General features: G+C 33.4%; 4 protein-coding genes and 1 pseudogene across 5 annotated transcripts; 3 read left to right on the top strand and 2 right to left on the bottom strand.

Moving 5' to 3' along the window:
* Positions 1 to 23,475: 23,475 nt before the first annotated feature.
* On the bottom strand, positions 23,476 to 31,927 carry LOC132633461 (uncharacterized). Of its 2 annotated transcripts, XM_060349893.1 has the most exons (8): positions 31,565 to 31,927; positions 30,669 to 30,790; positions 29,551 to 29,640; positions 28,876 to 28,928; positions 26,599 to 26,701; positions 26,270 to 26,375; positions 24,243 to 24,289; positions 23,476 to 23,963 (listed from the first exon to the last, which is right to left on the bottom strand). In XM_060349893.1, the coding sequence occupies exons 1-8, from the start codon at positions 31,743 to 31,745 to the stop codon at positions 23,907 to 23,909; spliced, it is 759 nt and encodes a 252-aa protein (XP_060205876.1). In that variant the 5' UTR covers positions 31,746 to 31,927; the 3' UTR covers positions 23,476 to 23,906. The 2 variants fall into 2 exon arrangements, with proteins under 2 accessions (XP_060205876.1, XP_060205877.1); XM_060349894.1 differs by lacking the exon at positions 24,243 to 24,289 and having other exon boundaries at positions 31,565 to 31,925.
* A 1,553-nt stretch (positions 31,928 to 33,480) lies between these two features.
* Positions 33,481 to 36,886, top strand: LOC132633460 (uncharacterized). Its single transcript, XM_060349892.1, has 3 exons — positions 33,481 to 33,696; positions 33,769 to 33,939; positions 36,316 to 36,886. The coding sequence occupies exons 1-3, from the start codon at positions 33,654 to 33,656 to the stop codon at positions 36,633 to 36,635; spliced, it is 534 nt and encodes a 177-aa protein (XP_060205875.1). The 5' UTR covers positions 33,481 to 33,653; the 3' UTR covers positions 36,636 to 36,886.
* A 3,392-nt stretch (positions 36,887 to 40,278) lies between these two features.
* On the top strand, positions 40,279 to 45,675 carry LOC132634380 (cytochrome P450 90D2). The gene is made up of 8 exons (XM_060350636.1): positions 40,279 to 40,627; positions 41,198 to 41,522; positions 42,358 to 42,507; positions 43,061 to 43,309; positions 44,142 to 44,231; positions 44,338 to 44,523; positions 44,624 to 44,745; positions 45,339 to 45,675. The coding sequence occupies exons 1-8, from the start codon at positions 40,380 to 40,382 to the stop codon at positions 45,427 to 45,429; spliced, it is 1,461 nt and encodes a 486-aa protein (XP_060206619.1). The 5' UTR covers positions 40,279 to 40,379; the 3' UTR covers positions 45,430 to 45,675.
* Positions 40,737 to 40,863, bottom strand: LOC132634582 (U5 spliceosomal RNA; annotated as a pseudogene).
* A 9,036-nt stretch (positions 45,676 to 54,711) lies between the features above and the next one.
* Positions 54,712 to 58,410, top strand: LOC132634379 (uncharacterized). The gene is made up of 5 exons (XM_060350635.1): positions 54,712 to 55,182; positions 56,185 to 56,729; positions 56,855 to 56,922; positions 57,105 to 57,541; positions 58,065 to 58,410. The coding sequence occupies exons 2-5, from the start codon at positions 56,209 to 56,211 to the stop codon at positions 58,215 to 58,217; spliced, it is 1,179 nt and encodes a 392-aa protein (XP_060206618.1). The 5' UTR covers positions 54,712 to 55,182; positions 56,185 to 56,208; the 3' UTR covers positions 58,218 to 58,410.
* The last annotated feature ends 7,263 nt before the right edge of the window (positions 58,411 to 65,673 follow it).

Below are 65,673 nucleotides of genomic sequence, written 5' to 3'. Positions count from 1 at the left end.
ATCTTGGGCCTAAATTAAGAGGCCATCAGATGATGCTAGTTCTACTAGTATACGTGTCAAACTAATAAATGTGTCATTCTTTTTACATGTGTTTTCATCAGTCTACCATGGTCGATCAAGTTTTAATCAAAATCATAGAAAATTAAACATTAGAATAAATATTTTAAAATTCGTTGAAAGGAGTTTCTATTAAAGAGTGAATATTAAACCATTACATGACACATTAAAAGGATATATTGTAAAGCAGTACTCATACAAGTAATTATTTTAATTGTAAAATATTATCTATAGAGGAACTAATTTCTTAATTGTTTAATACTTACTACACAATGGTGGTTCCAAACAATAATAATGGAAGCTATCCAAATTTCCTGCTACGAACCTTCTTTCTCTCTTGTGAAATTCTATTTCTCATTGCAATTGGATGAATAATGGGAATGATCATGTTGATCAAATGATGTTTGAAACTGCCCAAATAGTGGGAAATAATTAGGATTATTATAATTGGTTTATATGGATCGTGGGAAGTTCACAATTTTGTGTTATTATGATACTAATCACAAAGTCCAATAATAATGTTCTGGGGGTTTGTCCTTCTGGAGAACACATTATATCTCACTGTAATGCACGATTAGGAGGTGATTTATTTATTTGAAAATTAATTCTGGAAATTTTAATATTCTAAAATTGTGTTACTTGATTGGGTCGTGCGACTTTATAATTTGTAACTATGTAATTCAAAACGTTTGGTTGAAATTTTGGATATTTCTTTATTTCTCTTTATCCGTTGCAAGCAGTGATGATGTGAACGAAGAATTTAGAGTCAACTAATTAGTTGATCAGTGAAACGTATTCATTACTATTTAATATTAACAATAAGCTAGCTAAGAGAATGTTACACCACGTTTCCCGCACCATTCATAGAATTATAATTCCAGTCCAAAAATAATATTGAGATTTTGGACAACTCTACTTATCCTTAACTAATTTTATATCATAATGTTATCTTCCAAAAAAGCATCTATTTTATATTTTGTCTCCCTTCGTCAGTTCTTTGCATTATAGAGAATTGAAATTCCAACTTAACATGACTGGCAAAAGTAAACACAATTAGGTATTGATAAGAAAAGAAAACAAAAACGTAATAACGAAGTGATTGTAATGTGCAAGGCAATCTGCAGCCTGCTGGTGAGTGGGACTGCTTCCAGGCCCATACAGCTTATTTTGATTTGAGATTAGGATTTAATCATGACCGTCAACTAATGTACTCAATCAAATATTGGACACAAAATTAAAGAATGCAAAGAAGATTTTTTGAATTTTATAGTTATAAATTAACGATGCCTATGACATACCAAAAATTCAGGATAAAATAAAAATACTGATACTGGAAACTTATTAAATATAAAAGGTGATGCTTTTTTTGAAACACCCTAAAAATGAAATCTAAACAGTTTTTGTTCAATTTTTGTCTAGTTCTTTTGTTTAGTTTGCTGAAAAAATATAGTAATTTGCAATTGTAAATAGTTCAATATACATGCAATTCTAATTTCTGAAGATCGAGATAAGGCTTTTTTCCAGAATAATTAAGAAACAAATTTTAAAAGGGAATATATTAAATCAAGAGGTCCACGGGATAGGGATGTAATTGGACCAGCTTGCTACTAACAGCAATTTTGCACTGAAAATTAAACGATGGGCATTCTTATCTTATTTTTAATAATGCACTAATACTTAGTCCCTTTCCATAAAAAGAATGTACACGTTTACTGTAATTTAAACCGATGGCCCAATCATGGAACGCATGAATTCATAAGCTTTTGTGTTTTAATCTTTGCCTGCATAAGGAGGCATCAACAATACTTGACTTTTCACTGGCACAGGGGGTTTTCCAAAAGATGACCATGCACTAGCAGAAAAAGCCTATTGTGTGACCATTGAGCTTAAAGAAATCTAAGTTGATGGCTCAAAGTGGACATAAATAATTTATCAGCTAATTCAAACCACTGCCAAACATTATTGACATTTCAATTTCATTAGAAAGCCAGTGTCATAACGATACCAAAAGGAAGCTCTAGCATTTCATTTTAATCTATAGAGAATATGGGAAACTTAAATTGCAATTGATAATAGTGAGAGTAATTATCACGTGTTTCTTATTACTCACTCTTCCCTTCAACAAATTAAATTGGATGGACATGACGGATCAATGGGAGACAATTTTTTAGCTGAGCTTTATAACGGCCCTACCGATACCGATAAGAGGTAAGGATTGTTCAAAATCATGCATGGAGATAAATTGTCATCACACCCACCAATCTCGATTACTAACGCTTCTGCACGCCTGAGCCTGAAGGTTAATTATGGACAAGATAATATAGGGGCCCAATATTGGGTGAAACAAGAAAAAGGCCGTCCGGTCAAATACCATAATAAGAAAATAAACTTTACCTCAACTTCAAAAATAGCTCAAGAGGTGAAAATTGTCTAAGGCAAAGAATTCAAAAGATACAAAATATTGTAATTGAGAGTCATATATATGCGTAAAAAACAACGGACATATACGTGACATAATTTTATGACGCATGAGATTTAACCAGTCACCGCCTCCGACCTCAGATGGCACAGAAGACATAGGACTATGGAAGAAATTTAATGGATTGGGCTCCTCTCCATTTCCCTTCTCTCCATTTTCCCCAAGTTCTACCTTAGATTAGAGACACATGACATGGGTTAGAATTAATAACTAATAGTTAATTGACTAAAACAAGACCCTAACCATAGTTTATATAATTAATAACTTATCCATAAATATATTAAAATACTTTCTCTCTCTTCCTATTTTAATATTCCATCTTTTTTTCAATCATGATAACTCTTTAATAGTGATATTTTTCAGAACGGAAAAGGGCCAAAATTACCCCTGAACTTTGAAAAATAGTTCATCCGTACCCTTCGTTATACTTTAGGGTCAATTATACCCTTACAGTTATACTATGGGGTCAATTATACCCTTCTGTCTAATTGTTGCCACGTGGCATCATCCCAGCCCTTCAAAATTATTTTACCCTCAAATAATTTTTTGCTCACTAAAATAACTCAATCCGACCCGAATTTTTTTTTCCAGCAAAAATAATACGGATAATTTTTCCAGAAAAAAATATAAAAATTATCCGTATTATTTTTGCTGAAAAAAAAAAATTCGGGTCGGATTGAGTTATTTTAGTGAGTAAAAAATTATTTGAGAGTAAAATAATTTTGAAGGGTTAGGATGATGCCACGTGGCAACAATTAGACAGAAGGGTATAATTGACCCCATAGTATAACTGTAAGGGTATAATTGGCCCTAAAGTATAACGAAGGGTATGGAAGAAATTTAAGGGATTGGGCTCCTCTCCATTTCCCTTCTCTCCATTTTCCCCAAGTTCTACCTTAGATTAGAGACACATGGCATGAGTTAGAATTAATGACTAATATTTAATTGACTAAAACAAGACCCTAACCATAGTTTATATAATTAATAACTTATCCATAAATATATTAAAATACTTTCTCTCTCTTCCTATTTTAATATTCCATTTTTTTTTTCAATCATGATAACTCTTTAATAGTGATATTTTTCAGAATATAGACAATTCTTTCAGAAATATACAATTACCAATTGAATAATGGGGTCTATATAATGTGAATTAGTAAGCATCATAATTGAAAAGATGAAAAATATCACCAATTAAATAATGGGTCTATTAGGAAAAAAAAATTAAGTAGCAAAAACTAATGGGTAAATCAGAAAAGATTAGGAAAAGTAAATAGGAAGAGAGAGAAAGCATTTTAATATATTTATGAATAAGTTATTAATTATTTAAACTATGGTTAGAGCCTTGTTTTATTCAATTAACTCTTAGTCATTAATTTTAACTCATGTCATGTGTCTCTAATTTAAGATAGAACTTGGAGAAAATGGAGAGAAGGAAAATGAAGAGGAGTCCAGTCCAAATTTAAGATTTTAGCGAAATATCATAGGAAGACAACCTTAGTAATGAATTTGTAACCCAATTGGCTTAGCTAGTAACAACTGGATGGTAATGTACTACCATTAGTTGCTACACAATTAGGAAGCAGTTGCACATGCTTTTTGACAATTCAATTACTTATTAAAGAATTCAATCTAGTTGAGCGACCCACAACCCCCCAAAAGAAAAAAAGATCTACAGTTAATCAGAATTTTTAGGATATTTGTTCTGTAATTGATTTTCTTTTTATGTCTCTGGCAGTGTGTGAATTCCTTGGACCAGTATTAGACTGAAAAATTTATGAAAACATATTAGCTCGCGATTGTAGATGTTAGAAGGCAATTTAATATTCTATCGGTTCCAAAAATTATATCCGAGCAATTTTTATAATTAAATCATTAAAGACAAAATTTAAATGGTGACTTAACTCCATATTCCTTATCTCATAAGAAATGGAGACACTCTATCTTTACGGTGGGCCTGCAATTATGTGACAAGAGTATAAAAGTCAAAACCAAACACAATAAGTAGTAAAGTAAAGAATCTATTCCGTACTTAGCCTCTTTTCTTTTGTAGTTGCGTTGCCTTTGAACATATACCATATTCCTTCACAAATAATTACATTTTCTTTTTGATCACCCAACTTGGCGGTATTTGTCTATGGGAAATTAAAGAAACTCAAGAAAGGAAATAAGAATTTCTTTTTCCATGGAAAGACATCAATTTTATCCATCTGCTAAATAAAACATTAAGGTAAAAGAAAGAACGAAAAACAAATGAGAAACTGAAAAGAAAAAATAACATGGAAAACATTTCCTGAGGTGGATGGAGTGAGTTGCTTATAAGTATTTCCGTATTCTCAATGCAAAATATAAATATATATGTGAAAAATATTTATATTTTAATAAATTTCAAATCCGCATTTGAATATTTTCGTAGGCAAATCGAAAAATCATATTTTAGTATTTTTGGTTTAAGCGATATTATAATCGCACCGAACCTACTATGTACGCAGCATCCGACTTAGGATATTTGTTCCAAAAATAATAATACTAAGGGGTCGAATTTCTTATCACTTTGTTTTTTTCTTCTGCTTTTAGTCGATGAACTCTATAAGTGTAAACATGTGGATCCTATAAAATGCACCTTTTAACCCCAACCCTCCAAAAATCCATCATTATCATTGCATTATATCCTTCTCTTAGAATATATAACAAACTATATATGATGCATAAAGTTCCCCAAGTATCTTTCCCCTCAAGGATAATATATACCATTCCTCCATCACATTTTATCTGATATAATTTGACTGAACATAAAAAATTTAGAAAGAAAAAAATATTTTTAAAAATTATAATCTAAAACGAGTTATAAATATTTATACGGCTGTAAAAAGAAAGTGCATCACATAAATTGAGAAATAACAATATCTCTTTTCAATTTTGTTGAAACTATAAATACATATCTGTTCTGCTACGCAATAAAATAGCAAATCTCACCGTGATGCACATTATTTATCCTTCATTTCTACTTTTCTATCCCTCCCCACTAACGCACCAGACAAAGGCCAACAGATAAAACCAAAATAAATGAGGAAAGGATAAAAAATTATTGAAGATTTTTGTAGTTTACTTGAATGGAAGGTATTGATGGGTCATTCACAAAGGACGAGAGAAGCAAGTAAATACAGTGAAAGGTGATTCCACATTGGTTACATGTGCATGTCATTAAAGTATACGCAAAGAACAGGCTATATTTGAAGTGTTCCTTTCATGCTATGATTCAAATAAATTTTATTATGTAAAGTGATCATATTCTTCTACTCCAAACACAAGAAAAAATTATATAATCTCATCATTTACAAGTGTCTTAATTTATATTATATATTCATAGTTGATTCGTCTACTTATCCCATAGGGTAAAATAATGGAGGCGTTAAATGTTGATGTTGAAATCGAGTACTATACCTTTTTGAGAAGCGCATACATAAAGATGAATTCCTTTCTCATTTGATACAAAATTTAATAGTAAAAACAATAATTTTCAAATATATATATATATATATATATATATATATATAGATAGATAGAAACATAGCAGTTTATTACTTTGACAAACAGGATCGTCCAGTTCATATAGAGCTCATCACTAAATACCCCATCAAACTAATCTACTTTAGAGATTCACCTAGCAGCTTTTAATAGGAAAGCTTGTTCTACCTCTTTGACAAAGTCTTTCCGCAACAACTGGATTAACTGAACCGATGCTATTAATGTGAACGCGAGAAAACAAGGCCCACTGCTCGATCAGGATATCTAAACTACAATTCTATTTCCGGCTAAAACTAAAAGAAAACTAAAAAAAAAAGTCTTTTTTTTTGCTGTGAATTTATGGAAACTCACATGCTAATTTGACGTTCAAAAACAAGTAGTCTGACTACGGATTTATGAAACCTTACTTACTAGTTTGAAGCTCCCTTGCTGATCATCTTTTACATTTTTCACTCATCACCTAATTTCTTTTCTTTTTCTGGTTAAAGACAAGCATAATGACCAATGAACCTAGGTAACTTAATTATGAATCATAGTCTATTAATGAAGTTGCCTAACTATAGTGCACCTCATATAATCATTTTTAATGACCAAACTTATCTAATTTCTAAGTGAATTGTTCATTAATGATGATTGAGACTAGTTAAAGCTCAATAGCGTGAGCTCAAAACAAGATGAGAATGCTGAGTGCGCAATGGATAGCATAAGGGGATGCACCAATATGAGGATGACAAATCAGCCACACACGTAGGACCAAAAGTACAACAACGACAGCCACCAGTCAATTTGTTGGATATTTTAATTGTTATGATCAGACACGCTGGTATTTTTATCATAGGGCAAAGAGTCAAATTTACACTACAAGTATGGTTTATAGTTTGAATTTGCTCTCCGTCAAAATTTGAGATTAAATTTGCCCTCTCCATTAGGATACTTGATAAATTTGCTCTTATATGAATAAAAGTGTGACTTGAACTCCATAACACAAAAAAATTAGCTACATAGGCTCTACGTAAGCTCCCAATGCCTAAAAAGTATATAAACAGACCCATTCATGACAGTACCAAACATAACTTCATCCATCTTACAAATTCTCTCTGTTACCAGCTTATTAAACCACATAGCATCGTTAATCTTATTTTGTTCAAAAAATCCCCTTATAAGATGTACAGAAAGTAACAATATTAAACTCAACACCACTCTTCAAAAAAAGGCCCAGCTTTAAAAATCCATGTTTAGCACAACCCAACAAACAAAAAGAATTAATCACAATAGTCAAGATATAATCATCAAAAAGAATCCTCAGTTTCCTCAAAAAAAAAAAAAAAACAAACAGAATAATGTTTCATATTAATCATCACTCTAAATGGTCTTGCAATAAAGCAAACATGGCTACATGGTCTACAATTGATCATGGCATTGTCTAAACAAGTTTTAATGCAAATATATTTATTTATTTGGCATGGTCCTTTTCTGTACCATATCTAATGAGAATCCAACCTCCAAGAAATTAGATTCGTCGGAGTTTTCAAATCCATCTGCGTATGTTATTGTTAATGGGGGTGATTCCCACTCTTTCTAAAACAAAAAGAACTAGGGCTGTATGATTTTATGGCATGGGGAAACAGGTTAGGAGTAAAAATAATTGGGGTTGAGAACTTAAGTGAAGCTCACGTGGCTAATTTTTTTGTGTTGTGGAGTCCAAGTCACACTTCCATCATGTAAGGTCAAATTTATCAAGTATCCTAATGGAGAGGGCAAATTTGATCCCAAACTTTGACGAAGGGCAAATTTAAATTATAAACCATACTTAGAGGGTAAATTTGACCATTATACCTTTATCATAAATCTAATAAATTTGATATTATCACAACTTCAAATTCTAATAAATCGAAATAAATTTTACAAACACAAATTGCTTCTTTTTAAAAGTATTTTTATTTTAAGTTGTTTTAATAAAGCGCTTACCAGAAGAAGAAATTTTAAAATCTTCATCAAACATACTCTAAGTAGAGGCTTAACGACCCCCTAACCAATTCTGCCATCTCGATTTCTTGATTTTTTGATGCCAGACGATTTTTTTTTTTTTTTTTTTGGCATGCTCATATATTACTCTTATGATTTTTTTTTTTTTTAAAGTTCAAGATGTTTTTTCAAAAATAAAATAAAAAATGATGGATGACAAAGCGGCCACGTTAAATTCACACAATAACTTGTTAGCTTTATCTTATCACAGTAATGGGCCTTAGCTTTGTCATCTGCATCTTTTGGCATACAGATTTGATGGGCCCACTTTCACCTTAATCCATTACAACAGGGACCATCGGTCTCTCTTTTTTAGAACTTAGCTATGAAGGAGCAAAATATGTGGGTCATGTTAAACGATGAAAGTACTTGCCTAACAAGCAGTGATCATCTTTGCCATGTCCTCCTACTCTTTTTGATAAAATTATAAATAAATAGCATCTGAGTATTCAAAATGTAGGACCTTTGCCTGCTCCGATATCATGTTGAAGTGTGTGATCATATGATCCTTTTTATTTATTTAGTTATGTCTTTGACATGATGTTCCCTTACAAATGTCAAACAAACATATTAAATCAAGTTTGAACGAGTTAAAACAAGTAAGTCAATAAAGTAGATCGTGACCTAACTCTTTCAATCTCTTACTGTTAAATACATTAAAGCAAAACAAGTCATAGTTTAATACGTCAAACACGAAAAGCTAATGCTTTAAAGTAAAGTCAAATCCAATGATTAATGTGGCTCGTTCAAATACCAAAAGTTTGAGTGATTTTTCCATTTGCTTGTAAGATCTATGGCATTCATACATACAATAATGTCGTTTGTTTTTTTTTTTTTTTTTGTTTGTTTGTTTGTTTGTTTGTGTGTGTGTATTTTATCGAAAACTTTCAACTTGATTAGTACTAGTAACGTAATTCAAGTTGATCCAATAATCTTTTAGATGTTGATTTGGACTATAACTATATTTAGTTATTTACCCTCTAATAAGTATGACTTGTTTAACCTGCTTTATAAAAAGAACAAAAAACAACTGAAAAGAATAGAAAAACGAAACGAAAGACAACTTCGTAGCATAATTTAGATCTAGGTACAGTTGTACGTTGTTCATGCTATGACTCTGAATGTCATGAACAAGGCAGTGGTCAATTTATTGCACCTAATTAATGTTTGAAGTTTAAGTTTTCACTGTGTAGAAATACTTATTCAATCATGTCACTTATTAGAGGGTAATTACAGAAAAATATTCAACAATAATTATTAGGTAACTTGACAATATAATTAATTTATTATAATTTACAATATGACGTATTAAACTAACTATTATGTAAAATATCTCTACACTGTAGGATGTATAGTATGAATATTTTTATAATATATATATATATATAAAAAAAAAAAAAAAAAAAGAGGAACAAATCAGTAGTAAATGAATGACCAATATTTGGACGGTATTGAGCATGTACGAGGTGTTTCATTTTGTATGGACCAAATTGTAAAGTGTAAACAATAGGCATAAATAATGCCGTGCCAATAGAGAAAAACACAAATCTAATGGAAAAAATAGAATATGTTTTGTAAGGTGGGGGAAAAAGATTAGCGTGCTACCTTTGGCAAGCATAGATATTGTTGTTGTCTTTATATTGCAGCTTGCGATTCCTTTGAAAATATAATACATTACTATCTCAGAATCCAAGTCCATGGAATAGCTTTAGAGCCTGTTTGGGTTTGGATGGACTTATGCCTATAAGCTGTTTGCAGCTTATAAGCTAAAAAAAATAAGTTGGGGTAGTCTAATTTTTTTTTTTTTTTGGCTTATAAGTTGCTTTAGATAAGCTAAGTCAAATGGGCCCAATTATTTTTTTGAGCTTATTTTAAGCACAAAATGACTTTAAGCTAGTCAGCCAAACACTCAAAAAAGCTGAAAATAGCTTATAAGCAACTTATAAGCCAATCCAAACGGGCTCTTACTTTAATTATTATAAACCAAAAAGAGAAGCGTACAAATACAAGTATTAATCTAATATTAAAATTCACAAAAGACAAAAGTTAAAACTAAAGCAATCATAGGCTTTGTTTGGAAAAAATATATTACTAAACATAATTCACGGAAAATGGATTAAGAGCCCGTTTGGCTTAGCTTATAAGTTGTTTTCAGCAACTTATAAGCTGTTTTCAGTTTTTTTGAGTGTTTAGTTGGCCAGCTTATTGGCTATTTTGTGCTTAAAATAAACCCAAAAAAATAAGTTGGCCCGTTTGGCTTAGCTTAAAAAAAACAGCTTATAAGCTAAGCTGCTTTTTTTAAGCTCATCCAAACAGGCTCTAATATATACTTGTTCAATAAAAATATAACACATGAGAGCAGTAAATGAAATACAAGTAATTTTAGAAGGATATTTTCGTCTATTTAAATTAAAATTGGTCAAATATTTTCCCTCCTTATAAACTAGTCGAAAGGGACACTAATCTTCTGCAATTGCCAAGGACACATATGGCACATTAAATAATGAATATACCTTAGTGTCAAGGAAAAAAACTGCTTTAATTTAATGACTTATTTGTTACCCTAATGTCATGGATAGCGAGACGTAACAAACCTTGCGGACCACAATAACTTAAACCAACATTATTTCATCTACCGAACCTGTCATAGTAGTCTTTATAGAGGAAGCATAATAGTCATAAAAATTAATCCGAATCATAAGGTTACGAGTTTAAATTATTAGGGGAAAAAATCTCCATCGAAATTCAAACCTATTTAAAAGTTTTAATCCCCCGAGAATTCAAGAAACTTATATTGCAGTTGATTAAAATGATAGTAATAATCATATTGTTACTCATTATTTGATCTCTCATTACTTTAGCGAGTAGGATGGACAGGATATATAATTGCTGTTTTATCAAGGCAACAGATAGTGCCATAGGGGACAATGGGTGGTTGATTTTAGGCTTTTAGCTTTAGTCTACACAAATAGCATGAAAAAGACAACCTTAGTAATGATTCACACCAAAAATGGGCAACGCAAAATTAATTTGAAGGACATTCAGATAATTCTAGTTCCTAGGGGTAGCTAGTAACAACTGGAGGCAGATATATGAACTAGTACAAGAAGGTGATGAAGCCTTTTTGTTGAGTTCAATTCAATCTCATATTTTGATATGGAACATAAATATATGTGGAAGATTACTACATTTTCACCATATTTTTATGTTTGAACTCGTAATTTCAAAATATGATGAATTCAATTGTAAAAATTTAGAAATTAAATTCATGAAATTTAGATTTTAAATCCGTCTTTTAACTAGCACCAGCTGCAGTGCAATTTGAAGTGGCGTCATATGCAATTCAACTACAGATACAAGACTTTAATCTAGTTGAGCACCACAATCTCCAGATTAAACTAAGCTGATTCATAACTATTTTCATAATTAATTAATAAAAGGAACTACACTATCTTTATAGTGGGTCTGCACAATGCTTTAACAGGAAAAAGTCAAAAGTCAAACACCATACTAGTAGTAAGGAAGCAAAGCATCTAATGGGTGATTTCGGAAGTATTTTTTTTTGGTGCCACTATTTAAATTTTGGCCTAGAAAAAATAAACGACTGTGAGAAAAATAACATTTTTTGTCAAAATCAGGAGCAAAATGTTGGTTAATCGCCAAGAGACTACTCTTAACAACAAATTTTGGTGATTTTTGAAGTTTTAACCTAATCCTGATGATCATTATAATATGCTGTGTAAAATTCACCAAGACAATATGTCCGACTATACACCCTGACGAATCACTGGCAGAAGAGGAGGAGAAATTCTTGGCAAATATACATATACATATATATATATATATATATATAAAAGATTTCTTAATGAAATCAAAGTTAAATGTGTATACTTACTTGAGGACACCCCATGTAAATTCCAGTCTAATCACCGGCCTACTTTCTAGAAGATTTTAAAGTACCATTAAGATGGAGTGGTATATCAAAGCATAATGGATACAAATTCTTGTAACTGGGACCAGTTGCATTTTTTCTCATGTTTTTGGTTAACAACTTATAAAATTGTGGCATGTGGATCCCACTCCACGCATTTTTTAATCCCACATTCCCACCTCCCAATTCATCACTATGATCTTTTTTTCAACTCACTATGATTACATTATTATTATATATATTTCTTCATAACAAACTACTAGTATATTATGCATAGAGGTTCCAACGTACCCTCCCCGTCAAGGATAGTGACAATCAGGAGCAATTTTAAGTACTAAAATTAAGATAGGTAAATATATGATCTCTTCGTAAAATTAGATATTTTATGTATATATTTTTTAAAATTAGTATAATAATATCGGCTGGAACCTATGCTACAAAAAGACAAAATGATGCACTTGGTTAATGGTTAAGTTATTTACCTAGAGGACTAGAGATCAAGTCTCACTTAATACATTTTTATTTTTAGTGGTGATCTCATGTTCCAGAAATTCTAAATTCGCCTTTGGTGACAATGACATATTATATATCTGCTCACTTTTGTAAAAGTTAAAACTATAACTACGACTTCAAAATATTCCTGCTACTCAATAAATTTGCAAATTCCAAAAGTGATATGAGACATAGATGAATAAAGATTTTAGAATGAGTGTGATCTTATTATATATATATATATATATATATATATATATATATATATATATATATTGAATTTAGAACACAATTATGAGCACTTAAAATCATTGTACTAAAATTGAGAATCTATAAAATTCAAATTTAAATCCGTCTTTGAATTTACATAAGCTAAACAACAAGAAGTAGATGAGGAAGAATGATGCAAATGGTTCCATGCATGTGTCAGTGTCACTAAGATTATTATACTATTAAACACCGGCCCAATATTGCTAAACAACTTGAAAGTCGTTATTTCGACTCTATTCTTGAATAAAATTCAGAGTTAAAATTACATATGCATTTGTGTCTTTTGCGTGATTACACAGTGCAGAATAGTGCAAGCGCCAAATGTAGATGTTAACTCAATACCTAATCACTCGACATAATAATCCATAAACCAATGTTATCTCATTCACGGGGTTTTATTTAATTTATATTAATTAAATGCCAATATTATCTGATTCCACAGTGAATTACATATTACTGATCATTATTTGAGATTTAAATAATAGCTGAAAGGGGTGAGTTCAGAATAAGATGAGAATGCCAATTCAGCAAAGGATGGTGGACCCAAAAGTACAACAAAGACAGCAATCAATATAATTTTGTGTATTTTTCACATTATGAAATAGTTGATTCTGCCTGACGAGGTCTTGGTTTTAAATTAATTCGAGTCGTCGAATCACACGTTCAAATTCTAATAATTCTCTAACTACTGAGTCTACTTGGGTATTTGCTTCTATCCGAGGACGTAATCTTATGACCAATTAAAAGTTGTGTTTTCAATTATATGGTCTTTTTTAAAATAAAAGATCGATAAAGATAACAAAAGAAATTTTGTAAGGTCATATTTTAATCTATTTAATTTTTAAACGGTCATAGGAGATCCTTTTTTTTTTTTTTTATCACTATTAATAACTATTTTCTAAAAAAATTATCGATGAAGTTCTTAAAAATTAATAGTTTTTTCCAAAAAAACGAAATAAAGAAGGGGTGATGGATGCAAAGGGCAAGTCAAATTTACCCAATGGCGAGCTTCAACATACGGGTCTTTTGCACTTTTGTTCCTGTTTTGTGCTGGTCTTTAATTTTTGCCCTGCAAATGGGTTGGTCTTTAATCTTTACCCTTTAAAATCGAACTTATGCATGGAGGGACATAAGTTACGAACCATAATATTCATAAGTTATGACAGCTCCTTTAAAACAATTATGTCTGTCAAGGTATAAGTTCGAAATGAGTCCGGAATTCCAATGGGCCCACTTCCTCCTTAATCCATTGCAGCAGTGGCCAATGGGCCTCTCTATTTTGAGCACAGATCCGAGGAGAAACTGTGTGGGTCATGCTAAAAGGATCAAGTTGCGTAGTAAGCAATAGTTATCATCTTTCACATGTATAATTTAATGGGGTTCATTGAATAAGTCTCTATAAATTTCAGTTATAAGATATTGCGATGGATCAGTTTTAATAACTCAAAATCGGTGAGTTACTGAATTTGGTTCGTGATTAAACTCGTTTTTTCATTTGTTTGATTGTTTTGTTTAATTTGTAGCTATACAATAGAGTTGCTAGTAATGAATTATTGTGCAAAAAGAAGAGAAAAGAAAAGTATTATTCCTACGGCATATACCAATTATTTTCTTTTTATGACAACAATTATCTTAATTTGAGCTTAAGAATAGCTAAGTTAATTAGAAAATTTTAAATGTTAATTCATACATTTAAACGTATTAATTTCAACTATATCAAATATTTATCCTTTTCATAAATATACATGACTCATGTAGTTAGTTTCTTGAAAATGAGCTTATCCATAACTATAGTAGGATTATTCGATTCAATCATTATATTTTGAAGTTGTCAAATAAGAATAAAGTTCGGAGATAGTTGCTCTCTCTTATCTTGCAAGTTGGTTATAGTTACTTGTGCATTTTAATTATATTTGATTTAATGTGAAAGTTAAGGTTCATGTCACACTTTTGAAGATGATCTTATCCGCAGCCAAGATTTTGTCGGGCATTCTTCGTCTATAATTTTTTTGTTAAATTGGCCAAATATTCGTTTTCATTTTGCATGGACATATGCCGATAATGAAGTATCCAAATGAGGAAATAAACTCAGCACGAAAATGATCCTATAAAAGGTTTCAAATGTTTTATTTATCGATCTCTTATATTAAACTTCACTAATCCCCAGTATAAGAAAAACCTATGATTAAATTAATATTCGTAATGTTAGAGGGAGGTGTTATCAATTTGTATTAGTTGGTACTTTCGTACTGCTAATTAATAGCATACTGTAATTATTGACTGACGAATGAATAAATACTTTTCACTAAGGAAAGTGACCTTTAACAAATAAAAATTACAGATGAGATTTCGATTTTTATAAAAACAAATGGCTTGTGATGGATTAAGTGATACTTGTTATTTGAATCTAAATTGAAATTAGCATATCACATCATCAAGAAGAAGTACCAGTGAATTATTGACTGTTTAGGACAAAAAGCTGACCAAATTGACGCATCGTCAAGATACAAATAATAGGAGTAATTTATTGAAGCTGACGCTTCACGTTAATGAGAATAATTGTCTTACGTAAGGACATAGTAGTGTCCATGGCAATATAGCATGATTTAACTAAATTTGAGGTTCAAAGTAATACATTGCACTTGCGACTCTTTGTGCATTTTAAGTCGAAGATAAATTAAAGGAGAATTTGATTCTTGTACATTACATGAAATGGCTGATGTGAAGGTAATTATTGATATAATGTCCTGTCACGTATGCTCTAATTTTCTTATAGTGGAGTATCTAGAAGGTCTATGTTAACTAATTTCATATCTGCTGTAGAATTATGAATAGTGATCCTTTCAATTGACTGGCCTGTCACATCATCCCCAACAAGTTATGCTAATATTTAATGACCCATCTTAAGATGCAATTTAAATGATGTCTAAATTCTAATATATATATATATATATATATAAAAGCAGCCGCTTCATGCCAAAGCAAAGAAATACTTTAGTGACTTATCTGTTACCTAATGTCCATGGTAATATAGCAAGATCTAACTAACATTGAGGATCAAGTTGGATACATGCGAAATATCATTACGCTTGCGACTCTTTTGTAGCAATAAGTGTGGACTAACTACTAAGGATTTAATTCAAATATGTATCTTTAACTTTTTTAAGAAAAAAGAATATATATGTATATATAATTTAAGTCGAAGATAGGATGTATGCTACATGCACCTAACTACTTTTCTTCCTATAACCATTCAATGTTCGAAAACAAACTGGCTCGACCCGAGCGGATACAACCCCCCCCCCCCCCCCCAACATCCCTTGTCCCAAGTGATCTCACGAGACACCACTTCATCTAATACTTTTAGTAGATGTGTATATATAGATAAATAATGAAAATATTGCTCAAAAATATAGAAAAATGATATTGTGTATCATTATAGCTAGTGATTTATTCATTTGTTCATTGAGAATAACGAGTCCGAATTTGTCACTTATAAGCTAAAGCCTTTTAAAGGGGAAGCGTTTTATGTCATAAGTTTGTTTGTTTCCAGCTTTTTTACAATTTTGCACCTCCTAATTACAAAGACAAGATCCATTACGTAAAATTAATGTAAATTAAGGAGAGATACTAGAGTAAATACTATGCATGTCCAAATTCACCAATTAATGATGGGGTTCATATATGGCTCAGGACAGCAAGAACCTGGTGCCTGGTGGCGGTGGTGGGTGAAGGAGGAATAAAATGGTTGATTAAAAACTAGACCAAAGCCATGTTACTAGTAGAAATTGGGTCTATATATCGTGACTATTCACCAGCTTATAAGGGGACCATCATGAAATGAAAATAAACTGATGAAACTCCGATGTTTCCATTTTGTTCGAGACTTTCAATAACCATGTTTTGGTTTGGATAGTGAAGTATGAAATTAGCAAGGACAAAAGGATGAAATGTAGGGGTGTGGAGCAATGGGCTTCAAGAGATATTATCCGTCTGTTGGGACTCAAAAAGGCCAACCAATCTGCAATTTTGGACCACTATTACCCTACCAATATACTCTCTTCCACTTTTATTTCCCACCCATTGGATCTTTTTAAGGGGGTGTCCGAGCCACTTTAGGTATATTTTAACTATTTTATCAGATACTCGTTACATTTTACGAACATAAATATTTGATAGCTTTGTCCATCAAAACTTAGACAGATAAAAATGTTATGCCAACCAATCTGCACTTTTGGGCCAATATTACTACCCACCATATACGTGCTTTGTTCCACTTTTATTTCCCACACTTTGGATTTTTATTGTTTCATCTGACAATTTTTGGCGCGAATTGCCGTTCAAAAGCACCGGTCTTTAATTTTTGCCCCTCAAATTGCTGGTCTTGAATTTTTTCCCTTTGTTTAAAAAGGTGGCCGAAAATACCTCGAGGTTCTGGGTTCGAACCCCTGCTCAGTTAAAAAAAAAAAATCGCAAGGCAAGGCTTTGCAAAAAGTCTGCCTTAAGGCATAACAAAAGTCTGCCTTATGCAACAGACGTTGCCTTAAGGCATAACTAAAAGTCTGCCGCATAAGGCAGGTTTTTGCGAAGCCTTTCTTTGTGATTTTTTTATGACTAAGCCTGGGTTCGAACCCAGAACCTCGGGATATTTTAGGGGAATGGCAAAAATTAAAGACCAGCAATTTGAGGGGCAAAAATTAAAGACCACCCCCAAAGAAGGGCAATCGTGCAAATTGCCCTTCATCTGAGCCAGTTTATGTATATCTCGACCTGTTTTATTAGCCAGACATCACATTCCTTAATTCCATTATTATAAGTATTGGGTAACTCTGCTCATCAAAACTTAGACATATAGAAAATATTATCTAGCATTAATTTTTGTTTTTGTAGAAATTTGAACTCTGATCTTCTCATGATTTTCACCACACTTCATTGGTCAGTAGGTTGTATACTAGGGTGCTTGGATCTTTTTATTCTTGGTCCAATGGAGACATTTGAATATCCAAAGGATCAAAATTTGAACTGATCCCAAGCTCAGATAAAGAAGAAGAGTTGCATAAAGTTAACAACTAGCGTAAGTTTAGAGTCCAAAAATCATATTTCAAACTTAAACTTGGAGCTAAATATTTTTTTTGAGAAACAGAGGGAGACCTAAAAACGCAAACAAGTTTTTTGTTTTTCCAAAACATAATTGTCACCTTGTTCTTCTTCTTATTTCTCTAACTTCAATTGAGGGGACGCATTTCATTGAAAAATGTCCAATCTTACTGTTGATGGCAGCCATGTATGACTCCAATCACCATATATTAAATCGACAAAACCTTTATTAATTTCTTCCATGATCCATTGAAGAATCTTCAATATAGGAAATTATGGATAAAGCTTACCATCCTAGTCATAACTGAAAAGCCTTCGGCTTTTTCCTTGTTGGACTTCTCATCCATTTAGAGCAACACATAAATTAGATGCAGTGTTTGGAGTATAGACGAAACCAATTTCGTTCATTCATTTTATTTTATTTTATATTCTCTATAGTAAAATTAGACACACACAGTCACGCACATATACAATAACTATCTCATACCCAAGCAAGTCGGGATTGGTAAATGAATTTTCGCTACCCATATCGTCCCTCTTTTTTGAAAAAAAATCCGTCTCAATCGAATATTATCATATCAATATTTCTACACCCTCCTTTTGCTTTAAGAGAAGATTAGAGGAAAATAATTAATTCTCAATTCCAATCCAAAGGAAATGTAGTCCTCCCAAACAAAAGTATTATCCTGGTAGTGTTATGGATTGAGTTGCCACATACACTTGGGGTTCCTAATTGTTATCCATATCAAGATACCAGAATCAAATGGGTCCATTTAATCCATTGCTAAAAGTCGATTCCTTGTCATGGCATAAATTCTGTTGATGGGAAATGTTGGGACCTTTATTTATTTATTTTTTGTTGATATTTGCCAACATTATACGCCACAGACTACTTTAAGGATCTATATGGATATTAAAAATGAGATAAATACCTCTTTCGCGTACGAAGGCATGATTTTCAGCAAATATTTCAGCATCTATCCCCATCCGCCCATTGTCAAGCTTGACATCTCCCTTAAATAACTTAAATGAGTAATTTACTACGACACGCCTTCTTTAATTTTTTTTTTCTTTTTCTTTTCTATAGTGACATATTTTAGACCAAATATTCTTGGCTAAAATGACAATTTTTTATAAAAAATAAATAAATAAATTTAAAAAAAAAACTCAAATGAATATCAATTATGGGTATGTTTGGTACAAAGGAAAATATTTTCTTGAAAATAAGTGAGTTTCTTACTTATTTTCTAGCCCCACAATCTGACACCCCGGTGCAACAAATTTCCAGTGCATTTAGCTTTCACAAAAATACTGCTCACGATGCCCCCGAATCGCAATATCAAGAAAATATAGTAAACGAATGAATAAATTGAATTAAGTCCGGCCGCATGAAGTGTGTATACGGCCCTTGCTCCTAAACCTCAGGTTCTCGGGCTTTTTGAAAACAGACGGTCTATGGTACGGTCCGTATAGTGTACCATGGAGTTGACGGAGTACAACTGATCTTGTTTTTCGACGTTAAGCTCTCGTTTCGATTTCGTACACCTCTGGTTAGTACACGTAAGCTAGAATAAAGGTACGAGACGTGACAATTAGTACATATCAAACAGTACAATTATGTAAAGCTGCTGAATTCAAATAAGGGACATGAAGCAGTAGTACATGAACTGAAACTAAACATAAACATGACATGGATTGAGAAACTGTGTAGATCATGAAAAACAGTAAATAGTACATTAGTATAATATCATGGGGATTGCAACAACTAAACCAACATAAATCCATCACTCCGAAGCGTGAAGTCTGATCTCTGCCCGAATCAACTAAGCCACATCGTACCTAGCCTGGGATGATGCATGGCATGAACACGAACATGATGGATCCATAATCCCATTAAGGGAAATAATGTGAAGGAATCGTTCCCCTTGCGAAACAACCCTTATCCAACATAGGCATTATGTAGTTTCAGGCTACTCCTTCTCGGTCAAAGGCGGATCCAGGATTTGGAGGTTCCAGGTGCCATATTTTTTTTTTAATCCAAGAGACTAAATATTTAGTCGGTTGATTATGTTGGGCTGCGGGTCGGGTTATTCATCTTTTCAAATTATATTCGGGTCGGGTTATTCATTTTCTCAATTTATATTAGACAAATTGATCTAACCGAAAAACATACTCCCTCTGACCCAATTTCGTCACACCATTCGAATTTCGAGAGTCAAACTTGTTAATTTTGACAGTGAATTTGGACATAGGATCTTCAAAAATTTTAACATAAAATTTAATATTTGAAAATTACACAAAAAATGCTATAATTCACAACAATTGACATTATAAAATATTTAAAAGACATATGAAAGATTGTGGTCAAAGAAAAATCCGTTTAACTTTCAAAATCTGAAAGGTACCACATAAATTGGGATGGAAGGAGTAATAATTATAACAACTTGGCGTATGAAGGTTTTTGTTCTTATGAGAGAGAGAGAAGATCTTTGGACTAAAAACTTATGATAATTTAAAATTTTATATTTAAGCAAATAATCAATAAGAGGGGAAAAAGAGAGTCAAGAATTAATAAATAAAGATAGTCAACAGTATTAATAATTAAAAGCAAGTCAAGAGGAATTAAGGAATTGAAGAGAAAAAAAAAGGAAGGAAAGAGGCAACTGTGCTGCTATGTTGTCTATTTAGTAAGCAAGCCAAGAATTTAACTATAATGCTGCAAGTGAGGCTCGATCCCTCCCTCATCACCAAGGAGGTATCTTCGGCCCTTTGCCACTGGCATCATCCTTTATTTGTTACTTCGGGTGGCAATATAATTATTCATAGGATTTTATATCAATATATACATAGTGTTTTCACCGAAGCTTGCGGGTGGCATGGCACTCCCTTGGGCCTTAGTGGATCCACCCCTGTTCTCGGTAATGTAAGCAACTCCCAAAAACATGTAACATAATCATTGTGGCTTGTAAGCCCGTGGTTTCATGAATTTCATATCATATCTTGCAAACATATGGTTTTTAAATTAGTAAAGCATGTTCATAAACTCATAGTATATAGTATAATAGGAAATCATACTTGTTTCATAGTTACAAGACATAAAGTTCATAATTTCATTGCATGGAACCCATGGAATAAGACACAGATTCATAGATTACGCTAGGATCCCTAATTACCATTAGGACAATCAGGAATGCAATAATGGATTGTAATAGTGAGATTTATATCATATCTTATTATGTATAAGTTCACATTCACAAGAACAGCACCACATAGCCAGCAAGCTCACTAAAAGAAACAGAAAACAATTATAAACTTAAGATGGTCTAGAAAATTTATTGTCCAGAAGTTACTTACTAGACAATTAGGAGTATCTTACGCAAGCGAAACTGGAAGTATGTTTCTGAGATGGGGCTGGAACTCAACGTAGCTACTATGGGAATGACGAGGTAATATGGCATCTGATTGGAGGAAAGCAAAGTGTCACGGCCCATGTAAAATAAAGTGTCCATGTGAGTAACTGGTTTCACACTAATCTCCTGTGAGTATATCAAAGACCTCTTGTCCTGTGTAATGTTCAATAATGCAGCGCATCGGAGACCCCATACCATATAGAGACTAGAAATGCCAATATTTTCTCCAAGCCTCACATAAAATATTACTTCACAGACAAAAGGGGACAAAGTGTAATCAAATTTACATGTACCAGCTTTGTCGAGAAGTACCGAGTCAATAACAATATCAACAGATCCAAGAAAATATTGCAACAAATTTAGCCTACTCAGAGAACTAGATTGTTTACGACCCTCCAAATAATTGCCTCTCCATGTCGTAGCAATTTTAAATGGCAACACATTCTGTGGTAACTGTCCAGTGTCGTACCATGTGCACAAATGGATGTTGAAATCACGTGCAAGCCACAGTATTTTGGTATAGACTGTATGAGCCTATTTGGATGGACTTATGCCTATAAGCTGTTTGCAGCTTATAAGCTAAAAAAAATAAGTTGGGGTAGTCTAACTTATTTTTTTCAGCTTATAAGCTGCTTTAGATAAGCTAAGTCAAATGGGCCCAATTATTTTTTTGAGCTTATTTTAAGCACAAAATGACTTTAAGCTGGCCAGCCAAACACTCAAAAAAGCTGAAAACAGCTTATAAGCAACTTATAAGCCAATCCAAACGGGCTCTATGTATTTCCAACTGGCCTATGCTTACATGTAAGAGTGTCAAGTGAAAAAACATAGGAACTATCTGTTTCGTTTGAGGAAATTCATCGAAGAGGTGGTGCTCGCTGCCTACTGAACCTAGAACTTCGTCATCTTTCACTTCGATTGCAATATTGTCGTCAGCAGTTGGCTTGATAGGAACAATCAAGGGTTCAAAACTACCCATTGAAGGGCAGTTCATCGCGTCCTCAAAATTTTTTTCCTCCACATTTTCAGTTTCCGTAGGTGTATCCACATCACTTGCAACCAATGGAAATCATTAAGGAAGAAAATTCAATGGTGTTCGAAAAATTACCGATGGAAGGTTCAAACATCTCAGGAGGGACAAGGGAATTATATGTCGGTGTTGAGTTTCCATCGTCCAAGGCAGAAGCAATCTCCGATTCCAGGACCTCCTCTGTTTCACACTTATCGTTCAAAGATGCAGTCACATCCGAACCTGCTTGAGCATCAGCAAACTTTTGGGAGCAAGCGGACAGGGTATTCTGGATGTTGTCCAGGTGGCGACGCATATGAGAGCAATTCTCATCAATTTTGAACAGTAGATCAGTAACGGAAGACAATCCAATTTCTGTAGCAATTTGTCTGCGGTACTGGCAAGCCAATTTCATAGTGAAATGCTTCCAATCATAGAACTGGTTGTTGCGATACAACCAAGTAAACCAAGCGAGGGCTTCGCCTTTGAAGTATAGGTAAGGAAGAGTCAACCAGATATCTTTAGAAAATCCGTAGAAGGTAAAATACTGCTCTGCCTGAAAAACCCATACGTTTGGGTTGGAATCACCGCTGAAGCGACCCAACTAGATTGGAGCCGGCTTATGGCCAGAAAACTTGAGAAACCTGTCAGCCATGTAGTACGAGCAATGAAAGCACCAATGTAAGGAACTCAAATCCAATGTAACAGTAACCAAATTCTTAACTATATTAATAAGACTAAAGTTCTATTACAATACAATAACTAATGGTAAAAGCCCCAAAGGAACATACAGAATATTGAAAGTAAGAATAGGGATCGATAGACTGAAGAAGGGAGATGAGAAGATATAGATACTCGAGAAGGGAGATGAGAAGAAACAGACTCTTGACTCAACAATACGCATAACCGCTTCAATAGGTCACTGCCCCCCTTTTAACGTGCAACTTTTCTTAACCCGGATCCCAGAAGAAATCCACTCTATTGTTGGGCTGTAACTTCACCTCAGGCCCAAGTCCATTGTTTATTGGGTTATTACTTGTTTGGTCTACCAAGCCCATAACGGAGTTCATAACAATTTTATTTATTTATGCAGATTCACAACTTCTACATCTTTTAATGTCTATCAAGAAAGGGACAACTAACAAAAGGAGCAAGGAAGAAAATGCAGATAGTAAAAGACTACAAAATCTCAACTTATTCCTCCAGAAATCTGATAGTGTTTTAAAATGAATGATAACAACAAATGGACCCGATACAAAACAAATCTGCTTACAAACGTGTCCATGTACATGTTGATGTACCCTCATGTAGAGTGAGCAATCTAAGCACATTCCTGAATCATTCAGCTGGCTGCCTATATTTTTGAGATGTATTAAAGAGCACATCATATCTCTGTTGTATGAATGTTTCTCCATTTAAGAACAACCAACACGACACCCTATATTCTATCTAAGCGTTGACATACAATAGTCACTCACATCCAAGCTCTTGTGAAATTTGAACGAGAAAGCACATGAAGAGGTAATAACCTTCCTCAAGTCTCCAGAAACAACGTTGTTTTTGAGAAACTCATTTGTTTCACCATGCCATTGGACATATCTGTCTCTTTCAAATAGATTCCACTTCATGAACCTCATCTCTTCTAGTGACATCACCTTGGTGTACCTATTGTACACAATATTTGTCAAACGTGTAAGTATTTAAAAAAAAAAAAAAAAAAAAAAAAGATTACATCCCGCACTCACACATTAAAGTGGGGAAAATGCAACATTAAACAGTTCTTGTCATGGAGCACAGACGTTACAGAAAGAGAAATGGTGAGAACCAGTTTTCCTGCACATATAACGGATTACTAATGTGTTCCAGTATTCCTATAAGCTTAAATGTACTTTTATGTCTTTCCTTTATGGCATAGAAAATGGTAGCACAACAGCCTGCACTCACCAATGGCAAAAGAAAGTTCCACCATCTATCCGATTCCAAAAGTTCAGCTGTTGAAAGTCCTATGTTGCTCGGACCCTTCACTTTTGCCGCCGTACCCGTGTCCGACACGACACGACACGGGTTTGGGTACGGAATTCGTGTCGGATCCGGTCAATAGAGATCGGATACTTTGACCGAAATTCATGACCAAATTAAAGAAAATTTTTGAGATTATGATTTCTCAAGATAACAAAAAGTAGAGATTTGAAGACATGAGATGGCATACCTTCAATATTATGTAGAAAATTTAACTAGTTTCTCGGAGCACGCAGTCTAGCACCTAGTAGAATGGAAGATTGAATCACATGTTTGGTACAAACTACATGTAGGTGCTTCCACAAAAAGCTCTCATAATCTAGGCATATTCTTGTAGCTATATTATTAGAATTTTGAATTATTTTTGCCGAATCCCCGCACCCGGATCCGTACCCACGAATCTTAAAATTTAGATCATGCCGAGTCCGAACTCTAGATCCATACCCGTATCCGACACCCGCACCCGAGTCCGAGCAACATAGGTTGAAACCATCAGTGGATAAAAAAAGAGAAGAAACGAGCAACCAGCAAATTACATGAAAAGGCAGAATCCACGTAGTCATCCAGAGAGAAAGAGGAAGATAGTAAGGGACTATAGCGTTCCACATGACCGGATAAATATAGTTTTTTTTCGACAAGTAGGCACATATATGTCTTTCAATTTTGTGATAATCTTACTTTAAGGAAAAAGATATATCATATGCCCCTTGAAACTGGGCTACGTGTAAGTTGAGAATATCAGTCATTGCATGCCTCATAAGTTAACCCATCCTCAATGTCATATAAAGAAAGAGTGTGTGTGCGCATGGGGGGGGGGGGGGGGGGGGGTCGGGGGAACTATCTTGCATGGGAACAAAGCTTAAAAGTTAGTGTATTTAGAACTTCTGTAGATAGCTTTAAGTTCTTTGGCAAACAAATGGCAAAGGAGTATATTTGACTAATTTATGTGGGGAAAAAGACAGATGACGTGGACAAAATCGTGACTAACTTCTTCAATTTTTCAACAAATTTAAAAATCCGCCACTTTCAGCAACTTTGGAACAACTCAAAATTAAGAATCAAGAACCCTGGTGTGTAACATCATCAAAGGCAAATGTAAACCACAATTTATATTCAACCGACTGGGGTCTGCTTGGTTTTCTCTCCGGCAGGCTCGTATCAGCTCAACCCTGAGCCAGTCCGAATAGCAGAACAAGCTAAGGATACCCGGCTCATGAGCCTTTTTTTTTTTTTTTTTTTTGCCTTTTAACAGTTCCTCCCAAATGTCTAACAAACCTAAGTACATATTTCAAAAAGCCACAAGTACAGCAGGGACCAACACCATTTTCTCCAACAGGCTGCTCCTTCCCTGTCCTTCTATGCTTGGGATCTTCTTTGAATTACCCTATTTTCTTCTCCTTCTCGCTCTGATCTTCCCTTTTTGTCAGTGGAGTACAAATTTTTGGCACCTCAGTCATTGTCCTTAGTGTCCCCCACTCCCCCTCTTTCCCCAATAGTCTCATACTCTTCCTGGCAGATCTCTAATCTAAGCATTTAGGCCAAGCTAGATATGTAACCAAATTCCCCTTTCTCCGGCAGGCAACCTCTCCCCTCTCCTTCTTTAGCTTGGAATCTTCCTTCAATTACCCCATTTTCTTTTCTTTCTCACTCTCATCTTCCTATTTTCTCCGTGGAGAGACAAAAATTTTGTACCTCAGCCATTGTCCTCAGTGTCCCCCCTCCCTCTGGCTCTCATCGGTGTCTGATGGGAAGATGAGAATGAAGGATGATTAATTGTTTATCTGCTGAAGTGACAAAGAATAGAACATAATACCAAAACCTAAACTCACTGACCCACGCCATTTTTAGATATAACTCAATCAACCTGCATACATATGGGCGGTCTAGGTGGGCAATTGAAAATAGGTCTTAATTGCCAGCACTAAAATTGTAGAGCCAAAGAAACAGCGTACCATCTATTCTCTCCGCAATTGGCAGCGTAGAGTCACCTATGCAGAAGCCCAACTTCAGCATGATTTCATCAAGCCTTTGCACATTAGTAAGGTAGAGATAACCAACCTGCAACAGAGAAAACTAGACAAATTTTAATTTTTAAGTGAAGAAAATCATATGTGCACTAGAGATTGCACCCCCTAAAAACATTTCATTAGCTTCTGAACTACCAAAAAGGAAAAAAACGAATTGATTGACATGCATTAATAAACAGCATACGGTAGTCGGCAGATGAAGCACAACTAAAAAGTTAATTCACTATTCTTAACAGATGGTTGAAGAAACTGACAAGTGTTTCAAGTGAAGACGCTCTGTTGTAAACAGCCACACCAGCACGCTTTTTCGTCTTCGTTTTGCTTGAACCAATGTTTTTCCCCCAACGAAGCACACCCCTTCAACATGGAAAGACATACACATGGTCAAAATCACATGGTAAACATGAGGTTTTCTTTTCTTTACAAGAAATACTTATTTTGTAGTTTAATGTGGTTATATTAAAAGTACATTTAAAGGGTAGAGATATCTCAAATTAGAAGCCAAACAGCCATTTCCCAAAATATTCATCCAGGAAATCAACAATTAAGTTTCAGTTATGTCTTACTTGATATGCCTTTTTTATTCTGCACTGTATTTTTCTAACTTCCTTTTGTGTCATTTGAGCCGGGGGTCTTTCCAAAACAGTCTCTCTACCTCCTCGAGGTAGGGGTAAGGTCTGCGTACACTCTACCCTCCCCAGATCCCTGGGTATGTTGTTGTTGTTGAAATCAACAATTAAGTTTCAATATATATCAATTTATTTTTAGCTTTTTTATTTGATATGATGATGACATGAGTTGAGCTTAAATGGAGAAACATGGTTGGTGAGGATTCATATAACCGATCCCAACTTGTTTGGAACAGAGGCGTAGTTGTTGGAAGAGGCTATTGACATCATGCATTTTTTTTTTAATAACTGTGGTGTTCAGGCAAGCTTGCGCGCATCACGACTAATTCCACGGGGTACCCGCTACTTCCCACCAACAACAGGTACCAAGTAACTTTGTCCACCAAGACTTACACAGATGGAAAAAAATCACTTAATGTTTTTGTCTGCGCTGGATTTGAACTTGAGACCTGAGGGTTCTCCTCCCACTTCATAGCCCACTAGGCCACACCCTTGGGTTCATGAAAATGTTGGAAAGAGCATAGGAGATTTATATATTTTTTTTTTGATGAAGTTAGAGTAGAGAAGATCTATATTCAAAATTAAGGATTAGGGCACTTGTATGCTTTTGTGTTCCCTGTTAATTTGTTTCCATCTCCTTCCTTAGCACAGTTGTTGAATCGCATTAGAAAGCAATCATGTTAGGTTGAAATAGAAAAAAAAAACAAAAGGAATGCCAGAACTCAGCTGAGAATAGAAGTAAGCTATAATTTGCCAAATATATTATATATATCTTGTTAAATGTTTACCAAAATAAGTTTTTTTGGTTGCTTTGTTCAAAATTGTCAGACAACAACTTATTTATTATATCTTGTTTAATGTTTACCAATATAAGTTTTTTCGGTTGCTTTGTTCAAAATTGTCAGACAACAACTTATTTATGGCTGTGCAACATTAATATAATCATCCTCCTCCAAGAGTTGGATTTTATTAGAAGAACCAGCACTTCTCAGCCTAAGTGATCCCGGCTTCAACAAGTAAATCACTCATGTAGCCCATGTTTATCATATGTTTGGCACAACCTAATTTTTAAAGAAGCTTTCTGCCATCAAATATTTGCTAGAAGGAGCATATTTCAAAAGGGTAAGTGTCAGTGCAAGATGAAGGCTTGAATATAAAGAAGATAGGAATATATAACATCAACAACATCCCGGTGTAATCCCACATGTGGGGTCTGGGGAGGGTCGTGTGTATGTAGACCTTACCCCTACCTTGTGAAGGCAAAGAAAATAGGAATATCTAAAGCATTAAACCATTAAATTCAAGGTTATTTGTATATATGTCTACTAAATATATGAAAAAGTAACTTGGGCTTGTTTGAAGCGGGAAAAGTTGCTCTATTTATATACTCCCTCCGTCCCACAATAAGTGTCACCTTAGCCAAAAAAATTTATCCCATAATAAGTGTCACCTTAGGAAATCAATGCATATATTGACAAGTTTTTTCCTACTTTGCCCTTAGACAAAAATTGACAAATTTATGTATTCAAGACAAAAGCACATAGAAACTTGGTATTGTTGGATTCCCAATGTTAAAAGGCTTACTTTTCATGCATGCTCTAATCAAAAGGAAAAAATAACTTATTTTTATTATATAGGGGTAGTTTAGTAAACTTTACATTGCATTATTGGTTTCTTAATATGCGTGTTTTTGGCTAAGGTGACACTTATTATGGGACGGAGGGAGTATTATTTTTTATGACGGTGGTGTTCTGGCCAGCTTAGACTCCATTTGCTAGATCATAAATCTGTTAGCATGAAGACTTGAGATTCCCACTAATTCCTAACATGAGGATATATTCACATGTAAATCATAGACGAACATCAAAAGGAAAGAAAGCAGCTCAAATGCAATATATCTACCTTTCCTCTTCTGACAAAACATTGTCGCTCATAAGTTTCTGCAACATAGCATCCTGCAATGAGCACAAAAACTCAACAACTACACCTTATGAAGAAGTTGACATTAAAAAGAGGAGTATCATACATATTCAACCAAGTATCATTACACAAGAGCAAGACCTCTAAGGCCCATATCCTAGGAACAAAGGAAAGAAGTATCCGCGCAATAGAAACCTAGCCAACTGAGATAAAACAAGTGCAGCAGAGAGAGTGAATTCTTAACATCTCAAAGCATGTATACCCAGTTGTCATGCAAGCAAATACAAAAGATTTCACATATTATGCAGCAAAACCATCCCTAGCATCTCTTTTCTTTTTTAACATCTCAAAGCATGTAATTACTCGCGGAAGACTTCCATAACTACACGGTACAATCATCTCTAATATTGGGTGATTTTGGTGGGGGACAGGGAGCCAAAACCCCAAGACTCTTGATACCCTTGTAAATCAATAAAGAGGACATAAAAGGATTATCAAGATGTTCATAAAACATATTTGTCTCTTACGGAAGACATCATACAAGTACTCTTACAACAGATTTATTCCTTGAGGAGACATCATATGAGAAAATCATGGCAAGCATATATCAATAGAATGAATCTTCGTAAGGCCTTAAGACTTGTGAGATAACCATACTTGTGCCTCGCAACGTACTACCGCCACGACTCGATCATTGTACTCTTCGATGCTCAATGGTGGGAACAAAAAATGTCTTCTTGCATATAGCTGTGCAGTTGAAAGGTGCAACAAGATTAGATTAATATTTTCTAAGTTGCATCCCGATTGACTCTTCAATTTTGACATCGTAACTTTTACACATAACTACTAGAAATCTTCAAAAAAAATCATGTGTTCCCAATAGAAACTAATCATGTAACATTTTCAGTAAAATGTAATGGAGTTGTAGCCACCACTGATGCAAGTGAATCTCTAGGAACAGAAATGTAAATACCAATTTTCACGTGCTTATCTACTTCCTACATAGAGGTAAAATTGCCCTTAAAGATGTCAAAATGCACTAGGAAGATAAAAGGAAACACAGTATTTCACATGCACGTCTACTTCCTACATAAGGCCAGAACTTGTCTTTGTGGATGTCACGGAAAATGCAGAAAATCTACCCTAAAAAGCTGGTAGAGTTTAGAAGCTTGCTATGTTTCTAAAAGTAGTAGCTCCTATTGTATCAAGTTATCAGGCTCAGATATTGCAAGATATTGCAGCAATAGTTGAAGTTTTATTATATCTAGCCTTTCCTGTTCTTTGGAGTTGTACAATCCCCACGTTCACCCCTCCAACTGTATGATTCAAAAAGGGAAAAAAAGTATTTAATAGTACTGTATATTATTGGTCAAATGGAGCGACATTGTCAGCAAGGATTCATATAGCCCACCCAACTTGCTTGGGATTGAGGCACAATGGTTTTGTACTTTTGTTTGTATAGAGTTCGTATGGAGAGGGGGTTAGCTTACTCCGGATTTAGATGCTACTAATCCACCTAAGTTTTCCTTTTTGAGGCTGTTTCTCATCAGGTAAAACATTTTAGAACTTCTCTCATGAGTGATCCATGTAGCTACTGGAACTCTCACCTAACAGTATAACCCTTCATCCTATCCTCTATATCAATGCAACATATTTCTCATTGATGAGCATCACTTCAATACTATTCAATAAACTTCCCAAAATAAGTACTATTTTTTTTTCCACACACACAAAAAAAAGAGGAATATAGTCACTTCAATAATAATACTCAATACCTCAAAGATGCAATCTCCAATATAAGCTAGTGAAGCTGCATTAAACACCGACCGAGGCTTCTCAACTTTAGGTGCACTTGGTAGCCATACGTCGTACCCCATATATGTACCATCCGGTTTCACTATTTCCATGACAGAAATATAAGATAAACAAAAGGAAAAGTTACAGCCCAATACCTTTGGGTGATCTAGTTTAAAAAATAGCCAGCAAATGTATAGGTTTTGTATATTTACATTTAAATATATAATATAAGTGTATTGGTTTTGTATAATTGGGCTACTGGCGGTAATTAAGACTTTATTTAGTGGTATAATCCCTTTAACAGGTTACTAGGATTATTGCATCACAAAATTTATAACATTTCTACAATTATCGAAAATTATTAAGTAATATAGTCATACATATTGCCAACTTCCACAACAAAAAGTTATGGTCATGATATAGAGCAACCGAAACATCGAGATGGAACATACACCAAGACATCGTCTATAAGAAAGTATATTAGGTAACATATGAATGTATAATGTATTACATGTTTGCACCTAATAACATCAAAATGTAACTCTATTATACATTTTACCAACCTAACTAGATTTAGTTATTCAATTTTGTTGGTTCAGATAATATATAATCATTTTATTGCTCAACAAAGAAGTCATTCAAATTGGATAAGCTTGTATTTTTTAAAATTTTCTGTTATTCATTACACTGCATTTTTAATATAACTCATATCGTATGTACTACTTGCTTGGGACACACGTGTCCAGAAACTAGTATATTTAGGCTACTGCCGGTAATTAAGTTTGGCCGAAGGTATAAAATCCAAACAGCCCTATCATCAACATGTATAAATACAAATCAAATTATGCAGATAAAGGAATTAGTAGTTTAGTACCTTGGTTAGACTTGGGAATTTCACGTCTAAGAAGGTCCGAAACGGAGATATTAGAAGGGGACAAGGAAATGGAGGATAGTGAATCGGGTTTTTTGGGAGGTGTACGGTGAGGAGTATAGGCAAGTCTTTGGGTTGTGTCAACTGAACAAGATATGGACAACAAAGGAAGAAGAACCGCCATTCAATTACTACTTCAGCTACTAGCCGGAACAGATAATTGTATTCACGGTATTTTGCCTCTTTTTTAGAAAGTTTGCGCTTGTTGGGGGTTAATTGTGGGCACTGAACTGCAATTGTAAAATGTTTTCTTTCAACTTCTTCAGTTTTACAGTTTGCTCTTTTTTTAATTTTATTTTCCAATTACATTTAGGAAAAGGAAAATAGATGTAGCGAAAAATTGAACTCACTCACGTCTATTTAGAGCGAGACTTTCATTGATATCACTATTACTATAAAAGTATTCGTGGTATGGTTTACTTTTCATTGTTGCGTCCGGAGTATCAACGTTGAAGAATTAATGATTTTTGAATTATCGATGTTAAACGTGTTGTTTTAGCGATATCGCTAAAATAAATGTTATTTAAGTGATATCGCTAAAGATTAAGTGATATCGCTAAAGTTTAACTAATATCGATGAACAACTAATTTGATTTAGAATAAAATTTAAATGGTAGATATGAAGGGCTAGATGAAAGTATATATTGGATCACTAAGTTTAACAATCCATAAGATGAGGGTAGTGTATGTATTCTTGTTAAGATGGATGTACGATCATATATACAAGATTAAAAATGACTACATTTGCTAGAAGGTGCAACTAGCACACATTGAAGATAAAACTTAAGAAGATTGCTTGAGATAGTTTTGGGCTTGAGATGGTTTTGATTGTGTTCTACGTTGACCTGCACCCATTCGAATATGTGAAATTGTAATGAGTGAAATGCTAAAATTAAACGAAGTAGACCTAAAATCAGAAGTAGACCTAAAATCAGATGAAAGAAAGTTGTGTTTGAGACCTGCAAGTTTTTTGAACCTATATAGACTTAACAAAATGTATGACACAATGAAATAAAAAAGTATATATAGTCATTGTGTCATATGCTTTCGGTAAGTCTTTTGAACCCATACAGACTTAACAAAATGTATGACACAAAGAACTAAGAGCTTGTTTGGATGGGCCCAATTTTTTTTTTTTTTGTTTGGCAGCTTATAAGCTGCTTTAGATAAAATAAGTTAAATGGGCTTAATTATTTTTTTGAGTTTATTTTAAGCACAAAATGACTTTAAGCTAGCCAGTCAAACACTCAAAAAAACTGAAAACAATTTATAAGCAACTTATAAGTCAATCCAAACGGGCTCTAAAAAAGTATATATAGAGTCATTGAGTCCCATGCTTTCTGTAAGTCTTTTATTTGAAGTAATTACTATTTTATTTTATATAATATTAATTTGAGATGAGTTTAAATAGATAAATATAATTTGCTGTGATTCATATAGCCAACCCAATTTTCTTTAGAATTGAAGCATAGTAATAATTGTTGTTGTAGCTTAATTATATCTCATTGATTTCAAAGCAATAATTCAATCACCAATGGCATTAAGTACAAATTAAAGCAAGATCACATTAAAAGAGTGTTTGACTGAACTTATAAGATGGTCAAACCAACTTAATAAGTATACATTTTAACCAAAAATCACATTTTAATAAATTGAAAGTCCAATGTGCTTAGTTATATATTAGAAAGACCAAAATTTAAAATTTTGAATAACTAAGTGACCCAAAGTGCTATTATCTCCTTAATAAATTTGTGAAGATTCAGAAGGAGAAGGTCAAATTTGCACGTTTTAATTAATTAAAAGTTAAATATGCTTAAGTAAACATCATAAGGACGAAACTCAGAATTTGCCTATACTTCAAGGATTAGAAGAGCAAATTCCCTGCATTAATTTTTCTTGAGGAAAAAGATTTTTAATGGGGGAAAACGGGGCTACGACGTCGTCGTTTTATGCGATTGCCGGCGACTGAAGACAGTAACAGAGTAAAGAAAGAAAGAAAATAGAAAGGAAGAAAGCTGTAGAAAAAGGCGTAATGGCAGTATCTCCAAAATTATACGTCAATAAACCTAAAAAAGGTAATCACCAAATTATTTTCCATAAGAACAAACATTTCAATTATTAATATCTAATTAAATTCGGATTTACAGCGCAGTTAAAGCAAAATCAGCAACAACATGCATCTTCTCCAACGCCGGCGCCGCCGACGTCATCGATGTCGTCATCAACTCCACCACCACCTCAGCCACCTAAGGAATCTTTTATTCGCCGTTATAAGTATCTATGGCCTATGCTTTTGGCTGTCAATTTCTCTATTGGAGGTTCGTTTTTTTTTTTTTTAACTCTTCCTGTTTTGCCATTGTTGACTTTAGACTAGGGCATTTCCAATCACAATTTTGTGGATCTGCTTTATTAATGTTATACTGAGATTAAAATGAAAATGCAATCATATCCAGGGGAAATGGTGCAGAACTCTGGGAAAAATTTGGCAGTCATGCAACTTTTATTTAGTACTGTTCGAGTTTATTTATTGTCTTTAGCTGTTTTGTTTTTAAGTATTTTGTACTTCGATTATCATATTATTTTGTAGTAGTTACGGCTCCAATTTTTTCAGACAGCTTTATCAAGTTTTTTATAGTATTTTGCCATGACTTTTATACTGCTTTGTTGTTGTTATTGTAGTTAGAGTATAGCTAAGTATAGCTTACATCTCATATAGTCATATACATAATGCGTAAGAGGCGAGAATTTTGCTGCAGCTTTCTTTTCATTGAGAAGTCATTCTAGATGCTTGCTTATCCTGGCTACTTAGGTAGGAAGGCGAGAAGCTTTGACTAGGTAAATTAATGTAGAGATGATACAGGGTTATGCTGCAATAGGCCTAGAGTAACTACGTCTACTCTAACAGCGGATGTCCAGATTTAGAAGAAAATGATTTACAAATGGGAGAAAACTATGTCATCTTCAAAGTCACTAGTTGTTTTTTTGTCTTTCTTTTAGCCCTTCCTGCTTCATTGTTTCTCTAAATTGGTTTGCTTTCTCTTCATTTTGGGTCTCATTGTACGCTAAAAAACAAACTTTTCCTCATTTCCCTTTTGAGTGTTTTTCGATTGGTGTAATATACTCAGCTTTATAATCACAGAGTGCTGACACCACGCGGCACAAACAATACATTAAGTTCTGCTGCTTAAGTGCTTTGTTTGTCAAGCCACTATATTGGTTGTTCTTGATTTTTGGCAATGTGATTCATTAGAGGCCTAAACCAAAGAAGTTAAAATCTGAACCAACTGATATAAATAACCAGCAATACAGCTGCCTATATCAGTGAAGACGACATGGCAGTTTTCCTATGAAAGCTTTTGTTTTTTGTGTTTTCTCCGGAATATACTCCCTCTTCCTTGCATTCTTCCCCCACTGAATATAAAAAACTTACCAAACAGTTCATGCACCATATTTGTTGCCATAATTAAGGCGTAGATACCTGTGGATGATTTCTACTCTTTTATAGTGCTATTATAACTTTGCGGGCTCGAGGGCTTTGAAGACCTTGAATCCAAACATGAATGTCTTGAATGGTTTAATGCAGCTGGTGAAGAAAGTGATGGTTTAATCCATCTGATTCATGATGGTTGAATGTAAGTTGCTTGGTCCAAATCTGGTGCAAATTATTTTGGTCAAAGTGGGGGTAATGATCATCAGAAATTTACAGATTGTCTGGAATTGTGACAAGAATTTATCAAAAATAATTATTAGCAGTGATGGAAATTCTATAAGAGACATATCCTTGTAAAAGGAACCATAGTCACACTATTCCCATTTCTGACTTCCATGTTGCAACTGTTATTTGAGTGAACTAGTTAGTAAATCTAATTTTATCTACATCCTGCTTTAAACAGTGATTCCCTTTTAGATTTGACCTACCATAACGTGAAAAGGTCCAGAACTTTCACTTGGAAGTTTCTGCAATCAAAGCCATGTTGAACTTGAAAAAGAATAAGCACAGTTTGTAAATATTTTGTTGGACAGTGCACTTTACTTGTGATTATATTTGAATATGGAGTTGTAAGCAACTGGATATACTGTGAACTAAGATCTTACTACTTGGCTAGTAGTCCTTGTGCTGCTCTATCTTTTTGCATAATTGTAATCTCCTAGTGATGGGGTTAGTGCTTCTCCTAGAAATGTATACAAGTGGAACTCCTTTGTGTGCACTATATTCCCTTAATATAAACATGTGATGTTAGGATGAGATGTTTCTGATATTAAGTTCCAGGATAGACTTATGTATGCGTTTGTGATGAAAATTTCACTAATTTGGCCATATCAAGTTATCTTCTTGTGCTCTAATGGTTAGTGGTTACCAGAAAGAAGAGACAGAAAGTCTAATTGATATTGCTGCGTTACTTTCTCAACTAGTTCTTCAAAAGAAAAGGAAAGATTACAGAAAGAAATATTTGTTCAAGTTAACATTCATTGCTTCTTTTCTGTCTCTCATTTCCATATTACCCTGTTATCTTGTAGAGTAGCATGCTTCTTCCCCGGACCCTACTCTTGCCATCCTCACAACCTTATGATACCTGGACAGCTATCATGCTGCCGGTCTTTCCTGTTCTGTGTTTTAGACTTAGACTTCTGTTTACTTGCTTTCCCGTTTGTGGTAGTTCATCTGTTTTTTTTTTTTTTTTTAATTTGTGTAGCTTACCTTTTCATGAGGACAAAGAAGAAAGATGTGGGAACTGAGGAAGGAGAAATGCTTGATGTTCCTGCGGCCTCTGTTTCAACAGCAGCTGCTAGTGCAGTTATTGAAAAAGAAATGGAAGTCACTACTCCACCTCCTCTGCAACCTGTGATTGTACGTGAACCAATACCAGAGAATCAACAACGTGAACTATTTAAATGGATGTTGGAGGAAAAGAGGAGAGTTAAGCCAAAGGATCCCGAGGAGAAAAGGCGCATTGATGAGGAGAAAGCCATCCTCAAGCACTTCATCCGAGCCAAGTCCATCCCAGTTTTGTAATTTCTAACTGTCGACGAACTCCAGTACTCATAGGCTTGGATGAAAGCTTTATCTTCAGGTCGGATTTTTATCTTTTTCGTTTTTCCTAATTATAAACAAATGCTGAAGTAATGAATTTGCTTGGATAATGAAGCGATGCCTAGTTCTATCTCCAAATCTTTGGTTTTTGACAAGAAATTTGTAAATACATTTGAACGCTTTAACTATGTAATTTTACTGGCTAGAAGACATCTGCTTGTTGTTATGGACTTTATTCTATCTTACACAAATATGAAGATTGATGCTTCCCAACTAGTTTGGAATTGAGGCGTAACAGTATTATTATCAATAATTGTTGTTAAGACTATTAGAATGTCAACTCACATTGATGGATTGACTAAATCGGGGAAGAGCGAAAAGTTACCAGTTTCAAAAAAAAAAAGGTTGAGCAAGAACGTAGAGTACTTCAGGTTTTGGATTGGATTATGCACAAGAAAGCATGTTGCTTAGGACATACTGTTCCTACTTTATTTTTAACCGCCTAAGTTAAATTGTTTGATTTGATGTAAATAGCTGGTGCAAATAAGTATTTACCGAGAAGTGATCTCGACGTGCATTTATAATATGGACACTAATGAAGTGTGCACTGACTCAGAAGTCTACTATACTAGCCTTGCACTTTCAAGGAAATGCGAGCCAGGGGCCAAAATCTCAACAACTGCAAAAGAGGATCTCAGTTTCCAAAAATGATCCTTGAGTTCGTTAAAATATTCCGACTCAAATCTCTTGAGCCACGAGTGAGAGGGTCCGCATATCCATAGGGAAACTAAGATATGAAACTTCTTGCTCTTTTGAGCAATGAGTCAATGACCAATGAGAGCAGTAAAAAACAGGAAACAATGATGGATTTTAGCGATAAATTATGTTCAATTGTTATGTAACGATGAATTACCTGTGGAATTTATAATTTTGTTTAAAAAGAAGCAATTAAAAAAATTAATATGTAATGTAACTACGAACTAGTGATGGAAATTGAAATGTGTCGTCAAATAGTGGCGCTAAATTTATGTGTCTACTTTACCAAAAAAAAATTATGTGTCTACTCGAATGTAACAACAGATTGTGACGGAAACTGAGCTCCCACGATGTTTGTATCGAATCAGTAATTGCCGTCAACCAGCGGCATAATGCATCAACTTTAGTTCATTCAACAGTTTTATTAATTAATTAAGAAAAAAGATGCAATTATAGTAATGGTGGATCGACGAGATACACCTAGTATGGAAGAAATATTCTCCAGCGATTTTCAAGCTAAGATTTGGTTTATATATTAACAATAAAAAAGAGATGTATCTAAAGAACTTAATGGAATGATGACAATAGAATGAAGCACACGCTTACGCTAATGATTAACGATTATTAACAAAAAAATTAGTTAGGCCATTTGAACAATCACGGAAAGAAGGAATTAATGTTGGGGCATGGAACTTAATGTTAAATAAGCAGAGCCAAAGTTGATGTGGGTCATACAGGGTTCAAAGTAATCTAGCACTTGCTTGATAACAGTCAAGGGGATCGATATGTTCAAAATCGCATATGTATAACATATAGAGGAGTATGACTATCACAATAGATAAAAACTAAAAGAAAAGAAGATTAGCTAGCTAGTGTTGCACCTTAATTAGTAATTACTCATTAGAAACGCATAAATCAAGAAAGGAGAATGAGATTAGAAGAGAAGTTTGGCCATGGCTCGTGGGGTATGAATATAATTGATTATAGTTAAAGTGTTGGCTGTTTGTACTTAGAAAAATAAACTCACATGCAAGCACAATTGTGCCTCGCATACCATCATGAGCGTAGGGACTTATATTATTATTTGATAACTAATTCTACTAGTATAATATATAGAGTACATACCTTAACAAACTTCACTTTGTACCTACCAAGAATTTGATTTAGCTTTACATGTTTTGGACCATTTAATAAGATATTATTTTTCTTCCATTCATTCCTTCTTTGAATATTTTATAAGTTGTTTGTTTAAAGAAAAAGGAACTAGTTGCACCGAAGGATATGGTCGTGGTCAATGGAGAACTATGAGATTTTAAGTTAAAAAAAAAATACTAGACAATTTTTTTTTATCTTAGCCTAAATTTTGGTGAAAAGTTACTCGATATTTATATTGATGAGAAATAATAAGTACTCGATAATATTAATCGAAATGTGTGCAAACTGACTTGGCTACCGGGTTGGCCTTCTGGGATATATAAAGTTTCCTTCGAGGCCATGTAACTGTATTTTTTGACCCATAATCCACACACAAACGGCTAGCAGAATACTGGCCGCTTCTTTTAACATTTTAAATAGTGTATAATTGTGGGATCTATTCTAGTCTACTTTCTTTCCAATGCAATCATATGTCTAGACTCTTTTAATGATCAATGCACCTTGGTGGGTCACTAGAGTCCAAATTAAAGATGTCTCCACATAATCAAGATAGATGCTAGTGATTTACCCGCTAGAGATTGAACCTCCTCATTACTTTGGGAGAAATCTTGAAAATGGCTATGGCCTATATGTGAGCCAGCAGCGAATATTTAAAATATAGAGAAGTAAATACATGAAAAAGTTAAGATAATTCAATATATATATATATATATATATATATAGTGTGATTTTTCAGCGATGAAAATTCAGATAAATTCCTTGCATCTCTAATTCTGCCCATGATAAGAGCCAACAAAAATAGTAGTTGCCCAGCCTATTATCAATGGTTGTTGGCCAATCCCTTGAGTATCTCTTTCACATGTTTCCGTGAATCCTTTTGTTTGTCTTAATGTGCTTCTGTCGAATAAGTGTGACATTATGTATACGTAATTCGAGCTGATCTCGTAAAATACTCCAAAATTAACCAAAAAAGAAAAGAAAAGAACTTGACGTACTTGTATCACTCGACATACTTATATCAAATCTTTGCATACAACCGTACATGATGAGTATCCACGAATGAATATGTGTGCAGGAGTAGAAATATCATTCACTTGTCACTCTTCAGTCTTGTAATTGAAAAATAGTTATTGTTGTGGAATTTTAAATTCCGTAGGTAAAACTTCATAACAATGCTATGAAGCTTCATCTGTAAAATTTGAAATTTCATGACAATGACTATTTCTTAGGAATGGAAAATGATCTTTTGAATTTTATCCCTCTTTGTAAAAGTAGCGCCAAAGGCCACTTTCGGCCATATTAAGGAGCTCTTTATCGAGGTTCGGTTTATACTCCTACTTGATTGGTCTACAAGGTAAAATCACAAAATAGGAAAGAAATAGATAAAAGGAAATGAAGTAGTAATTAGTTAGCTAGCAGACAGACAGACAAGCTGCAGGTAATTAGTACAGTAATTACCCAACGTTAATTAATATGGAAGAATATGGCTTAATTTAGGCCATTTATATGTGTCAGATGAATCATGACTCATCCGACTAAAGTTTGTTGACTGACTCAAGTACCCACTTCCAATTATTGCTAGAATATTGTAAGATTCTAAAATACCCTCTTTCTGCTTTTCCCTCTCATCAATAACCCTACACCAAAAACAAAAACAACAAAAGCGTGTGCAATTACGTGCAAACACAACTCACAAACATACACACACAGAACATCTACAAAACCATTTGTCTCAAACTTAAAAGATCTAACAAACATTCTGTACTTTTGTCAGTAAAGAGCAGAAATCAAAGAGGGAGAGAAAAATCCAAGAACATGGATAGTACCCTTTGGAGTTTGGTAATGGTCTTCTTAATAGTATTGGTTATCATCATTTTTCATAGGAAATTCATAATCAGCCGTAGAGTGAAAAGATCGTCATCATCAAGTTCATGTTACAGAAGGAACATAATTTCACTTCCTCTGGGTAATCTTGGATGGCCTTTTATTGGAGAAACTCTAGAGTTCATTTCTTGTGCCTACTCTCATTCCCCGGAATCCTTTATGGACAGGCGTCGCCACATGTAAGTTAATTAATCGTTTTTCAGAAAAATATTTTTCATGAGAAAATCATTTCTCTCTTGTTATGAGAGCGGTATTTTATCTTTTATAACTTTTTTTTTTAGTATAGGGGGACTCAACAACGAGAGTACCCCTCCAAAAATAGGCGTATGCCACTAATTGCAGCAAGTACACACAATATTCTTTAGTAAAAGGCAAAAGAATGGTTCGCTATATGCATGTTCACTTTGTAGTTGTGTTCTTATAAATTGTAACTATCTTAACTTTTAAGATCATATTGTTTGTTCTTACTATCATTCAGACCATATTATAGATCCTTAGTACAATGAAAATACTTCTCTTTGACTTGCTAATATTATCTTTAACATACATCTTTTAGAAAGAAGAAAGAGTCACTCACCAGTCAAACACCGAATTAAAAACATTTTCGGTAGAAAATGACTTCCTTCATACCATACACATTTTTAGATTATATATAATGGTCACTATCACCTTTCAATCTTGTCTCTATAAATGAGTCGTAATCTGTTAATTAAATTACTAATTAGTGTTATTTATTGTATTTTTTGAAGATATGGCAAAGTGTTCAAGTCACATATATTTGGAAGTCCAACCATAATTTCAACTGATGCAGAAGTTAGTCGAGGTATTCTACAAAGTGATGCAAAGACTTTTGTGCCTTTTTATCCAAAATCACTAACTGAACTCTTGGGAAAATCCTCCATATTGCTCATCAATGGAAGTTTGCAAAGAAGAATCCATGGCCTAATTGGAGCTTTTTTCAAATCACCTCATGTTAAAGCTCGAATTACACATGACATGCAGAAATATGTACAACAATCTATGGCTAACTGGCAAGAAAATTGCCCAGTCTACATCCAACACCAAGCTAAAAATGTTAGTTTCGCTTTCTTAGTTATCTAGCTACCTGCTTCCCCATGCTACATCGCTAATTTCCAACGGAATTTGGTTCGTCGGTATAATTATCGTTGAAAATTAGCAATTTTCTTGTAGTGTGATTTACTTGACTATTTTTTTCAATCAAGATTCTATATTTTGTTTGCAAATTAACTTATATAAATGCTGACCACTTAAAAGTAATTTTACGCTTCTATTAGCAAGTAACCTCTCTTTATTTTTCAGGTTATTAATTTTATTTTCTATGCATAATTACATATAGTTATGTTATTTGCCGTATGAAAGTTTCACACGTTATAAGTGTTTGAACATGATTTGGTTGATTTTATTTTTGAAGTTGAAGTTCATGAAAAAACGTATTGGAAGATTGTGTTTGAACATGAATTTCACTTGGAAAAAACGTTTGAGATTTTATGAGTGGAGATTTGGAAAGCTCTTCATACCTGTTTTCAAACTTCAAACTCTCTATTTCAACAGTTTGAATTTGAAATAACCATTGATTAATTATAAAACAAACACTTATTTAAAGTAATCTTAAAACATTGTTTCAAGTGCTCTAGAAAGATGATTATACTCCAGCTAATTCGTTGTACAAAGCTTTTCCTACAGTGAAAGTTAATGATTATGACCTTAATCGTGGGTCTATGCTAAACTTTCATGAATATAATTTGTTGTTAGTAAAAGTGGAGTCATTTGTTATAATTATGTTTGTGAAATTTATTAACTATTTTTCATATTAGTAAACGTGTTTAATTTCAACTTCGCTAATTTCCTTTTTCTTTTCTCATTTTAACTCTCTTTACACGACGTTCAGATCGCTTTCCAAGTGCTAGTTAAAGCATTGATTGGGATAGATCCAGGTGACAAATTGGAGCTTTTAAAGATCCAATTTCAAGAATTCATTGCTGGTCTTCTGTCTTTGCCTATAAATGTCCCTGGAAGTAGACTTTACCGCTCTTTACAGGCAAGTTGTTAATTCTTTGTGCTAATTTCTTTTGTATACTTGAAAAAATGGCTAAATTTGTCCCTTGGTTTTACTATCCGAAAAGAATTATATATTCCTATAAAAATAACCCTGTCTTTTATCTAAGTGACTCAAATATACCACTCCTCCATTAGAATTATTCAAGGTGGACGGCTGATTTAGATGACACTAACATTCTAATAAAGTGGAGACCATGTGGTATGCAATCTTATCGCCCCGAATCCATTTTATGTCATTTTTAACAAACTAAAAAGAAAGAATCAAATAATAAAATGAAGAATCCTATCGAAACAAATTAAATCCGAAATTCTCTTTTTAAATCTTTCTGACTTGCTTCTACAAAATTATGGTCGAAAAGATTGAAAAAACTATTCATTCACAACCACTTATGAAGGATTCTTCAAAGAAGTACGGATTCGATTTTATACATACACTAGGAAAGTAATCAAAAAGAAAGAGACTACCAACTAACAAAATTTTAATTTTTGTCTTACTACAAAAGAGAGGTCTTGAGTTTCTAATTTTGTTTCAGGCAAAAAAGAGAATGGTGAAATTGATTCAAAATATTATCCAAGAAAAGAGGGACAAGAATAATGTGTCAACAGTAAATGAAGATGTGGCTGATGTTTTGCTAAATGATACAAGTGAAGAACTAACAGATGAACTAATATCGGATAACATGATTGACTTGATGATACCTGGTGAAGATTCAGTTCCTGTCCTTATAACTCTTGCTGTAAAATACCTTTCAGATTCTCCTGCTGCTCTCCAACAATTGACGGTATGTGTCACTAGAAAATAGTATTTGTATTCAATGTTTACATCAATATTAGGTGTCATAAAATTAGCTCATGAAAATATGAACCATTTAATTTGTCCAAGTTCAATTAACCGTTTTATTTATTAACTCAGCCCGTTTAGACCCGCTTAATTCAACCTATTTAAAAGTTGGCTGATATGTTGCCTAAATTGACCCATGAGAAATTTGTCAAAATATTTTTTAAAAGATACTTTTTTATTTGATTTGTTATGCATAGATTAATAAGGTACTTAAACAAATTATAAGAAAATAAACAAAGAAATTAAAAAATAATGTACTAGTAACAGTTGGACGGATTGGGCTATGACTTGTTATTTAACTCAATTCGCTTCATAACGCGTCAAATTCACGATTATGTGATAAAGTGAGAGTAAGAATATATATTCAGTAAGCATGGATATATCATCAAGGGTTGTGGTGGATGGATAGAAAATTCGTTTGCCCGTAATCAAATGTTTCGGATTTAAACTTAGGAAACATTTTTTAATAGGCTTTATACAACATGAATTCTAATTAATTTAGATCGCTGATATTATCTATAGAGGCAATCAATGTTCCATATGCTTCACGACCAAAAAGCTTACTTATTAACACCTTTGGCTTTTTAACACTTCAATTTTTACTAGTACTAAAGTACTAAGTACTAATAATGATTAATGAGAACCTAATAATGATTAATGAGAACGACACATACTTTATACTGTTCTTTCCACTTGTAAATAATTATTTATCCATTCAATTTCTCTATTACTGTGTGTAATTAATTATTACCATGATGGTACTTTATTTATAGGAGGAGAACCTGAAATTAAAGAAGCTGAAAGAGAAGCAAGGAGAAACACTTGTATGGAACGACTATTTATCATTACCATTTACACAGAACGTAAGTCATTTGATAATATTTCTTCTCAGTGCTCTTAATTAAGTTCATTCAATAAACATATTAGATAAAGAAATTGATGACAAATTAATAACTGCTGTTGCTATAGGTGATATCAGAGACATTAAGGATGGGAAACATAATAATAGGGGTAATGAGGAAAGCAGTGAAAGATGTGGAGATTAAAGGATATTTAATTCCAAAAGGATGGTGTATTTTGACATATTTTAGATCAGTTCATCTTGATGATAATCTCTATGACTTCCCTTATCAGTTTAATCCCTGGCGCTGGCAAGTAAGCACAAACAATATTTTTAAAATACTTTAATTTTATTAATTATTGTAACTTATACTATTTTTTATACCGTTTCCAAATATATATGATGATGATACAGAACAAGGACACGAATAATTGTAACTTCACCCCCTTTGGAGGTGGACAAAGGCTGTGCCCAGGACTTGACCTTGCTAGGCTGGAAGCTTCTATCTTCCTCCACCACTTCACTACTCAATTCAGGTTAGACCATGTTTATGATATTTGTGGTTGTAAAGCACGCTATTAAAGGTAAAATTAAAAAAATTAATAGCGATTTTGGTCCCTCGTTTATTTCTAATTTTAGTATTTGTTTTATTTGATTAAATACATCTAACCTTCAAGATTGATGAAAACGTGCGTTTTTAATCTTTTTGCTCGTCAATATTCACAAATTACTCGAATTATTAGTCGTTTCACGGTTTAGTTACTCATATCTTACGTTTAAATTAGTATTGTTAGTCCATATTTAAGGCTAACATAGTTTTTAAAATAGTCTAAATATAATATATTCCCACATAAATAGACCGCAGAAAACTCATATTTTAACTAATTAAAGGTTAAATAAACTGAGTCATATATCACAAGAACAAAAGTATAATTTATCAATAATTGAGGGACCGAAAATATTATTACTCTAAAACAATTTAAAATTAAAGAGTCTATATTTTTAAATAGATTAAAAAGAAAAGAATATCATATACTAAAATAAAAAGAGGAGTGAGTACTTATATGAAAGCAGCTGAATTAATCTTTTTTTTTTCTCTGCATGTAAAATTACGTGTATATACGTGCAGGTGGGTGGCTGAGGAGGATTCAATTATCAACTTTCCCACAGTAAGAATGAAGAGAGGAATGCCTGTTTGGATTAAAAGGAGAGAACAGTAGAAAACATCATGCAACAACATCAATACTTTAGAAGAATACAAACACAAGACTAGAAAAGAAAAAAGTGGTTTTGCAATGTGGAGGGATAATATTTGAAGCTGACATATCTGTCCTGTTCCAATTTGTATGAAGTTTTGCTATGTTTAGATGACTTAGCTTTTCACTTAATTATGCTCCACTTTCATATTCCTGTCATAATCTGTACAAACGCAATAAAAGAGATCATTGAAGGTGACTGACAGGGACAATCTATGAGACTATGACTATGTACATATATATAGAGAGAGAATTAACAGAATATTATTATAATGTTTGGACATATAATATTCAAGCAAAAATTAAAGTTGCATCTACGGGACCAATACAATGTATTCAATTCATAGCTACTTTTATACTATATTCAAGTTGGCTATATTTGAATAATAAAAATTCAAAAATACAGGCGAAAAGACCGCTACCCTCCAAAGTTACTTTTTTAAAAAGAACTTTCAACAGAAAAATACTTTTTAAAATAATCAGATTTTGAAAGTTTCGTCAAATTTGATCCTAATAACATTTTGCAACTACTTCTATTATTTTTCAAGCATTCTTCCCTCCAGCTTGTTAGTCTTACATTAAAAATATGTCTTTGGAAAGCTAATTGCTGATTTATTTATTCCTTCTCCAAATAATATGAATTTTTGCTTATGTTTAGATGACTCAGCTTTTAGTGGGACCCCATTAGACATTTTCACTTAGTTGTGTTCCACTTTCTCATTCTTGTCACTAATCTGTACTAACGCAAAAAAAAAAAAAAGGATTTTTTGTGACTAAAAGCGCCAATCATGACTTTAGAATTGGGGAAGTGCACAAATATCCGATTTTAGTGTCACAAACTAAATTTTGCTCTAAGCTTACATATTTTGGCAGAGTTGCCTATATTTTAAAAGGCCAAAGCGTGAGACGGGACTTTTTTATTAATTTAGTACAAGGTGAGGCGTAAGTCTCCAGATATATGTCATAAGCTTGGTGGATCTTTAATTTTATAATAAAATGGCATAATACACAAAAAATGTAGAAAGTATATTAAAGTTTAATAAATTTAAGAAATTCATAGAAAACAAAATATCTAGCAATTTTTACAAGTATAAATAATGAAATAATGTTAAAGTTATCATGAGATACAGGGGCGGACCCACACTCTTAGGAGGGGGGTCACGTGTCCCCCTAATCTCGGGAATACCGGTACATATATGGTGTATATATCTTAAAGAATATATATATATATAAGGACAATTGAGAGATATCCATTGTTTTGGTGCATTTGGTTGTTGTGCACCTTAGGTCCTTATATGACAGTTAGGTTCGAGTCTCGCTTGCATCACCTTTATTTCTATTTTTTGGTGAGTTTGTCTTGTTTCCGTTCTAAACCTATTTTCGTTTCTTCCAATTTTGAAGTTTATACTTTGTACTACTACTTTACCAATAACTTAGCATAATTATTAAGTTTTCAAAGAGTTGCACGTCAAACTTTCACATAATAAGTGACATATTTATATTAAGGCAGTGGTCATTGGTGCCCCCTGTGTCAAAATCCCGGGCCGCCTCTGATGAGATACAAATAGTTATATTGTCTTAAATTCCAAACAACTGAAAATCACTATTTCTTAAAGAATATTATAAAACTACACATATTATCTCCTTAGATGTAAATGATTAATAAAAGATATCAGTACTATAATTAAAAAAATATTCTTTCATGAATAAATACAATCTCAAAAAGCAAAATAATAAGAGTCTGATAATTTTGAGAGACATAGAACTAATATATGAAAATCAATAAAAAGTGAAGATTTAAAATTTATTTTCTGGCTATTTTCAAAAGGATGATCAAAGGATATTCATCCACGATGTCTCAATTAGTAATTATGCAATACTTATGACCATTTATTTGAGTCACTCTTAATATTTATATTTTCATAGGTGAAATTGAACTTTTATTATTCATTTGTTAAAGATATTCTTATTATTCTATTCATAAACTACGGGAAGATAAATGTAATATCATAAATTACAAGGAATGTAAACGTTACGAAACCAAACCTATTTCATGTATACAATATTTATTCAAAACTTTATTTAAAAAAAACTAATATTATTTTACAAAATAATATATTATATTATATTATCGGGATACACGTGCAACGTATGTGCGGAGAAACTAGTTATACAAAACTATCCATAACAAATTGTTTTAAAAAGACATTTTCCTATAATCCATAGGGAACAATTTCGTCCTTTCAAAATTGTAGGTATCCATTAATCTTAGAAATTATTTCGCCTTTATCTTTAATTTGTTTCATATTACGAGATTTTAGAATCTCACCCGCTTTGACCATCCTCCCCTTCACGCACGGGTTCACGTGATTGTCATCAATGCATGAGATTTAAGAAATCTTATCACCTGAATTCCCGCTATTTTTTTCCTTACATTGACGCAATTTGAATTATTATAAAAAATAAAATAAAAAAGACGAGCGTGATACCATAAACCACGAAGAACACAACCGTGTTACGAAGCCAAACCTAAAAAAAAAACTGAAATAAATTCCTATTTTCAAGGAAATATTTCTCGTAAATAAAACTTTTAGTGCAACCAAAACAAGAAAAAATACGAAAACATTCTAGAAAATTATTATAATGACAGTATATATACCTTAAGCTATTTTTGCTATCAAAACACCCCCACCCCCTTGTGCTACTGTCACTCAGCGTACTCGGTTCTGCTAGAATATGAGCAGTACCATCTTTTTCTTTCGGTGGGACGGCCTTGGCTATAACGGATTCAACTTCCCTGTTTTCTCAAGGTTTCATTCCTTTTTTATTTTGACAGGTTTTTAAGTCGAGGAAAATCTCCTCTAATTCTTGTGAATGGAGAATTTTAGGGTTTTATTTGTATTAGATTCTTCCATATGATGTTGAATAAAAAGGAATCATTATCTTATAAATCGGGAATAACACCTGCATGTATAACAGACAAGCAGAGCACAAAAGGAAAATGCAGCAAAGCATGTTGCTTCGCCAAGTTTTATGGAAGCAAAATTTTTTTTTTTTTTTTTTTTTTTTTAAGGATTCTCTTTTTAGAGAGTTGAGTTGTTTAGCCAGAAAATTGTTTTTGAGTAGTCGAAGAAATTGTTTTTCAGATGCCGAAAAAGAAAGGTTTTCCTTGAGAACACTTTTGGAATATTGGCAAAGTTATTTTTTCGAAAAGAACTTCGGACATAAAATAATTTTTTCTGTCTAATAACCGTAGTGTCCTTGCAAGCTTGCACACACCTCAATTAATTCTACAGGATATTTGCAACCTCGTCAAAAAACACTTTTCAAAATAAACAGATTTTGAAAATTTTGCCAAATAGGCTATTAATGACATTTGGCAACTACTTATATTATAGAGAATCATGTCGTTTTGTAGAATCTTTACCTTTTGGTATATCTTTTGCTTTCATCGTGTATATTATATTTATTCAAGACTTTAATATAATAATACTAATACTATTTTACAAAATAATGTACTATATACTTCGGCATACACGTGCAACGCACTTGCGGAGAAACAACTTATACAAAAACTATCCATGGCAAAAAAAAAAAAACATTTTCCTATAATAAATAGGGAACAATCTCAGTCATTAAGTGGTAGATATCCATCAACCTCAGAAATTATTTCACCTTTATGTTTATTTCATATTACGAGATTTTAAAATTTTCACCCGCTTTGACCATTTTCCCCTCACGTGCGTTTCATGCGATCGTCTTCAATGCATGAGATTTAAGAATCTCATCACCCGAATCTCCCGTTATTATTTTTTCTTTTTCTTATATTGACTCAATTTGAATTATTAAAAAAATTAAAATAAAGAAGGTGAATGTAATATCATAGACCACGAAGAAGGTACGCAACTGCGTTACGAAGCCAAATCTAAAAGGAAATTTCTTAAATAAATTCCTATTTTTCAGGAAAATATTTAGTGCAACCAAACAAGAAAAATTACGAAACATTTTAGAAAATATTTGATAGTGATAACGTCCAAATCCACTCCTCAAATAGAAAGTGTACACGGTTATATACAATATAATTAACTCTGTAACACCTCGTACTTTAACGTAAGCTTTAACCATGATCCTAGACTTATAAATCAGATAAAGAATGTGGGAATTGGAATTTCCCTGTTCCGTTGTAGGATGGGAGTTTACGCCCATGAACAGTGACCGTATTTCAGTTTACGGGCCGTAAATCAAATCGTAAACTGGTACCAAGGATTTCTGAGCATTCTGGAATTTGGCAGTTGAATGTCATATGGTTAAATACGGACCGTATTTCACAATACGGCCCGTATTTCAAATCATAAACTGAAACCAAGGATTTCTCAGCATTCTGGAATTTGGCAATTTGATGTCAAATGGTTAAATACGGACCGTATTTCAAATATGGCCCGTATTTCAAAACGTATTTGGAATTTGGGAAAACTTCCTTCATGAAAGTTGTAGAGATTTGAAATACCTTTCCAACTGTATATTATGGGGGTCAAACGGACATCTATGTAAAGAGTTATGGCCATTTTACTGAAGAGAGGTAGTGTTGTCCGTATTTCAAAATACGGCCCATATTTTGAACCAGTATTTAACTAGGCCGAAAAATTAATTTTTCCAGAACAGTATATATTCGTCCATATCAGTTCAAATCATTATTTTTCATTCCTTCAAGCCCTAGAACGACTTCCTACCCTCTTCCATCATCAAGAACACCAAGGTAAGCCTACTCTAATTATTCCAACTCAATTCTAACACCTATCCTTGTAATCTAAACAAGAAATTATCATTCTAAAACTAGGGTTTTCAAGAAAACCCATCTCAAGGTTCAAGAATTCAAGATTTTGGAAATCTTCTTCAAAGCTCAAGTCTTTAATTCAAGTTTTGAAACGCCTAAGGTATGTAGAGTTACTATCTACGTGTGGGAACATCATTGTTCTTCCCCACGCCTCATAATCCATAAAATTATGATTCTCTACTAAAACTAGAGTTTCAACACCATGCTCATGATAACCCTAGGTCCATGTCCATGATTATATTATGTATGAATTGTTATAATTCCATCATTGAGTTCTTAATATTTCTTTATAATTATTGAGAATCCGTCCGTAATCTATGAAAACCCATATCTTGTATTCCATGGGTTCTTGCATGCATGTCTTTGACTAAGAATGATTGTTTCATGAATATCCTACATGTCTACAAGATTTCATGCAACTGTATTATATAATTACTTTCATGCTATGATACAAGATACATACATACTAAATACAAGTTATTTCATGAAACCATATTTACAAGTTATTTCATGAAACCATGCTTACACGTTATTTCATGAAACCATATTTACAAGTTATTTCATGAAACCATGTTTACAAGTTATTTCGTAAAATCATGATTACAAGACAAGTACAAGTTAATTCACGAAAATCATGGGCTTCTTAGCCAATTATATTATGTTCATGTTTTTGGGAGTTGCATGAATTACCGAGAAGGCTCAGATAGCCTGAAACTACGTAGCCACCGTAGGACAAGGATCGCTCCGCCCAGTTAGGACGATACCTTAATTTTACACTGAATGGATCCATCAGGCACGTTACCACCTTATACCCTGGCAAGGTATAGGGGCTCTGCTGGTCCGGCGAGGTACCAGACTCCACGTATCCACGTGGTGATATCATGTGTCGGTTTATGAAATGCTCTCCCTACTTATCATGTTTTACTTATGTTATATATATATATATATATATATACTCATGCTCATGTTCATGTCCAGGTTTTCAGTTTCAGTTCTTATCATGTTATTCCGTGTCCTATGTTGTTTCTTTCAGTTGCTTTACATACCAGTACATTCAATGTGCTGACGTCCCCTTTTATTTCCCGGGGGCTTGCATTTCACGATGCAGGTACGGATTTACAGGACGACGCTTTTGCTCATTAGGATCTGCACGTACCAGCTTATTGGTGAGCCCTATCTCATTCGGGGTTTAGGCATTATCTTTCTTTATCTAGTTTTGCATCTAAATGTATGCTAGGGGCCTTGTCCCAGCAAGTATGTTACGTGTTTTTTAGACTCATGTTAGAGGTTTCATAGACAAGACAAGTGTCATGTTAGACTTCCAGAGTTGGTTAGCCGGTTTGGCTCATTTATGATATTGTCTGCATTCATGACTTAATCAAGTATTTATGTTTAATATTATGACTTACTATGTTTTATAAAAGCTCATCATGCACTTCACGTTATATTTCCGCTGATGTATGCCTTATGATGGTTCAGCAAGCCATGTGGTTCGCTCGGTCACATGCAGTCAGGCACCGAGTGCCGTGTTACGCCCAGGCCGTTGTTCGGGGCGTGACAAACTCAACTATGAGTCGAGGTCAAATCCCACAGGGAATAATATACTAGGCGATCAAGCAAGTAAGAAATTTTCATTTTCTACATTAAGCTAAACACTTGATAATATTTTGATTTTCAAAATATAATTAATGCGGAAATATAAAGTAAAATGATCAATGGCCACAAGCATAAATACAAGGGCCTCTCAAGTAACGATTTTAAAACCAAGAGCGAGTCTATGTTAATTGATAATGATTTCTAAAATCTGATTAAAAGTCTTCCAACCAAATCAATGAATTTCATTCTAAGTTTTTCCAAGCCTTAGAGTATAGTATTAGGCACAATCAATTTAACCTCAAGTTAACTATCCTATTCCTAGCTCAAGTTATTAAATGAGGTTTAAAGTCCCAAATCGTTGTTAATTAGTTTTTTCCAACCTTAATTTTCCTCTTCCGAGCTCAAATCAAAGTAAATGGGCGAGTCCTAGGGTTAGCTAATCCCTTGAGAAATATTAAGTAACAAGATTATTTAAAGAAACAAAGACCCACTTCATTAACAATAAAAATTGTTGAATACATAAGCAAAACAAGAGATTTAATCCAACACTTGATAATGAATAATCTCATAAACAAGATTCCAGTGAAAGAATACTAAACACTTAAATATTCAATACAAAACATGGAATTGAAGAAAGGTTTAAGAAATTTCTCATTAAAGTGCTACATCTTCTCCTCCAATGATGTAGTTGATGAAACCTTAGCTCTCCAAGATTTGTATGAACGGCCAAAGATGAAGATTCCCCCCCCCCCCCCCCCCCCTCCACAAAGTCTTGCTTTTATGGATTCCCAATCTTCTTAGATAAAGATATGATCAAAACGGCCCCAAAATTTCAGCATTTAAATTTTGGCCCTTTTTGCATTTCTAGTCACTTTTCACATTTTAATCAATTTTGACTTCTTTTTTACTTGATTTCTTTCCCGATAACTTCTAAATCACATAAAAACTATAGAATGAAAGTAAACGACCTTAAATGCACTATTTTATCAATTAAGCATAGCAACAATCTAAGATTAAAGAAGAAATAAGTTGGTAAAATACCAGCTTATCAAACCCCCAAACTTAAATTATTGTTTGTCCTCAAGAAAATCAAAACTCACAATTTGCTTCAAAGGAATCAACATTTAAGCTCAACAGTGCATCAACATCATACCAAGTCAAAAAAAAAAAAAAAAAAAAAAAAGATCCACTTTAAGAACAAACTCATGACTTTGATTGGTACCAACAATTAATCAAAGACATATGATTCACCAACAACTTCTCAAGAATTTCATTTCATTCAAGTGCTTAAACACCAAGTTAACCAAAATAGCAATCAAGTCATGATACTAAAGCTTAAAAATTTGCCTCATTATTGCGAAACAACTTTATTTTGTTCATTCATCTCAATTGAAATATGGAACAAATTCACAACTCAAATTCTCATGTGCCCTCACAATAAAGAGAGAATCCCAATCCATAAAATGCAATAATACAAATGAGATATCAAATGGAAAGAATTAACTCTCTTCTCTCACAAAGATGTTCAAATGCACAAGTAGTACCATAAGCTTGTCCTTCATGTATTTCTCCATTAATATAGACACACTTGGTTTAAAATCAATTAGAACTTAACGGGTTGTAATGTAGGCTTTTGGTTAAGGTAGGGGCATAATTTGAAAATAGTGACTCAAAACCTCCCTAAGCATTACAATTTTCAACAATCAAAGCATACTTCCTTTAAAGCTTTTCCGCCCTTTTCTTCATCTTTTCATTTCAACACCTAATCTTCCCTTTATTCACAATCATTTATTCTTCCTTTTTTTTCTTCATTCTTTTTTTTTTTTTTAAATACAGGAAGGTTCCACTTTTTTTTTTTTTTTACCCTTTCTCCGTTTAAGCAACTTCCACACAACTTTTCCGGCCATCACCCCAAAACTTCAACAAAGCATGTTGCTTGGCCAAGTTTTATGGAAGCAAAAGTATTACAAAAAAAAAGATTCTCATTTTAGAGAGTTAAGTTATTTGGCTAGGCTTTCAGGAATAATATTTTTGAGTAGTAACAGAACTCTTTTTAAGAAGCGGAAAAAGAAAGGTTTTCACCAAGAACACTTTTGAAACATTGGCAAAATTGTTTTTTTGAATTGATCAGCCAAATAAAAATTGCTATTTTCCAAAGTTATTTTTTTGAAAGGAACTTCGGACATAAAACAGTTTTTTTCTAATAACCGTGGTGTCTTGGCCAGCTTGCACGCACCTCAAGTCCTCAACTAATTCTATAGGATACCTGCAACCTCGACAAAAAATATTTTTCAAAATAAGCAGATTTTGAATATTTGGCCATAGGCTATTAATGACATTTTGCAATTACTTGTATTATAGACTTATATTATAGAGAATCATGTCTTTTTGTAGATTCTTTGCCTTTAGTATTTCTTTTACTTCCATCTTGAATATTATATATATTCAAAACTTTATTTTAATAATACTAATACTATTTTAAAAAATAATGTACTGTATGATTCGGCTCCACACGTGCAACGCACGTGCAGAGAAACTATTTATACAAAAATTATTCATAGCAAACTGTTTTAAAAAAGACATTTTTCTATAATAAATAGGGAATAATCTCGGTCGTTAAGTTGTAGATATCCATCGACCTTAGAAATTATTTCACCTTTATCTTTATTTCATATTACGAGATTTTAAAAATCACACCCGCTTTGACCATTTCCCCCCTCACGCGCCTTTCATGCGCGTGATCTTCATCAATGCATGAGATTTAAGAAATCTCATCACCCGAATCTCCTGTTTTTTTTCCCTTACATTGTCGCAATTTGAATTATTATAAAAATAAATTAAAATAAAGAAGGTAAACGTGATATCATAAACTACGAGGAAGGCACGTTACCGCGTTACGAAACCAAACCTAAAAGAAATTTTCTGAAATAAACTCCTATTTTCGGGAAATTATTTTTTCCTTAAGCAAATAGTTTTCCAAATACTTAGTGCAACCAAAAAAAAAAAAAAAAACATTTTAGAAAACATTTAAATATCTTCCTGATAGTATAAAAACTATTACTAATGACAGTATATATACCTTAAGCTATTTTTGCTCTGGTGCGACTATCACTCAAGAGTCTCAGAGTACTCTGTTCTGTTAGAATATCAGTTGTACCATCTTTTTCTTTCGGCGGGACGGGCTTGGCTTTAACGGATTCAAAATCACTCTCTAAACCATTCTCCAGCAGGCACCTCTTCACCGGCGTCCGGGGTTTGCCGTTGTTCAACTTCCCTGTTTTCTCAAGGTTTGAAAATCCTATCTTTCCCCTGTTTCATTTCGTTATTTTTTATTTTGACAGTTCTTTTTTAGTCAAGGAGAATCTCCTCTTTGTTCTTATGAATGGAGAATTAGGGTTTTACTTATGTTTTAATTCCTCCATATGCTGTTGAATAAAAAGGAATCATGATCTTATAAACTGAGAATAACACCTGCATGTGTAAAAGACAAGTAGAGCTCACAAGGAAAATGTAGTAAAACTTGTTGCTTGGCCAAGTTTTATGGAAGCAAAAGTATTCTAAAAAAAGATTTTCGTTCTAGAGAGTTGAGTTGTTTGGCCAAGCTTTTAGGAAAACAAATTGAGCCGTAGAAAAAGATAGTTTTTCCCCAGAAAAAAGTGTTTCTCAAATTGATTAGCAAAATAAAAATTGTTATTTCCCAAAGTTATTTTTTCGAAAAGAACTTCGCACAAAAAATGATTTCTGGGACATCTTGCGCACACCTCGATTAATTTCATAGATGCCTGCAACCTTGACAAGAAAACGCTTTTCAAAATAAGCAGATTTTGTCAAATAGGCAATTAATGACATTTTGCAACTAATTCTATACCGTTTGCAATTAATGTCTTTTCATAGATTCTTTACCATTTGGTATGGGTATACGGCCAGGTTTCTGGCCATCTTTACGAATGAAATTACATTTACTTGATAAAAAAATTAGTAGCTTGTATAATTTCATGGCCTTACTTTTTTGTTTTACTCTGGAATAAGAAAAGTTTCTATATGATTTTGTCCGTCCGGCAGGGCTTGTAAACTTGTAATACTGTATACTGAACTTATGTATTAGTCTATTGTGAGTATTTGGAAGTCCTATTTCATAGTTTTGAGAACTTATTCTCCCTCAGAAGGTTCTAAAGACTTTCATAGGACATTGATAACGACTTAATTGAATATTGTATCATTCATATTGTTGTATCATTCATTTGCTTTTGGGCTGATTTTTTCTGGTTGATTGGTCTAATTTTTTGCAGTTATTCTATAACAGCACGTGCAAGATGGAAGGAAGGAATGACATTCCTTGGAACACATTTGATAACCATCATGCTTACCCTGCAGCACATATTGCCCCGAGTCCTATGCCACCGCCACCCAGACCTCCTCCCATACTTCTGCAAGTGCCTCCGCCCATGCCTCATGTTGATATGCAACATGTTGAAATCCATAGACTTTTGGATGAAAACCGGAGATTGGTTGAAGATCGAACTTCCCTGCAACATGAACTAGGTGCTGCTAGGGAGGAACTTCATCGCATGAAGGCTCAGCATGAAATCGAATGTATGAAACTCATGGGAAGGGGTTTGGAGCTGATAAACGAACTCCCAGCTACTATACCTCTTCAAAATGAGATTAATCACCTCCGTAATGAAGTTACGAGGCTTTGTACCATTAAACAAGATCTCTCTAGCCAGGTAGAGACACTCACAGAGGACCTTGCCAGGCTGCAAGTTGAAAACGAACAGATACTTTCTTTAAGGGCTGAGATAGATGGACTGCATCGACAACTTTTGTGTGCTAGGTATATTCTATATTATTTTGAGTCCTGATGCTTCTGTAAATTTGATTAACATGGAAGATTTTTACTTTTCAAACCTGCTATGTGGCTATCAAGAGGTAATATTAAGTTTGTCTTATGACATCTAGGACTGCTGCGGAGTATGAAAATAAAGCTAAAATGGAACTGATGGATCAGACACAGACAATTAAAAAAGGTTTGTTTTCAAAAGATTTAAATGGAAATCCTTTTTATTTGTCTCATTATTTAGGCCCTGTTTGGGTTATCTATTTGTATAAGTGGTTAGTCTTTAAAATTCTTCTCCTCTTGTCAATTCCCGCTTCTCGTCGTCTAATTCATTTAGCTGAGTGCATAATTAATTTGATGCTTCTACTGAAGGTCTTGAGAAAGCATCCACGATCCAGCAAAGAGATATAGATCCATTCTTCAGGGGACTGGATGTAATTCAGCGTCTTCAGTCTGTCTCGGAGAAGATAGCTGTATTTTGTTCTGAAATTATACAGCAGCTCAACTATGGTTTAGTTCGTTGCCAAGTTTTGTTTTTGGTACCTACTCATGAACGTGCACAGCAGATTGAGAATCTCATGCGAGCTCTTGGCGACCACCTTGGAGTAAAGATCCATGCTAGTGTAGGTGCTACTAGCGTCGAGGAGGATAAGCATATTATATTAGCTGGTGTTCATCTCATTGTTGGTACACCTGGGCGTGTGTTGGACATGTTGCGGAGACGAAAACCAGCTCTCCGTCCTAATCATATTAGAATGTTTGTGCTAGACGAGGCTAATGAAATGCTTTCAATGGCATTTGATGAACAGGTAGTTTATTTTACAGTTGTATTTTACGCTCAGTTTTCGTCTTTTCGACTGTATATGCTTTCTGAACATGTTTAGGTCTGAGGGTGGCAGGGTATTTCCAATTTTGGAGTATCTCTTTTATTAAATCTCTTGAATAACCAGTGTAGAAGATGTGAAATTAAATGATGTCAACATGGAAGATGTGAAATTAAATGATGTCAACATGTGCTTTTTCTCGTTCCATTAACCGCAGTTGGGATTAGAAATAGAAGTTTCAATGTTATGTACAATGTTGGCGGCACAACATTTGGTCATCCATCATATTCAGTTAGTTGCTAAAGCTATGGACAAACAAGTTTAGTGCAATTTCTCCTCCTGTAGACCCCTGTATCAATCCCCACCCCGTTCAATTGTTGAGTTGCTGCTTCTCATGGAATGTTCTATACATAGTCATATCTTTCCCCTACATTTGGCAATTCACAATCTCATCCTACATTTGGCACTTCACAAATTCATAGTTTTGTTTTTTTACCTTTATTGGCAGATATATGACATTTTGCAGTTTTTGCCTGCCAAAGTTCAAGTAGTGCCTATTTATGACACCATGCCGGCAGATGTCCTTGAAATCACGAGGAAGTTCATGAATAAGCCAGTGAAAATCTTGGTCAAATTTGATGAACCGACTCTTGAGTATTAAGTTCCTTTTTCCCCGCACGAGGAGACAACCACACTATTGGTTTAGGTTGTTTAGATACAGAGATTTGCGAAGGAAATATGTCATCAATTTTCTTAGTCTAATATCTTATTTACTTGCATATAAGTTCAGTAGGTAGAAACTTCTTTTCAATCAAATTTTTGTTTCACTCTTTCCATATATGTCACATAATGAGAGGTTCTACAATGTGTTCATTGACGAATAAATGTTGTTGATTTGTGAAAAGCCTTTTTGTGTTTGTGGTGTAGATAGCTAGATATATATTTATGGGAAGTTCGACTTCCTTAATGATCTAATCTTTTTCTGGGCTGGAATCTTTTGGTTATTGCGAACACAAATGAGGTATTTGCGCTTTTGCATGATGATGCAATTTTTGGGAATTTAATGGTAGCATATACTTATAAGTTTTTGCACGTAAGAATCTCTCTTCACCTCTTTTCTCTTTTTGGGTGCATTGGAAAACTAGATAAATTTCTTAATATCGTTCATGAGCTACGTGTCTTGTGTCTGTTAGGAGAATAAACTTCATACCCTTGAGTGCATCTTCCCAGATTAATAAACTTGTTGCATGTTTGTGGTCTTTGGTCGCCAGAAAATTTGCACATTTTGTTGCTTCCTTCCAGATGTGTGCGATGGTGGTGTTCACTTTCAACAAATATCGACAGATCTTCAATAATGGACCTAATAGTATGACATTGTATATTCTCCTCTTCAATAAAGTTTGACAACAAGTAAGTAGTTCGTCTCCACTTTTAATTCTTGGCAGCCCTTCTCTTTTGCTAGTTTGAAACTTTGTTTGATGCTCCATAGTCCGGTAATGAGACTTGACATAGTCTCAATTTATCAGAATATCCCAACATCCACTTCCTTTCGTCATCCCTGAAAGATCCCTCCCAAAGCAGCACCTCCAGTATGAGTCTTCACCCTACCATCAGTGTTAGTTCCCTATTCCTTGCACAAGGAGGCAACCGCAATTAGTTTAGCTTGATTAGATACCGAGATTTACGAAAGAGATATGTCATCAATTTCCTTAGCATAATATCTAATTTGCTTACATATAAGTTCAGTAGGCAAATGCTTCTTTTCAATCAAGTTTCTATTCCGCTTTTTCAATATTTATCACATTATGCAAAACAAACGTGCATATTAAAGGCTTGCCGCAAGTTACTTATGATATCATCAAGATATTCAAGCATTGACTTTTCACTCAAAGTAATAATCACATTTTGTGAGATGAACTTATTCCATATTTGCTTAGATAGCCGACACGTGACACCCCCAACTTACAACTTAGAAGAAAAGTCTCATATCGGCAAAATACAAGAGAGATGTTGGGTATATAAGTAAACATGTTTTACACCCTAGTGATGCGTTTTAAAGCCGTGCGGGTCTAGGCTCAAAACAGACAATATCATTAGCCAGCTGAGTTGTTACATGACAAACCCTGAGAATATGGGAAGAGTCATCCACATCCTCATCACATTGTTCACGCTCTGGCGATTCAATGATCTTCCCGTGGAATCAAAGCTCATTTGACATAAGTTGATTATGTCTTACAAGCTAGATAGATTTTTTTAAATCTTTTTTGGAAGGTGAAGTTTCCATATATTTCTCCATCTGTTATCATTTGGACCAGTATCATCATCACTACAAGCTATCTCATATGCTGATTTAGTGATGAAATCTTCCATTGCTTGTTTCATTTCACGTGAGTTTCTCTCTAAGAATACTGTTGTCAGATATAAAATAAGTCTGTCACAATGTATATATAATAAAAGCTAGGTATAGGCAAGATGATGTGGCACCTCTCTATGGCCTCCATTGCGATTTATCTTTTATCTCCTTTTTTTGGCATTTTATTTCATTTTTCTGATTAAAACAATTAATGTTAAAAGTTGATAATAGAACTTATTAAAGAATCAACCGTTTCTTGCGTTATAGAGAACCCCAAAGGTCTCTATCATAATTAGCCGCGTATAAGAAATGTGGCCTTGGATTTCATTTTTACATCTTCAACATGAAGGTAGACCTTGTAATCTCGTGAAGAAATACATCCAGAAAGGTATTACTTTAAATTCCATTTTACCCAAATAAATTAAACTCTAAGATGGTACGATTTCAACTTGTGACGGGTATGGCCGTATTGGGTATATCACGCACTGTTTGAACACATGATAAGTATTGATTCTTCTTTTGCGTCTACATAAATCATAAACATCACCTCTTTGAGTTTACAGGGAATCAGGACAGCTCAATAACTTTTGTGGCCTAAAGCGAAACTTCAATCAGAAGCCTTAAACTTATTTGAAGCTTATTTTTATAGCCTTTTAAGATTCAACGTAATTAATTTTTATTTTCTTATATTTTTGAGTTTTGAATAATCATGTTCATATTTTCAGTTGACATATTAAATTCTCACAAATAACAAAAAATGATAAACATTTTGAAGAAAAAGATCAAAAGTAAAATTTTGGGTTAAAAGTAGATAACATAAAGTTAAAAAATAATATGGATGAATTTCAGACAAATTTTTAGACTATGGACAAGCTTGCATTGGATTATTGGCATTGTATGACCTTTTTTGAAATCGCTTTTAAATTCTGTATCACTTGTTAACCATTGTGCTAATTTCGTCTTTAAAAGTAGTGGTTAATTTAAAGATCTCTTATTTAGGTCACTATTTAGACTTTGTTCCTATTCTTAAAAGTTATGTAAATGTACCCTTCAGGACATGTTATATTCAAGTCATATGTTTGTCCACGTATAGCTCAATTTTGCAAACAAAACATTAGACCATCGTTTGGCGTTTTTCAATAACTTACAAAATTTCAAATCGTAAACTAACATTTTCTCATAAAAATTTTAATATGCTCAAAAGGGATCTTTACACCGTGGTTTAACGGACACTTAAATTGCAAGAAAAATGGAAAGAGGACCATTTACTAAACAACTCTACTGGAAAGGGACAATTGAAAATTAATGGGCAATTCGCAGGATTGCCCTTCCTTTGGGATGGTCTTTAGTTTTTGCCCCTCAAAATGTTGGTCTTTAATTTTTGCCCTTCGCGTTGCAATCCTGAGCTTCGCATAGAAATCATGAGGTTCTGGGTTCGAACTCCCGCTCAGGCATAAATTAAAAAAAAAAATCGCAAAGCAAGGCTTGGGCAGTGTGTATGCCGGACCCGCCATACACTTCTTAAGGAATAACTAAAGTTATGCCGGACTCGGCATAACTATAAGTTCCGCCTTAGAAGGCAAAATTTATGCCTTAAGGAAAAGTTTTGCCTTAGGGGCATACTTTTAGTTATGCTTTAACTAAAAGTCTGCCCCATAAGGCAGAACTTTTCCTTTAGGCATAACTAAAAGTTTGCCTTATAAGGCAACGTCTATGTCTTAAGCAAAAGTTATGTCTTATGGGGCAGACTTTTAGTTAAGGTTTAACTAAAAGTCTGCCCCATAAGGCATAACTAAAGTATGTCTTAAGGAAAAGCTCTGTCTTATGGGCAGACTTTTAGTTAAGGCTTAACTAAAAGTTTGCCTATGAGGCATAAGTATGTCGGGTCCGGCATAACTTTGGTTATTCCTTAACAAGTGTATGCCGGGTCCGGCATACACGTGACCCGAGCCTTGCCTTGCGATTTTTTTTTTTAATTTATGCCTGAGCAGGGGTTCGAACCCAGAACCTCAGGTATAAGACCATTTTTCAAGCGAAGGGCAAAACTTAAAGACTATAAATATGAGGGGCAATATTTAAAGACCACCCCAAAAGAAGGGCAATCTGTGCAATTTTTTGAAAATTAATTGGATGAATTTCTTTTAGACAAATTTAACCCACTAAATCAATGGGACATAATTTAAAAAGTAGCCTAAAAAGATCATGCGTGCAACCGTTCAGAAATCACTCTTCGATAAAAATTGCTAATAATAATATCAATTTTCATCTATAATAACAATTATTAAAAATAAAAACAACTATATAAATGATGTAAGGAAATTTTGGGGCCTAAACTTCTCCGGGCCTAAAGCGGCTGCTTCACTCGCTTGGCCCTGGAGCCGGCCTTGTATGGAATGGAGGCAATCAAGCTGCATATATCTATCTTGGCATGGCGAAGAAGGGATTCACCTTTATCTGTGCTCCTCTGTTTTTTTTTTAAAATTTTTTATCTATTCCTATCAAGATTTGTATATCTGATGTATAAACTACATATGTATCAAATTTTAATTGATAATTTAATTTCCTAATGTGTAACTGAATTCATTGTCTCTTATCTTTTGGGTCTTCATTGGTGTCTTGTATCCGCATTAGAGTCCGACTATTCGCATAGGGCCTATGCGGGGGAAGCGCACAAACCTGAAATCTCTGATTAAGAGAGGAGCAACTCATCCACTGCACCACATCCTTTGGTGGTAATTGAATTCACAATTATATTTCATCTTTTGTTTTATTATTTGGAATTTGGGAAATATTATTAGGTCCGTGAGAAATAGAAAGCATTAGAGTGCCCTTTGATATTTTTGTAAAATTTGATTGTATGTGTAATTTAGAGCCAAATAGAGTTGATTCTGAGAACCAGAGAGTGTAGATTTTACTTTATGCCGTAATTTTAATTCGTCCTCTTCTGGTTACTGAATTGAGCACACACTTGTGATGTGATTTCTTACGTATATTTATATATGATTATACAGTATCAATGAACTCACATTTCTTCTCTAATTTATCTATCTATTTATAAATATTAATATAATCTTGGTCTAAAAGATTGATGCATGTGGTATCTTTCTTAGGATATATATAGATTTACTAGCAATACATGTCCGTGCGATGCATGAGCTGAACATGTCTATTCACTTTAATTAGCCAGTCTTTAAGGTTTGTATTTTGAAAATAACTTTTAAAAACATTCTAATTGTTATTATATATAGCAACATATACAAAATGTATTTTATGTACTATCACTTTAGTTATAATTAAAAAATGGAGTTGATGGAATTAAGTCTTTGAGATGGAAAGAGTCGGACTTTTTTCTCATTATCATGACAATGAAAGTTGTTCATCGATGTAAAAGAAAATTAGTAAGAATATGAGGGAAAATTAATATTTTGATTCTAAATTTTTTCTTTTAAATTCTTTAATATTTTATATGTATACCGACATGTTGATATCCATTTCAATTAAGTAACTGTTCAGATCCAAACATAAGAACCATTATTGTATATATTGGATTTTTTAAAAGCAAAACTAATAAAATATTTTTATTAAATTAATTAAAAAATATATTATAATTTTTTATATTAACAATTATAGATAAAACAAATTGTTACAAAGAAATCAAAATTAGAAAGATATATGTTATATCATTAATCATCAAATTTTAATTCTGAAATGAAAATATAAAGTAATACATTTTATAAATGTAAAGAAATAATAATCAGAGATTGCAAAGGAGAGTAAATAGGTAACATATTGACAATGAAGGAAAACGGGGATAAAAATCACTCCCTCCCTTCACTTTTACTTGTCGACGTTAACATATCAAGAAAAAAAAATCTTCTTATTATTTTACCCTTAACATTAATTATTCATTTTCAAATCATTTTCTGAGGCTATTAAGACTATACACCAATAACTATGGATATTATGATAAAATATATACTTTATTTATTAATTTTCAAAGAACACGAAAAGTCAAAAGTGAATAAGTTATGTGTAGGAGAATTAAAATAACTTTTGGTACAAATTTGCATTGCTAATGCTCGTCCTCTCTTCACGTTCAAAGTATTGACAAAGAAAGAAAACAGGGATAAAAGTCACTCCCTCTGTTTACTTTTACTTGTCCACGTTAACATATCAAGAGAAAGAAACTAATATGGTAATTATTAATTAGTATGAAACTTCAATTATGTTGATTATGTATAAAGATAACGACTACGCATATATTATAGGCGTACATATTTGTATACATGTCATCCTTTTTCTTGTATTCCTTTATTTATCACGGGGACCATCAAGCTAGGCAACGCAAGAAGAGTGGGGAGAATCATGCAGAGGGGGCTAGCCATTAATTTCCATAGAATTAATGAGTGAATATTTGGGTGTTATTATTATTAATTTACCCTTTAATTACTCATTTTCAAATTATTTTCGAAGGCTATTGAGACTTACACCAATAAATATGAATATTATGGTAAAATATATACTTTCTCTGTCCCATATTACTTGTCACTTTCCCTTTTGCACGCCCCTTAAGAAATCAAAAGTAAAAGATGTATTTTACTATCTTACCCCTATTTCTCTCCAATAAATACATTTTAATCAAAATTGACTATTTTCAAGAACATTTATTTCTAAGGGTAAGATGGGAAAGATTTAATTAATTTTATCTTGGTTTTGTAAATGAACAAGTAATTTGGACATATATTTTTAGTCATGTGGCCAAGTAATATGGGACGGAGAGGATAAGATGTGAAAGATTTAATTAATTTTATCTTGGTTCTGTAAATGAACAAGTAATTTGGACATATATTTTTAGTAATGTTGAGTACTTCATTTATGAACAAGTAAAAGTGCACGGCCGAAATAGATATGTGTCGGACAATTAAAATTGAAGTGCATACTTGTATACATGAGCAGAGAATAAATATTCAGTAAAAAGGTAGTTTAGTAATGTGGTCAAGTAATATGGAATGGAGGGAGTACTTCATTTATTAATTCTTAAAGAACCTGAAAAGTCAAAAGTCAACAAGTATAAGTGCACGGAGGAAATAAACGTGTCGGAAAATTAAATTTGAAATGCATATGTGTATACATGAGAAGAGATAAATATTTAGTACTATGACATATGACCATGTGGGATAAAAAAGTAGTTGGTTAAAATGTACAATTTATATAGTTTGTGGTACAAATTTCTATTGTTGTGTTAGTCCTCCCTTCACACTTAGATATATTAGAAATCGAAAAGAAGAAAAATATAGAATAGAAAAATAGACATAAATTTTTAGTAATGTGGCCAAGTAATATGGACGAAGGGAGTACTTCATTTTTATTAATTCTTAAAGAACGTGAAAAGTCAAGTATAGTAATGTGGTCAAGTAATATGGAACGAAGGGAGTACTTCATTTTTATTAATTCTTAAAGAACGTGAAAAGTCAAGTAATGTGACCAAGAAATATGAGAGGGAAGAAGTACTTCATTTATTAATTCTTAAATAACGTGAAAAGTTAAAAGTGAACAAGTAAAAGTGCACGGAGAAAATAAATGTGTCGGATAATTAAAATTGAAGTGCATACATGGGAAGAAAATAAATATTCAGTAAAAACGTAAAAAGTCAAAAGTGAACAAGTAAAAGTGCACGGAGGAAATAAATATGTGTCAGAGAATTAAAATTGAAGTGCACACGTGTATACATGAGAAGAGAATAAATATTCAGTAATATAACATA

This window comes from Lycium barbarum, chromosome 3 (assembly GCF_019175385.1).
Source record: "Lycium barbarum isolate Lr01 chromosome 3, ASM1917538v2, whole genome shotgun sequence".
NCBI lineage: Eukaryota > Viridiplantae > Streptophyta > Magnoliopsida > Solanales > Solanaceae > Lycium > Lycium barbarum.
Note: the sequence above shows the minus strand (reverse complement) of the source record. Positions and strands in the feature narration are given on the sequence as shown.

What these genes read in the sequence shown, in the direction of transcription:
- LOC132633461 (XM_060349893.1), bottom strand. Translation starts at nt 31,745, where the DNA reads ATGGCGGTTCTTCTTCCTTTGTTGTCCATATCTTGTTCAGTTGACACA. An exon ending in TAGTACGTTGCGAGGCACAA is followed by an intron (nt 28,929 to 29,550) that starts GTATGGTTATCT and finishes TGCTCATTGCAG; the next exon opens with GATGCTATGTTGCAGAAACT. An exon ending in CGTCTTCACTTGAAACACTT is followed by an intron (nt 26,376 to 26,598) that starts GTCAGTTTCTTC and finishes TCTCTGTTGCAG; the next exon opens with GTTGGTTATCTCTACCTTAC.
- LOC132633460 (XM_060349892.1), top strand. Translation starts at nt 33,654, where the DNA reads ATGGCAGTATCTCCAAAATTATACGTCAATAAACCTAAAAAAG. An exon ending in CGTCAATAAACCTAAAAAAG is followed by an intron (nt 33,697 to 33,768) that starts GTAATCACCAAA and finishes TCGGATTTACAG; the next exon opens with CGCAGTTAAAGCAAAATCAG. An exon ending in TGTCAATTTCTCTATTGGAG is followed by an intron (nt 33,940 to 36,315) that starts GTTCGTTTTTTT and finishes TAATTTGTGTAG; the next exon opens with CTTACCTTTTCATGAGGACA.
- LOC132634380 (XM_060350636.1), top strand. Translation starts at nt 40,380, where the DNA reads ATGGATAGTACCCTTTGGAGTTTGGTAATGGTCTTCTTAATAGTATTG. An exon ending in TCCAACACCAAGCTAAAAAT is followed by an intron (nt 41,523 to 42,357) that starts GTTAGTTTCGCT and finishes CACGACGTTCAG; the next exon opens with ATCGCTTTCCAAGTGCTAGT. An exon ending in CTGCTCTCCAACAATTGACG is followed by an intron (nt 43,310 to 44,141) that starts GTATGTGTCACT and finishes CTTTATTTATAG; the next exon opens with GAGGAGAACCTGAAATTAAA.
- LOC132634379 (XM_060350635.1), top strand. Translation starts at nt 56,209, where the DNA reads ATGGAAGGAAGGAATGACATTCCTTGGAACACATTTGATAACCATCAT. An exon ending in CGACAACTTTTGTGTGCTAG is followed by an intron (nt 56,730 to 56,854) that starts GTATATTCTATA and finishes TATGACATCTAG; the next exon opens with GACTGCTGCGGAGTATGAAA. An exon ending in CAATGGCATTTGATGAACAG is followed by an intron (nt 57,542 to 58,064) that starts GTAGTTTATTTT and finishes CTTTATTGGCAG; the next exon opens with ATATATGACATTTTGCAGTT.